This window comes from Ruditapes philippinarum, unplaced genomic scaffold (assembly GCF_026571515.1).
Source record: "Ruditapes philippinarum isolate M1 unplaced genomic scaffold, ASM2657151v2 ctg587_1_1_1_1, whole genome shotgun sequence".
In the NCBI taxonomy this organism is placed as follows: domain Eukaryota; kingdom Metazoa; phylum Mollusca; class Bivalvia; order Venerida; family Veneridae; genus Ruditapes; species Ruditapes philippinarum.
The window spans coordinates 565,252-627,958 of NW_026860903.1; the positions used below are offsets into that span (position 1 = coordinate 565,252).

The 62,707-nt window shown below is 32.6% G+C and overlaps 3 protein-coding genes and 1 long non-coding RNA gene across 5 annotated transcripts; 2 read left to right on the plus strand and 2 right to left on the minus strand.

Annotated features, from left to right (window-relative positions):
- Nucleotides 1–5,375: 5,375 nt before the first annotated feature.
- On the minus strand, nt 5,376–35,007 carry LOC132713821 (AP2-associated protein kinase 1-like). Its single transcript, XM_060696495.1, has 16 exons — nt 34,868–35,007; nt 33,198–33,316; nt 31,545–31,650; nt 30,455–30,594; nt 29,741–29,862; nt 28,568–28,649; nt 26,909–27,041; nt 26,275–26,378; nt 25,669–25,748; nt 24,827–24,978; nt 24,429–24,598; nt 20,129–20,148; nt 18,565–18,578; nt 16,467–16,559; nt 7,806–7,915; nt 5,376–7,167 (listed from the first exon to the last, which is right to left on the minus strand). Exons 1-16 carry the CDS (start codon nt 34,986–34,988, stop codon nt 5,794–5,796), a joined length of 2,940 nt encoding a protein of 979 aa, XP_060552478.1. The 5' UTR covers nt 34,989–35,007; the 3' UTR covers nt 5,376–5,793.
- On the plus strand, nt 10,326–11,379 carry LOC132713846 (uncharacterized). Its single transcript, XR_009623496.1, has 2 exons — nt 10,326–10,581; nt 10,728–11,379. It is a non-coding gene; the product is annotated as an uncharacterized LOC132713846 (long non-coding RNA).
- A 195-nt stretch (nt 35,008–35,202) lies between the features above and the next one.
- On the plus strand, nt 35,203–50,371 carry LOC132713844 (myoglobin-like). The gene is made up of 13 exons (XM_060696524.1): nt 35,203–35,341; nt 41,049–41,144; nt 41,943–42,062; nt 42,798–42,916; nt 43,599–43,698; nt 44,065–44,182; nt 44,844–44,895; nt 45,368–45,437; nt 46,024–46,099; nt 46,300–46,398; nt 47,634–47,730; nt 48,225–48,304; nt 49,638–50,371. The coding sequence occupies exons 1-13, from the start codon at nt 35,264–35,266 to the stop codon at nt 49,703–49,705; spliced, it is 1,173 nt and encodes a 390-aa protein (XP_060552507.1). The 5' UTR covers nt 35,203–35,263; the 3' UTR covers nt 49,706–50,371.
- A 2,483-nt stretch (nt 50,372–52,854) lies between these two features.
- LOC132713847 (mucin-5AC-like) lies at nt 52,855–60,304 on the minus strand. 2 transcript variants are annotated; one of them, XM_060696526.1, is made up of 5 exons: nt 60,020–60,304; nt 55,209–57,050; nt 54,790–54,957; nt 54,141–54,248; nt 52,855–53,493 (listed from the first exon to the last, which is right to left on the minus strand). In XM_060696526.1, the coding sequence occupies exons 1-4, from the start codon at nt 60,219–60,221 to the stop codon at nt 54,142–54,144; spliced, it is 2,319 nt and encodes a 772-aa protein (XP_060552509.1). In that variant the 5' UTR covers nt 60,222–60,304; the 3' UTR covers nt 52,855–53,493; nt 54,141. The 2 variants fall into 2 exon arrangements, with proteins under 2 accessions (XP_060552509.1, XP_060552508.1); XM_060696525.1 differs by having other exon boundaries at nt 55,209–57,080.
- Between the last annotated feature and the right edge of the window lie 2,403 nt (nt 60,305–62,707).

Consider the following 62,707-nt stretch of genomic DNA (forward strand, 5'->3'; position numbering starts at 1 on the left):
TTTCAGGCGTATAAAAGATAAATTATGTTTCAATTATATCTAGGTTGGCCACATATTTTTGTCTGGTTGATAAGCCAATGAGTACTTATCTGTATAACATTTTAAAGTTTAAATCAGCTCCTGGTGTAGTATATAAACACATGAAAGATGAACAATTGAAAGTGACAGCAACACCCCCTCTTCTTTCAGTGTGAGTAAATGACAAGACATCAATTTATACATTCTAAATATTTGCAACAGTACAGACTCAGAACTCACTAATTATTTCAGCATAACTCGATGCTGTTTATGAAAATAATAAAAACACCCGGAGACTCAGTATGGTTTATTTCAACAGAAGAAAAAAAAAACAGTATCTTTATAATTAACAAGTTAGGATTACCGTAACAAAAATGGTTGTTAATAACTGACTTCACAACACACAATTATACTAATTCAATGTTAGATATTCATTTTTTAAGGTTACCTTGACAACAAACAGTTTTTGAGACACAAGTCTCTCATGATGAATTATCTCCCTTCTTTCTATACTATAAATCAATCATGCAATTATTCTTTTAATTTGAACATTGTAATGAAAATAACCCCTAAAAAAGGAAGGGCATACACATTATAAAAGCTAAGAAAATTAGGTTATAAAACTAAGATGAGTATTTTGAGTAACAATTTTAATAATTTTGTTTGTAGCAAATATCTAGCTTTTATTTTGTAGAATTTCATACTTGGACATTTAACTTTATGCTCTAAAACATATTATGCACAGAAATAATTTGTGTAATTGGAAGTTATTTAAAGGAACTCCACTAAGGTTCAAAACAAAACAAAATAGTTTCTTACAAAGATCAACTTGGGCTCTTAAAAAAGAAAGATATGCAAAAGATAATAAAGAAATATACTCAGAAATAAAATGAAAATCACATTTTTGTGCTATTTCAGCCCAATTTGAGTGAAAAGCATTGTGGTGATTTTCAATTTTTGGTCATTTTTTCACAATTGGAATAATTATTCTGGAAAAATTGAGTGACCAAATGATTTAAAATTTTGCACACATGTATGTTGATTATCCAGTCCTACATCAAACAGAACATTATTCTCAGAAATATATTTCTTGTCCTGCCATGTCAAAATAACGTCAGTGGAGTTCCTTTCATACAAAAAATTATTTATCACACAAAATAATAAAAATGGAAACAAATACAAAAGGTAAAAATTTTTTAATTTTTTTATTATAATTTTCTAAATTAAAAGTTTTATTTACAACCTTCAAATAATCTGAAATCAAAAAAATAAAAATTTTTTTTTTTAAATTTTATGGGGGGTGCAATTAATAACAAAAATTTTAAATTAAAGGAAAAAATTTTTAGTTTTTTAAAAACAAACAAAAAAATGAAAAAAAGAAAAAGGTTATATTTTTTTCAAAAGGGGCCCCTCATGACCTTTGCCATTAAAAATTTTCACAGAATTTAGCAAAACCAAAAAAACCAAAAATCAAGACAATTTTTATAAACAAAATGACTAAAAGAAGGAAATTTTGCAGATTTTATTTTTAAACTTGAAAAGACTAAAATACAACAAAAAAACAGAATTTTTTCCGATTTTTAAGAATTTTCAAAACATTTATGTTTCTGTGACCTCTAATGAGGACAAAATGCAATAATTTTGAACACCGGATATGATACATAAACCTTGGCTTAAATAATTTGTTTCCCTTAAGTTACACATATCAACACAAGACTGCAAAAAGACCAGGTAAACAAAGTAGGCCAACAATTGAGTGGAATACAACAGTCACATGTATATTTGAGTAACCATTTCTCTCACTAAATTTCCTAATTAAACATCATATCTATCCAACATAGTTAGTATATGTAAATAAGGTAGCTATTTTTATATTCAACATTTAACCCTACCATGTTAAAAATCTTAAATGGGATTTGTCCATCTTTCATTCTGGGAAATCAATTCATCATTTTACGGAAAACTTCAAAACATGTACTGACTGAATAGCAAACAGTGCAGACCATGATCATGATCAGACAGCATGAATGTGTATATTGATCTTGGGTTTGCACTGGTGGCATAGGATAAAGTTTGCTGTCGTCAGCAGGCTTAAGGTTAAACTGAAGACATTAAAACTAGTGGAAGATTTGACTTGTTCAACATTGTGAATCATTATATACTAACAATGAACAAAAAAATAAAATAAAATCAGGAATGTAATTCACAACTGAATGTAATAACACTGTTAAATAAAAACACACAAAGTTTGACTAGCAAACATTTAAATTTCCTACACACAAATTAACATAAAGTAAATTAATATTTATAACACACAAACACACAATTTACTCACACAGTATAAATGCATTGAAAAAAGACAAATCTGGTGTAAAAAAAAATATGTCCATCAAAATATAATGGTGGAAGAGGTTATCTCTTTCATCACATTTAAATCTTACAATTATATGGTTTAACAGGTGTATCTCAATTCAGTTTTACTCCTTTATATCAGTCATCTTACTAACTTATAATGTATACATTGTAACCATGCCTCATGTTCAGAGTAAACAAATTTCAAGTTTTTGCTAATGTCTTTGATATAAAAACTGATATCTAGATCTACATGAAAAAAGCATATTTACAAATATTGTATGCAATGTTACTGAAGCAACTATTTTTTACCATACCATAATCCGAGTTAAATTTTTTACCATAATCCAAGTTAACCTAAGGACAACATTATAAAGCTCCTAAATTTCTGAATTCATCAATTCCTTCTCTATTGCTATTTAACAAATTATGCATGATTTCCTTTAAAAGTGTAACATTATTATAAGATTAATTTGTACTGATGCCTTTTCTACCATTATTTCCTTTTTATAAATACATGTATGTGTACTCAATGTCTAATGGAAGACAGGTAAACGGTATAAAAATAGGTTCTAAAATTTATTTCTTTTAACCTTTGAAATAGTTATAATAATATCAAAACTGCAACCATATTTTCAACATTTACATGAACTTGTATCATTTTGGACAAATTCATTCCATACAAAATATAATCATATATTTATCATAAAATCTCAGTATAGCTAATATATGTATGTGAATATACATGTATGTATGTGTTTTTTTAGTTTTTTTTGGTGAAGTTGGCATAGCCCTGTATCACAGTAAATACAGAAATAAAGAGGATTTAGACTGTGAAATATATCATAATCTGTTTTACTACCAAAATGTATACAATAATAGTAATGTTTACAAATTATCACAAATATCCAAACATGATTGCATTTCAAGGGAGACAACTTTTCCATAATATAATATAAATAAGATACCATAATCATATTGCGTTTTTCTTTCTACGCATAATTTAGAGTTTAATATTTTCATTTATGATTAATCACTGTATATATGTATATATTAATATATAGAACTGTGTTTTGCCTTTGTCACTTTAATAAAGCCGGTCATCTTGCATATACTGCATTGTGACAAGATTTTACACTAATAACTTCTCTACATCCGTATTTTGTTAACAAGTTTTTGGTATTAAACCCCCTAAAACTTGTTTCTGGTATTAAACCCCCTAAAACTTAACTTATAATGGACAGTTCTAAATTCAAAGCAGGACAAGAACGCAGCATGATAAAAGGTAATAACTTATAGGTTGCTAAAACTCCCGTATTTATCGCATCATGCTCAGGTATAGTATTCAATACCTTTATCACAACTCATTGCTTTTAAGACAATACTGTTTGGGTATCCATTCACATAGTACAAGCTGCATATTTAATATACACACCCTCAAACCAAGACAGCTATAATAGGAAGTAATGAATGACAGATTACACACTTTAGTTATAATGTCCTATAAGAGAGAAACAACTTCAAACAATGAATGGGTAATTAAAAAGAAATTAGTGTATTTATAAAACAATTATATTATTGATCCGAGCATCTTTAAAGCCATTTCTTGAAAATTGTACTTCATCAATATACGTTCAGCGATAAAATCTTTATGATATCTTAACAGAATGACAGTGTAAAGGTAGGCCAGCAAGCAATGTAAAGACATTTTACTATAAGTTTCCTCTGAAAATAGTCTATTTTTTATCAGTTTTCCATGGCTAACCCTAACCAAAATGCAAAGCAAAGCAAAGCAAGTAAAAGCATACTTATGCATGTGATAGAAATATCCAAGCTAAAATTAGTACCATCAATGGACACTGATGCTTTGACACAGCTGGAAAAGTTGGCAAAACTTAGAGGAAATGTGGAATAACTATTTTCTAACCTTGACCTTATATATTTCATACCCCAATTGGTGACAGACATAAGGTATCTTTTTCTTAATACACAAACGCTTTATGAAGAAACACAAAAAATATATATTTAGCCATAATAATTTGACCTTAAACTAATGGAAGAAGTCCTTACATACCAAACATTGTAGAAACCAGTCAAACATGAAGGCATGAGAAACAGTATGCATGTCACTAAATATAAATGTATAATGATAGGCTATATAAAAGCTAAAGCTTAATTTGTGTTCATTAAAGATTGTGTTACATAGAGGATCTTACACAAGTGACATTTCATATTGAATTTATCAAACAAGAGATAATATACGAGGCTCTGACAAGTATGTTATCACCATGAAAAGACACACATTTCTTATTATGCCATAAACGGAATAAGCCTTTAAAACATGCCAATATTAAGAAGTAGTTGTACTTGATTCCTTTAATGATGATTAAATGTCAGCATGTGATGGAGGTTAATACAAATATTGCCCAATCATTTCAATACATTTATTTTACTTGTTTTTTTTTTTTATTGAACTGATTAACTTGACACTATAATCTTCAATATTGAAGGTTTGGTGCAAAACGGCTGTAACTATTGGATCAATACTTACTTATTGCAATGATAAGCCACAAAGTTTTGGTACGTGGATTTAGGCTTGATTTCAACAGTTGTCAATACTATCTCAGAAAGCTTATTTTATTGACAGTGTGTATAAATACTGAATAAAGATATCATTCATCTCATTCACATGGTTATTACATTAGTGTAATATGCTTTTATTAAACAACTTCAATTTCACTACCGTGTTGTGATTTCTTTTATATATTATGTTCATGACTGAATGATTGATTGAAGGACAAACCATCAACTATCTGTATATGATCCCCAACTGTTTACTCTAGGAGTATTACAGTCAACTATCCTCAATGCAACTTTGAAAAAAGTCTAAAATATTTATGTGAACAATTATCATCAAATGTTAAGCACCTTTGAACATGATGGCATAAATTTCCTTGTAAAGTGATAAAGACCTAAAAGATCATATCTCCTTGTTTTTTTATCAATTCCTTATCTTTCAAGTCTTATATATGTGTAAGTGGATTGTCTCCAAAGCTTGAAAATATCTAAAACAATATCTTATCTTGTATACTTTGACAAACTCACTCTAAAGACAATTGAAATTAAGACAACAGATTAAAAATTTGTAGAATAGTTGGACATTATCTTCTATGTCTACAGGTCTGTTAATAAGAAGCTACATTCCCCTTTATCCTAGGTATGACTGCTTTTATCATAAATCTGTACGGAAATACTTACATAAAACATATCATAAACATATTTTTCTTAAGATAGCAAAATAATAAATAAAACAAAAGTCTAGACAAAATTTCAGCAAATTACTGTCAATAAGCAACATCAACAAATAAATAATCTGTGATCAACACAACAACAATTGACAAAATTGGTGTAATCTAGAAATATTTATCTAAATATACTATCAACCCTCTTTTTAACTGTAAACGGTTCAGCCGTAGCATGTTGTTTGCTCGGCACTTTGTGTCGTTTTCGTGGCCAAGTCGACGTATCATAGCCACCATCAATGGGTGGTTTGATCGAGTCCTGATTCACTGGAGAAGGGTCTTTCACAAACACAGTTTGCTGGTTCCCTCCTACATTTAAGTTCTGGCTATGTGAGGACTTCATTGTTTGTAGACTAGCTTCGTTCATTGATGCCGACATTCCACTATTTACAGTTTCATTTTCTTCATCATCAAAATCATCATTAAAACTCATATTTGAAAATGCTGAACTTTCAATGTCTCTGTCCGGAGGGCGGGGACTTCTTGATTGCTTACTTTTAAAGTATTTAGGTTTTTCTACTTGTATGAACTTGTCATCATCGGAGTCCGATTCATCTTTGAATTTATGGTAATTTGGTGCAGGTTCAAGAGATTCTCGTGTTTTCACTGATTCTCGTTCACGTTTTATCACAGATCCACTTGATTCTGGGTAATGTGGTGGTTTCGGTGCTGGTACTGGGCGTGTTGGACTGGTTGTAGACCTTGATGTTACTGGAATGGTTGGGGGAGAACTAACAGGACTAGACACAGTCTGAATTCCGGGTACAGGTGACCTTTGTTCACTCATTGCTCTTCCATGGGAAATCACAGAACTAGCAGATCTAGCTTGCATAGTACTGAAGGGTATGGCACCAAAGGAGTCTGGTAAAGCTTCTGCTCTGAGATTCAAACTATCAACACTAAAACTGTTGGCAATACCATTTCGTGATTCAAAGGTCTTAGTTGAAAAGTTTGGGTCATTTGTAACAACATTACCTCTTAATTGATCAGACAATGGAGAAATATGCAAAACAGCATCAGTTGAACTTGAAGACCTTTTCATAAATGGAGCATTTCCAAATATATCATTTACATTTGCATCATCGTTATCACTACTATCATCACTTCTAGCTAACAGGCCTACTCTCATTTCTCCTCCAGACGCATGTCGTCTGTTCCGATGTCTATTTGTGTAACTTGCTTTAGAAGAATCATCTTTTATTTTGTGAAGATTTTGATGGAGGCTTAGGTTTTGGTGGTAAATTTGGTTTAGAATGAGCAGATGTTTTGTAAATGTCATCTTTTGAGCTTGCTTTTGCTGCTGAATATAAACCAGAACTTGGTCTCCTTTTACGAGACATTTTCTTTTTGAATGGTGCAGCTCCGAATATATCTGTATTTTTCTTGTTTCGGCACAGGAGACGTAGGTTCTTGAGCTTTGAGGTGAAGCATAAATTGTCTCTGCCTCACTTGTTGTTTCTGATGCTCGTGGTGTTGGATTACCCATACGCATTTTCTAGTTCATCATCATCAGCAGAGGACGGACACCATGTTCATGTCCTATAATGGGATCAGGTTTCTCAGGGGGCGTAGAAGCACAATCTTGTTCTGAGGTGCTGTTCTGTGGCAGAGGAATAGGTAAATGCTTTGGAGTAGGATCGTACTCCTGACTCGATGTAGAAATCATGGAAATAACATCATGATCTTTTTTTGTAACATGAGCACTAGGGACGACTTCCATACTCATCATCCAATTCCCTATAAAAAACTCAGTTCCTTTTTGTTCAGATATACTATCTTCATCAGCATGTGAGGAACTGGATTCCCGTCGCCGGTGACGTGGTTTAATGATATCACCAGATGGTGTTATATGTGTATTTTTTTAGGCAAGTTTCTTTTGTACTTTTGAAGATTTTCTTCATAATTTTTACAGCTCTTTGCAATGTCTTTTTTCATATCTAAATTAGCTTTCCCTCGTCCATTATTGTTATTCACATTCTTTGACTTATTATTTTTTAGAATCACCTTTGCTTTTATCCATCAGTTTTATTGTATTTATTTGAAGATTTATCAATTGTTAATTTCATCTTCTTTGATGATCACCATCATAATAATCTCCACTATCAACTAGTTTGTTATATTTGGAAGACATGCAAGTGCTGCCCTCATGGAGAAGGGTTCCTGAGATTTCTGATTATCTCGTTGGGATTTACTCGAGTTATCGTTACCATCCATATAGTCATCATCACTGTCAGACATATTCTCTGAAATATATCAAACAACAGTTTAATTTATTATATTCCTAATTCAAAACTTGGCTTGAATCAAACAAAGCCATGTTTTGGTAAGAACTTTTAAGAAGTTCATTAAATCAAATATTTTTCTTTTTTATCTTTAGCACTTGTGTCTGTGAATTAATTAAAGTTCCATTCTAAAAAATAAAGTCATTTAACATTAAGACAAAGGACAGTTTGTACTATGCACTGAGCTAAATAAACACCCTCAGTTATTTTAACTAAATACTGACTGAAATAAACTTCACTTAATCTAAAGTAAAAAATGAGCTTAATAAAACCCATCAGCCTTCTTAACTAGTACTGAGCTAAATAAATCCCTTCAGTATTTTCTTAACTATCAACATTGTAAAGATTATATTTGTACAATGTTATAAAATCTTCACTTTATAATGTTGCTACACATATTGTCTCATCACAAAATATATCTACATGTATATCAATGTTAAAGTAGTTGTTTTGCTTATGGCTTCATACTTTATACTTGAAGCAATTAAATTGGAAGTTTTAAAGCTACATGCCTCCAGATGAGTAAAAAAAAAAATGTCAATAAAATCAAACTTGAGAAAAATGTACTAACATGTAAGGATATGTAAAAAGTATCAAGATTCAAGTAACATTTTACATATTATGTGTGAATAGTGACTGATTTTTCAGTATCTACAACTATATTTCTATTGCGTTACTACTGCAGTAAAGGCAATTTATGCATATTTTGACCACTTTTTGGTAATTTACATGGTTTATAAGTGCCATTGATAATGTGTAAATTGCGACCTTTTGGTTACTTCACAATAGTACATATTCAAATATATTTCCAAAATTTATATGAAAATCAGCATAAGTCTGGAGGCGTGCTGTTTTAAGTCTAGATTCCAGAGTTAATATTTTATAAATGTATTTTGTATTTGTGTGGCAAAACTTTATACCAATAATATCAATTTTCTTGGACAATGATAGCCTTACTGATGGCACAAGAATGCAAACATCCTGCTTTATAGAACTTCACAGATAAGATGGCATGTGCTTAGAATAATCTACAAGAATTCTTGCCTCCTAAGTGGTGGGGGCAGTTTAATGATCTCAGGATATCCAGTGAATATCATAGATATATATAGTTATTATTGGGATATCAAGTTAATCCAAGATATCAAAATAATTCAGGATATCAAAGTAATCTAGGATATCTAGTTAATCAAGAAAATCAATTTATATCAAATTAATCTATGGATACCAAGTTAATCTATGGATATCAAGTTAATCTAGGATATGTTAATTTAAGGATATCCAGTTAATCTCAGGATATCAAGTTAATCTCAGGACATCAAGTTATTCTCGGAATAACAAGTGGTTAAGAATCAGTAAACATGACAATGAAGCCAAGCAGGCAACCAAGACTCGATTAATGTGGAGGGTGATAATAGTGCCACCATGTAACACTCATATCCCACATGTATTTCTATGTGTGTTTTATAAACTTGTTAAAGAAGTCAAACAAACAAGAAGACATATATTTCCAGTATATATTTCGTGTTTTATATACATATCACATATATTGCACTAGCTCTAGTCAATGGCAAATCAACATATCTAGAAAAGTCTAAATTCTGACATCAAATGTGTACATAAAATATAACATGCATAATAATTAAGGTGCTTTTCACTTAACAAAAATCAATAATGCTGTCCCTAAGGCTTTACTAAAATCACAATTTTATAACAATTTCACATTATCTAATAACTAACATATTCAGGCATAATCATATAATACATGCTATTCTAGAAATTACACATAGTCAATGAATCTTAAATAAGCAAATAGTTTGATGAACAATACTAGACACTACTTAAAATATCAAGAAAAATTCAACAAGAGCACCGCTAGGCGGAGCATTATATGCCCGAAAGTGCTTTTTTTTTTTTAGTAAAGATGAAGCATTTGTAAGACATGGGACTAAAATAAAGTATTACCTCCTTCAAATAACAATCCTCCTTTGAAGTTTCAATATTGTGGTCCAAATGGAACTTTAAGTTATGTCCCAGAAACTGTTTTCAATTCTAAGGTAAAAGTGACCTTGACCTTTGACCTTGTGACCCCAAAATCATTAGGGGTCTTTTACCCAATATGGACAATCATACTATGAAGTTTAAACACAGTAGGCCAAATGATACTTAAGTTATATTCCGAAAACTGTTTTCAGTTTTAAGGTAATAGTGACCTTGACCTTGTGACCCCAAAATCAATAGGGGTCTTCTACCCAACATGGACAATCATCCTATGAAGTTTGAATATTGTGGGCTAAATGGAACTAAAGTTATGCTCAAGAAACTGTTTTCAATTTCTAAGTAATAGTGACCTTGACCTTTGACCTTGTGACCCCAAAATCAATAGGGGTCTTCTACCCAATATGGACAATCATCCTATGAAGTTTGAATATTGTGGGCTAAATGGAACTAAAGTTATGCTCAAGAAACTGTTTTCAAATTCTAAGTAATAGTGACCTTGACCTTTGACCTTGTGACCCCAAAATCAATAGGGGTATTCTACCCAATATGGACAATCATCCTATGAAGTTTGAACACTGTGGGCCAAATAGAACTTAAGTTATGCTCCGGAAACTGTTTTCAGTTCTAAGGTAAATGTGACCTTGACCTTTGACCTTGTGACCCCAAAATCAATAGGGGTCATCTACCCAATATCGTCAATCATCCTATGAAGTTTGAACACTGTGTGCCAAATGGGAACTTAAGTTATGCTCCGGAAACTGTTTTCAGTTTTAAGGTCATAATGACCTTGACCTTTGACCTGTGACCCCAAAATCTAAAGGGGTCTTCTACCAAATATGGACAATCATCCTATGAAGTTTGAACACTGTAGGACAAATGGAACTTAAGTTATGCTCCAGAAACTGTTTTCAGTTTTAAGGTCATAGTGACCTTGACCTTTGACCTTGTGACCCCAAAATCAATAGGGGTCTTCTACCAAATATGGACAATCATCCTATGAAGTTTGAACACTGTGGGCCAAAATGAACTTAAGTTATGCTCCGGAAACTGTTTTCAGTTTTAAGGTCATAGTGACCTTGACCTTTGACCTTATGACCCAAAAGTCAATAGGGGTCTTCAACCCAATATGGACAATCATCCTATGAAGTTTGAATATTGTGGGCCAAATGGAACTTAAGTTATGCTCCAGAAACCAAATTGCTAACGTTTTCAGTTTTAAGGTCATAGTGACCTTGACCTTTGACCTTATGGCCCCAAAATCAATAGGGGTCTTCTACCCAATATGGACAATCATCCTATGAAGTTTGAATATTGTGGGCCAAATAGAACTTAAGTTATGCTCCGGAAACCAAATTGCTAACGGACGGACGGACGGACGCCAGGGGGTATAACATAATATGTCCGAAATTCTTTCGGGCATATAAAAAGATGCGTTCAAGCAAAGGCAACATCTACTGAAGGTTTCTTTTGATAACAATATCTAATGTATTTACTTTACATTTGCTATGATGAAAAGAAAACAATTTTTCTGAAAATCAGATAATTTAATATTTTTATTTTTTAAGCCAACAGAAAACTAGTGTATTAATCAAAACATATGCTGGCCAGTTATACAGAGCAATGACATCCTTTCCTTTGCGGACTTATTCATCCATCTCTCATCTATAGATTGACATTAACTTAAAAAACTAAACATTTCTGCATATCTTGGCTTCAAATCTGTTATATGCATCTGACTTTATTTGTCATAAAAACATTGTTTTAATTTTTTTCTTTTTTAAAAATCAGTAAAAAGCCAGATTTAGATGGTAAATGTAATTAAAATACTGCTGGTAATCAATACATCTTTACAGTGGTGGTACATTATCATAATCATCGTAAATATAACAGCATAAAGATTGCAAATTAGTATGACTGTGGTTGATACAATATTTTCATAATAATGTACATTGAAATTATTGAATTATGTTTTTTTATTGGGTTTTATGTCGCACCATTACAACATAGGTCATATGGCGACTTTTCAGTTTAAATGGTGGAGGAAGACCTCAATGCCCCTCTGTGAGTTATTTCAGGCAAAAACTAAATGACATTATAACTTATACATTATAACTTATACATTATACCTATAGCCACTTATGAACTTATGTGGTATACAATGTTTTGACATTGCTAACTCTGACATTCCTATTACAAATAATATGTATTTTGACAACTGATTTTGTAAATGCAATGTGATTGGAGAATAAAAATGAATTAACAAGAAAAAAATCACAATGTTATAACAAGGAACAAAACATTCACACAAACAAGTAAATTCCAATAAATTAAAGGAAACAACAAAAAATGGTTTTCTGATTAAAGAAAATTATTTAGCTTTAGGATCTCACTCATGTATATCATAAATAAACATCCTATCATAAAATTCTGATTATGTCAGAAAATTCTGAAAAAAATGTCAGCAAATTCTGCAAAAGTATGGATAATGCCTCAACAAATTAAAATTCAGTTTCATCACGAACAATGTCAAAAAATGTTAAATAACTACTCATGTATAAATTTCTATATATTTGGCTTTTAATTTGGCAGAAACATAATTTATATACACTTCATTATAATATCACAATACCTACATGTACTTACTATACCTACATGTAATTTAAAGCTTGTCTAACTTAGATTTATACATGTATATTATCTTTTTGTTATTGACATAAAACAATATTATTGGTTTACAAGAAGAGAAGTGTCCCTTTATAACATAATTATGTATGACAGTGTTTAGCTTAACACTCATAATGAATCTCAAAATATCTTTGACCTCAAAACAAGAAGAAAATATAAAACCTCACAATATTCTATATAATTACATCTTACCATATTACACAACTGCCATGACTTAGCAACACTTGATCAACAATTATTGACAAATACTTTTATGTATGTAGAGTCTAGTACAATTAAATTGTTACATATTTTAATTGAAACATTATAGTACAAAAATAAAATCATGTCACACTTCTAACCAATTGTTCTAGTGTCTACTGTTAGTTTTACAAACTAATCAAACAAAATAAATTTACACAACAACATTCTCTTATTGTTCATAGAATGGTCTACATATTAAACAAGATAAAATATCCGAGATGAAAACAGAAACATTAAGACAATACCATCACATATCTATAATAATAATCACATGACATAATGGCTACCCTGATAAAAACAACAACTACAAAACAACCTTAATATATATACACCCCAATGTATGTCTATAAATTATGTACAACACAATTTAACAACTATCAAAAAAATATATAGGGATATCTAAAACACAGAGGACCAGTCTTGAAGAATTATGCATAAGGAAATCTACATAATGTAAATTTAAAGACAAAAATATAAAGGTACATTATCCAAATATACATTATAGGGAGAAAAAATCATTAAAAACAAGAAAATAATCAGTGTAAAAAGGCCACTGTGAAATATTCTGTAGTTTTTTTTTTACATTGAAAACAAACAGAATAAAGAGACACACAATAGGAATACAAATTTAAGGTATGGAGCTCATAACTTTTGAATAAAATATTTGTAAAATAAACTATTTTTGTGCTTGATATTATATATCTTTTGAAACTTGTGAACAATTCGTTGGAAATTCATGCTAGAGTAATGGGCCTCGGGCAGTGACCTACAATCATTGTTGAACACATTAGTGAATTGTTTCAGGTCAATACCTTCAGTGTTTCATGATATGAAGTTGCACACAAACCTTAAACAAAAAGTGTTATGCCAACATCGTTGCCATGGTGAGAAGCATAGCCCTATTATTCCTTGTTAATAAGTAAAGGGTTAAGGAATACATATTACTTTTAACTTGTCCCAATCTCTCTCTCTCTATAATTAACTGTACACTTGTGGCAAGTATTACAAATGTCAGGCATACTGTGCATGTACAATATATAACCACCACTGTGGGGGATACATTTAAAGGGGGTGAGGAGAAGGAATAAACTTGGGTACTAGTAAATGGTATTTCAAGTTATCATGTTTAGGCCAAACAAATATGACAGAATTAGCATGTAATTAAGTCTCATAATCTATAATGTATTGGTAATGTGAATATTGAGAACCTTAACATGTGCATGTACAAATATATCAAATAAGTAATATACTTCAAGAGAGAATGACTATTGTAACAATGATTGACCAATAATTGAAACTGAAACAGTTTGAACTGTCTCACAAAGCAACACAACAGATATATGCTCCTTATCATAACCTTCAAATAAGCCACATTCAAGCGCTGGGCAGAGCAGAGCATGAACATAATCTCACACCTCTAGGCAAGATTTAACTCAGATAACTGATTCAGTGTAGATTTTAACATTAGAAAGAGGCAATTAATACATCTTTAAAGTAGAAAATTATCTTTGGCAAAGAAAATGCATGCGGATATAAATGGAAAATTTACACTTGAATTTCAAATTTAAAAATCAGATAATTAATACACAGCAAAATGAACTTTCATAAAACAAAAGTATCAATTTTGAGAGCACCATTTATACATTATTGAATGATTCCCTTTATTGTATCTAAATATATAATATATATATTATCTATATATGACAATATCTATAATCGCCACTGTTCCCATATAGTTCCTAGAGTTAAGTTCGGACCATCCATATGAAATTCTGAAAAAATACAGGCATAGATTCACTCAAATACAAGGGTTCTCAAACAGATACAAAAATGTAGCATATAAAATTAAATGTGTGCCTCTCAAAATACTAAAGTGCTTAAAAGTACCAAAATCAACAAAAACTTTAGTTCATATCATTTAACAAAGATTTCAGTTTAAAATTGAATATAACAAGAGCACCTCATGTGGTGTTAATACTCGTCTGTTAAAGACAACAACTATCACTAACCAATTTTGACAAAAATTCTAGGTTATGAAGGGGCATAACTCCAACTTTCAGAATCATTTCACTTGTCTTTTAACTGCATTTTGTCATGATAAGCAAGTATTCAAAGTTAAATGTTGATAATTTGTAAAATATTTGAATAATGGGCTACAGTAAAGATTTTGCATGAGGCAACAACGACTAAACAGTGATCATAAAAGCTCAACTTTTTCTTCGAAACAGACAAGCTAAAAAGCAATGTAAGCTTCAGAGACAATCTAACCCTTTAACTTTTACAAGTAAGTTTTACACATCAAAAAAAAATATTCAAATAAATATAAACTTGAAAATTTACTCTTTGAAATCTGCATACTAAAATTGCAAACAATTTTGTTTAGAATGCATAGATTTTCTTTGATATTTCTGTAAATGCTCATTCAGTGAAACAAATTATGTTATCTAACACCTGATGAATGATGAAATAAATAAAGTCAAATAACATGATACACAGATTAACAATAGATAACACTGCATACATCCAAATGCACTTCAGGTAGATAGAGAGATTGTCAGAGCACTAGAAAATCCTCGTCTGTTTCCTAAGATGTCATTTCCAAAAGCATGAAGGGGAACAACTCTGCAGACTTTCACCAAAGCACAGCAGGGAAAGATCAAGTAGAATCTGTAGTCAAGCTGACAAGAAACAATCAGGCAATCTTCAGAGCAGACTTGTGGTTTGGTGGTTGGTATTTCAGGCACATATACAAGGGAGGTAATTTCATGCAGTCCTATATATAGCTGGCAGAGCAGAGGTTATCTTACATGAGTACCTGCAATGCCAAAGGAAAAATTTCAGTCTGTTTGCCTTTTAAATGCAAGAGGTTTAAGGTGAAGATTACAGGATATATGTGCAAAATATTGCTAAAAGATTTCTTTTGACAATAATTAACATTTCACCAATATTAAATTTTCATATATAGGATTTGGACAAATTCCTATTTTAAAAAGCAAACAGGCATTAATACAACCATTATATAGCTATATTTATCAACAATTTAACTGAATATATTCCCAAGTTTTCCTTGTTTTAATAAACACAAAGGGCAAACAGGCAGCTGAAACTTTCCACGGCCAAACAGAACATAGTTCACAAAATATACAATACACTAAAAAGTATACAAATTATAATTTATACAGTCTTTTAATCAATCTCTCTCATCCTTTCAAAATATAGCATACATTTTATAATATATTTTTGTTTTTACCAGAAAAAAAAGTGCCATTGACAGGTGCTAGTGCAAATATACTATAATCATTATAATTAACACATTGTACATGCTATGGTTATGGGTACACATGTATATATACACACAGAAAATATATGTCCTTTTTAATAAACAAATAAATGCCTGGGATAGAAATTATATAATTTGGGAAACAGTCAGAAGTTATGAAGATAAGAAAATATCCACCGCAAGATAGCGAAATATTTATTTGATATCAAAGTTTACTTACCACTTTGAAAAAAGAATTCTGAAATTTGTTACAAATTTATACATATATGTAAGTTTAGTAAGTGGAACAAAATAATAAGAACTTACCATGCTTTTTAAATGGAGCATTTTGGAATGGATCAGTGGAAGAATCAGACCCGGACATTACCAAATCTTCTCTACTCTTAACATTTGATATACCTGTAAACAAATGTACTAAATGTTAAAAAAAAATACATACAGTCTATGTGCATGATAACATTATATGCTATTTGATATATTTCTATGTTTCTAGAAAAATAATAATCATCATATACATTTGTTGTTGAATTATAAGTCACAAATACTGTGAAAGTCAAAAGGCAAATTTCCCGCTTTCTTGTTTGAGGTAGACCTCAGGTGCCCTAGTATGCATTATTTCAGGCAAGTGTGGGCATCATAGTCGAACCACTGTATTTTAGCTGAATAGTTTCCTCATATGAAAGATTCAAAAGTCCTACAGAAGTGAAGGACAGCTACATTTAAAAGAAATTTACAGCTAGAAGATGACTGCATGATAAGGTAACCAAACAATATGCATCATTTTTATGTGCAGATACTGAAATACAATACATAAACTGGGCTATGTCATAATTTAATCTTTCTGTATCAATAACAAAGCTTGTTAAACTAGAACTGCCACTATCATGGCGTGAATACCCCCGCATACCACTTTGTCAGAATCAACAGTGGCCATTTAGAGCTCAAGGACAACCTCCCTGCCAAATCTGAGGTTACTAAGCCAGTGCATTGCTAAGTTATTTATTCTACATGCTTCAAATGTGAAAATGTCAAAATCAATACATTGCAGACAGGACATTCTTTAGCAATTGAGAAGAAAAGCTTTTTTTTTGTCAAGGTCCCTGTGACCTTGACCTTTGACCCAGTGACCTCAAAATCAATAGGGGTCACCTTATAGTCATGATCAACATCCATGCCAAATATAAAGACTGTGGGTCAAAGGAATCTTAAGTTAATGGGTGGACAAACTTTTTGAAGTCAAAGTCCCTATGACCTTGACCTTTGATCCAGTGACCTCAAAATCAAAAGGGGTCATCTACTAATCATGATCAACATCCATGCCAAATATGAAGACTGTGGGTCAAAGGAATCTAAAGTTATTAGGCAGACAAGCTTTTTTTGAAGTCAAGGCCCCTGTGACCTTGACCTTTGACCTGGTGACCTCAAAGTCAATAGGGGTCATCTACTAATCATGACTAACCTCCATGCCAAATATGAAGACTGTGGGTCAAAGGAATCTTAAGTTATTGGGCGGACAAGCTTTTTGAAGTCAAGGCCCCTGTGACCTTGACCTTTGACCTGGTGACTTCAAAGTCAATAGGGGTCATCTACTTATCATGACTAGCCTCCATGCCAAATATGAAGACTGTGGGTAAAAGGAATCTTAAGTTATTGGGCGGACAAGCTTTTTGAAGTCAAGGCCCCTGTGACCTTGACCTTTGACCTGGTGACCTAAAAATCAATAGGGTCATCTATTAATCATGACTAACCTCAATGCCAAATACGAAGACTATGGGTCAAAGGAATCTTAAGTTATTGGGCGTACAAGCTTTTTGAAGTCAAGGCCCCTGTGACCTTGACCTTTGACCTGGTGACCTCAAAATCAATAGGGGTCATCTACTAATCATGACTAACCTCCATGCTAAATATGACGACTGTAGGTCAAAGGAATCTTAAGTTATTGGGCGAACAAGCTTTTTGAAGTCCAGGCCCCTGTGACCTTGACCTTTGACCTAGTGACCTAAAAATCAATAGGGGTCATCTACTAATCATGACTAACCTCCATGCCAAATATGACGACTGTAGGTCAAAGGAATCTTAAGTTGGCGGACAAGCTTTTTGAAGTCAATGCCCCTGTGACCTTGACCTTTGACCTAGTGACCTAAAAATCAATAGGTGTCATCTTCTAATCATGACTAACCTCCATGCCAAATATGAAGACTAAGGGTCAAAGGAATCTTAAGTTATTGGGCGGACAAGAAAAAACCGACAGACAGCCGGACGGCCGGACAAGCTGATTCCAGTATACCCCCCTTACAACTTTGTTGTGCGGGGGTATAATTAAGAACACAAATTTCCAGCCTCAATTTAATACTCAAACATACAATATTCCTCTTTTTGAATGCTATATATAGAAAAACTTAACTACTGTTTGAACCTCTTTCGTAGTTTTATCAACAACTCCTTTTCCCAAATATTGAACCCTCCGTCTCAATTTCCCAAATTATCTTCTTTCCAAAGGGGATTCCATTTATCCATGGAAACTGTCCGATCATTTCCCAATTGGCCCCTAACAAAAAATAATTATTTTTAATAATGTCAATTAAAAAAATTAAAGAATGTCAAGTCAAAAATATAAATGTGTAAATTGGAAAAGCATTTTTTAACATCTTGTTAATTTAAAAAAAATTTTCAATTTAACAAGAATTAATCAATCTTTGATGATAAAGAATACAGTTTTTTACGTTTATTTCAATTTCTTTTCCCTTTAACTAAGCACTTTTTTCCCTCTTTGCAAAATGAAAAAGCTTTGATTTAGAAAGATTTAAACTTTGGGTCTACATTAAAAAATTATGAAAAAGTTTAAAAATGGAAATAGGGAGTTTTCAAAATAAATTAAAATTAAAAATTCTTCTAAAATCCTCTTATTTTGTTTTTTTCCCCAACCAAAAGTAAAAAAAAAGTGAACCAGTAAAAAAAAATTTTTTTTATAAGGGGAAAATTTTCCTAGATGGGGAGTTTTATAGGACTAGTGGTTGCAAAAATTTTTTGGGTTTTTGGGTTTAAAGAATGGCACTGGAGGGTATCTGGGCCCCCCCAAAACCCTATTTTTTCCCTAAAGGGACTGCCCCCTTTCCCAAACCCCTACGATAGCCAGAAATTCATTTAGTTTTTGACGATGAAACCTTTTTAAATGCCGTCTTTGGGGTTTAAAGGGGGGTGTTTTAGAATCAAGAGGTTGAGAAAAACACCCTGAAATAGTTTTTGGGAAAAAATCACATAAATTAATTTTTCACAATCTAATCTGATCTAATTTAATAAATATCAAAATAAAAATTTCAAGGTAATATGGCATATAAAGAATAAGTTCCTTTGAAAAACTTGTCATTCAGTAAAAGAAAAAATGGGTATCAACATTTCCTGGGAGGTTTAGGTGGTTTTTGAGGGCAAGAGGTCCCTGGAAAGGTTTTTTATTAACTAATGGTTTGTTGGAATGTTTTCTTATTTCTGATTTACATCATGTGTTGGGTAGAGGGTATCACTAATCACTGAACACAATTCAACTGGGGCTGGCCCTCTCCTTTTCCAACTCCACCCATCTGTTCCAAGGGGGGGGGGGGGGGGGGGGGGGGGGGGGGTATCTGTTAAAAAAAAAAAAACATTAATGGTCCAATAACAACTCAGGGTAGCCCTCATTTTTGCCAAATTTCGCACCCCTACATGGGCTATGGCAATCTTTTTTCACAATAAAAATAGTAATGCTCATCACTTAATACAGATACCCTAAATCTGACAATACTATTGTTAATTTTTTCATGCTAAACTTCATATTGGAGTTATTTTTTAAAAATGGGCTAACACCTAGGTGTTACCAGTTTAACATGGGCAAGCATTACATTAATTGGGCTATTTGGTAAAATTAAAGTTTCCCTTCCAAAATAAGGAATTGTCAACCAAAATTTTAAATTTCTATTTGTAATAATACAGACAGCAATTCTTTGTTCAGCAACTGTAAATGATTAGTAAAACAAAAAAACACGTAAGGATAATTCCCTGTTTGAATTTTTTTATCAAAATTTGCCAAGGCAGTTGGTGGGACAAGATATCCCATTTAAAGCTTAATATCTATTTTCAGATACTTTCCCCGCCAAACCAGAAATGTTTAATAAAATGAAGATAAAAAAAATTTGAGCCTTTTTTTTATTTTTAAAAGAGAAATATTCACAAATTTTAAAACATACCAAAAATTTGGGGTTTCCCTGTTTTTTTGTTCTAAAAATCTCCCGTGAACCCCGTAACCTCTCCTTTTAAAAATAACCCGATTTAAAACTGGTTTTTCATCTGACGACTCCCTCGTTGCTGTGCATTAAACCCTTTCCTTTTTTTTGTTTGCTGATCATGTACTGCAAGTAAAAAAATATATCTCTTCCTTTAAGGTGTTTTTTACCAAAAAAAATATAAATAAATAAAGGGTGGCCCCTTTTTTTTTTTTTAATCTTTTTTTTCATTGGGCTAGTTTTCCTTCAAAAATTTAAAAAACAAAAACTTTGGGGACAAATTAAAATGATGTGACTGGGAAACCATGATTTTTATTCTAACGTTTACAATAAAATTTTTCGTTTAAGGGTTTTGAAAATTTTCTTACAAATACCTTTAAATTTTGCCTGTTAATTTTATGAAAAATTTTTTTCAACCTAATTAATTCATTTTAAAGTTTAAAAAAATTTATTTTGCCAAAAATTTGTTTTTTTTTGGGAAAGTTTTATTTTTCCCTTTGATTTTTTAAAAGGAAACGGAAAAGGGGGGTTTCCAATGAGAAATGGGGGTAACGCCCCTTTTGTGATGAGGGCCCCGAAAAATTATTTTTTGTACATGTATTAAATGAAATTATCATTTGGCAACTTTGAAACATGGAAAATAAATATTTGGGACCCCTAGAAAGTACCAAACATTTTGGGAAGGGATCGTTTTTGGTTTTTTAAACAATCGTGTAAAGTTTAAAAAAAAATGTAAATTGGGGGCCCCTTTCAAACAAGTGGGAAAAAATTCAAAAATTCTTTGCAGCCCCTTTAAAAAGATATTTTTGTTTTGTACAGGCAGCTGGGGTAAAATTCCCTTTAAAAGGGCAACTGCCCCCAAACATGAAAACAAGAATGTCAGGTAAAAAAGTCCCAAAAACCAAGAGGGGCCCCCTGGGTGGGCCCGAGGTCGCTTTACCTGTATATAGCCCCCCCCGCCAACCCCGGGGCCCCTTTTTACCAAAGGGGTTTTTTTTTTTTTTTATTTGAACAGACTTGGTAAAAACCCCATTTAAAAAAAAAAATGTTTCAAAGCTAAACATCCCAAATTCCCAAACCTTTTATTGGGGTTTTTTTAAAAAAAAGGGGTTTTTTAAAGTTTTTTTCCTTTTACACCCTATAGTAAAAAAATGAAACCCCTTGGGGCAGGGGGCCAGTTTTTTCCCCCGGGCCCTTTTTTTTGAAAAAAACTTTGTAGATATTTTTCTTAAAGATGTTTTTTTGGGTTAATTTTCTAAACTTTAACTTTTTTGGTTTTTTCAAAAAAGAATTTTTAAGTTTTTTTCCTATCCCCCCTTATAAGGAAAAAATCAATGCCCCCCCCCCCCGGGTGGGGAAATTTTTTTACCCCCCGGGCCCTTTTTTTTGAACATACTTGGTAGACACCCCCTTAAAAAACATGTTTCATTTCTAAATTTTCCCTTTGCTCTAAACCTTTGAAATTCTTTAAAAAAAAAATTTTTTAAGGGTTTTCAAAATGCCCTATAGGGAAAAAAATGAAACCCCTGGGGCGGGGCCAATTTTTGGGAAACCCCCGGGGGTTTTTTTGAACAAACTTGGTAAAAAAAACTCATTAGAAAAATGTTTTAGCAAAAAATTTAGCTCTAGCTCTTTTGGGGTTTTTTAAAAGAAGATTGGTTTTTTTTACATATTTCATATAGGGAAAATTTTTATTTCCCTGGGGCGGGGGCAAATTTTTAAACCCCAAAGGGGTTTTTTTTTGAAAAAAACTTAAAAATTTCACTTCGAAGGTTTTCAAACCAAAAAATCTAAGCCTTTGCTCTTTTGGTTTTTTTAAAAAGGGGATTTTTTTAAAATTTTTTACTATAAAGCGTATAGGGAAAAAAATCAATTTTACCCCCCGGGGCCCGGGGGCCCAAAATTTTTTCCGCCCCCGGGGTTTTTTTTAAAAAAAACTTGGTTTGAAAAATTCACTTTGGGAAAATGTTTTTTATGCCAAATTCTAAACCTAGCTCTAAAAGGTTTTTTAAAAAAAAGAAAATTTTTTAAAATTTTTTTAACTTAAAAAAATTTGGCCACCAAGGGGTTATTAAGGGAAAGGATCCCCCAAATGGGGGGGAACCCTTTTTACCCGGGGGCGGGGGAGGGGGAATTTTTGGGAAACCCCCAAAAACCCAGGGGGTTTTTTAATTTTTAAAAAAACTTGGTAGACAAACCAAATAAAAAAGAATTTTTTTCAAAGGCCCAAAAAATTCTTAAAATTTTTAAACTCTTTTTGGGTTTTTTTAAAAAAAAGATTTTTTTTAAAGTTTTTACTTTTTATGCCGGGAAAAAGGGGGAAAAACCAATTTGGAACCCCCTTTGGGGGGGGGGGCCCAAATTTTGACCCCCCGGAGGGTTTATTTTTGAAAAAAAACTTGGGGAGAAACTCAACCCAAAAAGAAAAGGTTTTTCAAAGGGCCAAAAATCTTAAAACCTCTAACCCCTTTGGGTTGTTTTTTAAAAAAAGATATTTTAAAAAAAGGTTTTTTTCCTTTTTCGGTTGCCATGGGGAACAGAGTTTGCCCTGGGAAATTTAAATTTCTTTGAAAAAAATTTTTTTTAAAAAGGGGACCCCCAAAAGGGAAATTCCTGTGAAGTTTTTTGGGAAAGGAAAAATTGGGGTCATTTGGTTTTTTTTTTTTGAAAGGGGAAAGTCCAAAATTTTAAAACCAAAAATTTTTTCGGAGGACGAAAGGGAAAGGAGGACCGGGGGGGAACCGAAAAGCGATCACAAAAAACCCCATGTCAACTTTTGACAGGGGGGGGAGCTAAAAAAATTGCGGGTTTAATTTTAACCAAAAGGGGCAGGGCCAAAAAATTTTTTTGAAAAAAAAATTTGTTGAAAAATCAAAGCTAAAATTGAAATTTAACCAAATTATAAAAAGTATTTTAATTTACCTAGGGACTTTCAAAAAATTTTAAACTAAAAAAATAAAACTTTTTTAAAAAATGCCCAATTTTTAAAATTTTTAAGCTTTCTTTTTGGCTTTTCCCCTTAAGTTTTTAAATATGTTCCTTGGGGGGGGGGGCAATTTTCCCACAAGGGCTAAACCCTTGTGTGTTATGGAAGTGAGGGGGACCAACATGCTGGGTTGTTTGCTTTGAAACCTGGTTGGGTTTGGGAAGGCAGCCTTTGGGGGCTGGTTTTTAAATTTTTGGGGTTGAAGGCCTTTTTTTTTGTTGCTGTAGGGGTTTTGTTTGGCATGTAATTTCTGGTTTTTTCCCGGGTGGGGGAGGGATATTTTCACCCCCCGGGGCCCGTTGGTAAATAAACCTTGAGTGTGAAACCTTTTGGGGAAAAGGGCCCCCCTGACCCCGCCCCTAAAACAAAACGGCCTGCGGAAAAATATAATTTTTTTTTCGGTAAAACGGTTTAAAATTACACTTGAATTTCTTGGTTTTTCCCAAAAAAATTTTTCTTTTAAAAAACCCTACATTTAAATTAAAATTGTTTTAAAATAAAACTGAAATATTGTTCCCTTAAATGCCTCAAAATTTAAACATATTCTTAAAAAAGGAAATTGTAAAATAAACAGAAACCCCCAAAAATGTGGAATTCAAAGGGATTTGCATGGGTTTTTCCCCTGGAAACCCGGGCATTGTGGGCCCCGTTTTTTACCCAAAAGGTTTAAACAAAATTTTTTTCTTGTTTTTTCCCAAAAAAAACAAAAACTTAAATTAAAGTTTTGACCCCTTAATTTTCAGAAAAGTTTGATGAAAATAAAAAAAAACCGTAACCCCCGGCCCCCCTTCCCCTTTGGATTTTGAAACCTTTGTTCAAAAAATAAAAATTTTTATATCTTTTTAGACAAAAATTCTGATAAGGTTTTGGGAAAGGGGATTTTTAAATTATTTTACCCCAAAATAAAAATTTTATGGGTTTCCAATTTTTTTTTTCTTTTTATTTTTACTTTGTATATGCAAATAAACATATTTCTAATGTTTATCTCAAAAAAAAAATATGGATGTGTCAAATGCAAGTTATTACCTGTTGTTGTACACCAGGTGTACTTCCTTGTTGTTGTTGTGCTTGTTGTTGTTGAGCAAAGTCTTGTTGCTGCTGCTGTTGCAATTGTTGTTGCTGCTTCTGTTGTTGCTGGATCTGTTGTTGTTGTTGTTGCTGAATTAAAGCTTGAGCTTGTTGCTGAGCAGCTGAATCTGTACATGATATATCAACATGTCATTATATTCCCATATATAAAACAAGAAATGTTGTTTATATATACAAATCCAAATAATCAAAATCACTATCAAAATCAAATTAGAGAATGCACTGATAGTTCCTTTATTATCTATAAAATAACTTGTTCTAAATGCATTTTTTTCATTTATTTACTTATGAAACATTTTCAATCATCTTTATTAGGTAGGAAATAAGAGTATTACCTGAATTACCAGCATTAGCTTGGGGTCTCCGTCTTGGAGCTATAGAAGTCTGTACAGGAGGGGCTAGCCCACTTGTACCAGCAGAGTTCTGTCCCTTAGGTCTCTGACGAGGAGCTACAGTTGTACTTTCTACTGTAGTCACTGGAGTAGATCTGTTGAAAATACAATTATGTCATATATTAGAAAAATTAAAACAGTTCATCCAATTTAAATTTAAACATTTCAGTTGTTTTATAATTTGTTATCAAATCTTTAAATGAATAGGGAATATTTCGGGGATGTGCTACTCTGATGGGTTATATTGCTTGAGTTTATTGTGTAAAGTTGTACTCAACATGAGCCCATTTATTGTTTCATTCACATTTCATTGTCAGTTTAGGTGCATTTAGTACCATATACATCAATGTTGTGAAAAAAACTGACAATTCTAAAAATAAACTTGGGTTTTCCCTCACAAATGGTTCCAGACATGCAGATATGTACAAATGCTCTACACACAACTAGTCCATCGTTATGTTTGACATATAACACAGGCTAGTCAATAAATACAAGTATTGAATATGATTTTCATATTTACCCACAAAAAATAAATGTATTCTCATCAGAAAACTTAAAGGTATACACGTATAATAAAATGTGTTACAAAATATTTTCTCTTGACTTAATGGAAAGTTCACATTAAGTGCTCAAAGTTTTTTTTCTTTTGTTACCAATTTAATTTTTAAATTGTTCCATCCCTATGTGAGTTATTATAAATGTAAATTCTAGAATTCTTGGAATAAAGCAAAGTTGATATAATTTTGACTGATCTCAATAAGAATCATTAACATTAAAATACTAACTTGACAGTATTTTTGACTTGTCTTGAGTCACTCTCTGTGAGTGGAACTGGAAGTTGGTTGATGTCTGGTATTGGAGCTCCCTTAAATATAAACACATATCCAAAATTGACAAGGTAAAATATAACTGCTTCATATTTCACTAAATAGCATTAACATCACTTAGAATATGATATGCATAATTCAATATGATAAGAAAGTTTTCTTCTAAATTTCACATACTACATATTATCCTTCAAGCAGTAGTTTAAATGGTACAGCAAAATAACTTTTATTTTTAAACTGCTGAATTTCTTAAATGGACCTGTCCGACTTCCATCTTTGGAACAGACCATTATCAATTTTTGGGATGAAAATTTAAAGTTGGTCAGCCGACAGTAAACAGCCTGGTCAGGCTGTACGGATGTGCAGTCTGACCTAGCTCCATACTGGTAGCCAAGGCTGATCACTTTTGGTTCCAGCAGTTTAACAACATCTACAATTCTGAGTTCATATAATTGAACATGCTGATAGTCTGGCCATAAAATGGCATGAAAATAAATAGTAAAGAAAACTGATTGTTTCTACATGTGGCAATTACCTCCCCTGTATAAGGTATAATACACTTACATTCATATTTGGCACAGGACACTCTTTACGAGCCAATCTAAATGCTACACTGGAAACTTGAAATATATCTGGTCTTTTATCTGGATCTTCTTCTAACATGTAACCTGTCATAAATACACACATATATTACAATACATTGATACAATATAGTCTCATGTAATCATAGCATTTAAATCAGTACCCTGTCATCTTCTGTCTTTAAAAAATTTAACAAATATATCATTTACCTTAAAATACATCATCCTTGTTTACATTTTGAATTTTTCTACAGCAAGTTTTGGTTAATCTTGTAATGAAACAGGGGTATTTTTCCCTTCATTATGGGAAGGTAACCAGAACTAACTTACTGACAATAAACATAATTTTCAAGTACTGAAATATTGATATATATAGTAATTTCCTTACGGCATAAATCTAAAAATTGGCACTTATATATAACATGTTTATTTATTTATTGAAACAGTTAAAGAGTAAAGTAAAAGTAATATACTACGATTCTCGTATAATGATCAGCCTCATTAAAGTTAAAAAGATGAATAATTCATATCTGTAATATGAATAATTTACATATTATTGATTACGTTTTTTCCCATGATTATCATTAAATATTTTCAAATAGCATAGTAAAACATACCTATAAGAGAGTGCACATATTTGGAGTATCTAGAGTTATCAGGTATAGTAAACTTGCCACTCTGTATTGCCAAAGAACTTTCACCGAATGGAAGAGTGAAGAAACACAGCCGGTATAATAAACAACCTAATGCCTGCAATGAAAAAAAATTACTGTCTAAAATGTGTGTTAGTGGTCACCTTTATATAACATGATCCAAGCTGTAATATAAAGTTTCCACTAGACAACTTGAAATTTCAAAATGATTATAACTTGACCCTGTTCCATGCAGACAGCAGCTAGTATAATGCAGACCAATATTAATAATGTAATATAGTGATCATCTGTCTATTACAGTCATTTCCGGTCAGTCCCTTTGCTGACCATTATTGACAGGTTAGACTACTTCAATAGTAACTAACATCATAAGAGATACAAAACGTAATTTCATCAGTGATTCTATAACTTTTTTTCAAAACAGCCCATACTTATTAAATTTGAAGATTTAAGCATTAGATTTTACCAGTAGAAAATAGGGAAAACTTCAAAAACATATCAATTTTAAAACATTCACATTGTTTCCCATGATAAGACAAATTTATACATAATGATTTTAATAAAAAGCTAAACATGTTTAAAAGATGAGCTGGATTGGAGAAAGGGAAATTTTCACATGTTTCTGGGAATCGTTCACAATTAAATTATGAATTTTCAACAGTTTTGTTAACTGGAAAAAAATGGCCTCTATGCTTTACACAAAACAATCCACGTTCATGTGCTAAAAATACATAGATAAATAAACCTTAAAATATTACCTGTGTTGAAATATTTGTTTAACTATATTGGATAGTATAAAACTAACAATGTATTAATTTTTGCCAGCTAATACTAACAATACAGGAAACACTTAACCAGAATTAGATAGAAATTACTTTACAAAAAGTCTGTTAAAAGCTGTCCATATGAAATGGGTTTAAAAGAATGTTTGTCAGAACTAATATTGTTATAAATGTTAGAGACCCTGTAAGTCTGATGTAGAACAAATTTTCATATTTTAAACAGAAAACTTGCAATTTAAATTGGTGAGATATATCAACAGCTTCTACAATTTTCTCTACAGAGGAAATTATTTCCCAATAGACAAAATTCCTGTAATTTTCAGTGATTTTCTCCTAGATTATCCAGGATAAGACATTCTGTCAATGTTTCTGTCAATGTTTCTAGCCACTATAACTAATATAATCTTATTACATCTTAAATTCTTTCAGTGCTAAATTTGCATGTCTGTGTATTCACAATGATCCAGTGAATAGTACTTACATATATATGTATGTGATTTTCACTTAGATATCCTTATGACATTTTAACGGTTTACTTTTGATGACATTTAAACACTTTACTTTTGTGACATTACCACTTTCAAAGGTCATTTTTTTTATGTTGCACTGAACTGAACAAAATGTTACATTATGCTATTTTTTTAATTTTATATGTAATGTGGTGGTAATAAGTATTTTAGCTCTTTTCTTGATGCTATTTATAAGCAATTGTTCTAAAATATTAAGAAATTCTATTCAGAAACCTTATCAATGTCCCTTTCAAAAAATTTAGCAGGGGGGGTGGGGGTCATAAATAATGGGCCAGGAAAAAACTTGAAATATATTGTGTGTGAATACATACCCATATATCAGCCTTTGTTGTAATAGCTTTACCACCATATAAATCTATCATCTCAGGTGATCTGTATGATATAGTTGTATACCTAAAATAGAAACATTACCCATTTTCTCAATCATACAACATTACATCAACAGAGAAATGACAACTTGAAAAATGAGATTGTAAAATTTCAGACAAAATACTTAAGACAATGATTGCCTGAAACTATATCCTACAAGATTTAAAACCATATCAAAAATGTCCTTGCCTTTGGGATCATTTAGTTTACATAGACTTAAATACATTAAACTTGTCTGAAAGTCTTCTTCTCTGAAACTACAAAGCTCATTGCTTAGATATTTGGCATGAAGTGCATGCATCACCTTGTGGGAATGGTATTTTCGCACAAGATGATGCAAATGTGTTTTCCTAGGTAAGTCTATTTAAACTAAGTGACCTCAGAGCAAGCCAATTTTTTCTCAGCTGGCTTTATTTTAATGACTTTTGTAGAGTTTTACAAACAAAGCTACAGTACGTGTCAAGTACATGTCAAATATCTTTCACACAAGTAGACTTAAACAGATTTTCCTATATACAGCAATTTATTTAGATTAAATGATACTCCCTCCCCACTAGCAGCAGGGCCAATTTTGACCCTAAAAAGTTTTTTATAGAGGATTACAAGGTAATGAATTCATGCTAAAATATCTACATGTATGGCTCCGGATATAGCAGTTTACAGTAAGAATTTTTTTTAAAGATTTCAAGTCTACATTCAGCTCATGTCACCTACATGTGCATCAGATTAAAGCCATTAACATATCACATTAAAGGCCACCTAAAGATCATTCCAGTTAAATTTGGCAAAAATTCCCCGTGTAGTTAGAGAAGTGATGACTGAAGAAATTGTTAAAAATGAACCATAACAAACAATGAAAGACATACTTTATGCAATCAAAATATCTCATCTCTGAGCACTTTGTGCTTCAGTGAGCTGAAAATCACATTAATTTCTATATCCTACCTTTAATGGAAAAATCAATATAATTCTCTGCATTGTAATTAAGATTTAATCCCGTATTTGTCACTGCATATTTGCCACTGCTGAAGCAGTCCTTACTAAACAAGTTGTTTGACAGCTTGACCACGAATAAGTTAGTTAGAAATATAACAGGTGTACATTATAAAACTTACTTTTGTATCTCATCTTCTATCTGTTTAATATCATGCTGTTCTTTATCTAACACTCGTGCTGTAGCACTTCCAAAATCACATAACACATAATGCCCATCATCTGATATCAACACATTCTCTAACTGTAACATACAAAACATCTTTATAAATATTTTCAATAACTACATTGAAAACTCATCAATATTCACTTCAAAGACATCCAATTTAAGCATAAAACTTCTCACTCAAATAATGACATAAAAAAATTAATTACGTTCAGAATTCTTTCTGCAGCAATAATAACTTGGAAAAATAAAACCTTGAACTTTATCAAATATATACATATATCTTTAAATATCTCCTTACCAAGTAAAAACAATTATTTCAAACAAAACTAATTATATTTTAGACTGCATATAATTATTCCAGATTGATAATGATTTATAAAGCATGGAGGAAAATTCGATACAGAGGAAGATGAATTAAAGTTTGTTCCCACAAACTTAATACACATACATGTACTTTATTTCAAACTTGCAAGACACTACTTCCTTTGAAGCTTACTTATTCCTCAGACGTAATACATCACACTTAGGAAATTTAAAAGAATTTTTGAAAGAGGACAGATCCCTGTTCAACTCAACTCTTCTGAAACACATCTATTAAGACTGTTAAGTAACATTCTGCCAAACTTAATGATGAGAAAAGACAAACAGATACAAAAGTTTTACATACCTTAAGATCTCTATGTATTATAGGTGTTTGACAATGATGAAGTCTAGATACAGCTTCGCAGGTATCACAGAATATACGCATGATTTCTCTCTCACCTAGACCCTGACCTATACGGTCATTCATTAACTGTATCACAGTCCCTGAATAAAATTATTACCTCACTTGTATAATGATGGCCATCATACACACTACATAGAATCCCAATATGCCCAATAAAAATATTTTCTTAACTCTACAGTGACATCTGGTTATTTTGGAGTCTATTAAACTAAATCCTCATTCAATATACCTATATCAGAGAGGCTGCTATCTACCTAGATTTATACAAAAGATTGATTGTTCAACATGGAATTCCACTAATGTCTGATATAATGCAGGAAAAGGCTCCAGATGTCTTCCTTCGACATGAGAGCCAGAAATTTACCAAATGAACAGTGTTGCTGTTAGGGTTGTCATTAAAGGAAAATTTAACATCAATATATTTAGTCCTTAATTTCTTTTTTTTTTGTTGGGTTTTACATCATACCGACACAGTATAGGTCATATGGAGACTTTCCAGCTTAACAGGTGGAGGAAGACCTTAGGTGCCCATCCATGCATTATTTCAAGCACAAATGGGCACCAGTAGATCCATTGACATTTCTGTTAGATCGCTAGTTAGCTGCCTCACATGAAAGAATCAAAAGTCCCTGTTGGGATTCAAACCCACAGCGGTGAGACACAGGTGATTTGAAGTCAACGACATTAACCACTCGGCCACAGATATTCTTGGAGATCAGGTTTCAAGCTTCCTAAGAAACAGTAAGAGGAGAGACTTCTTTTTTCAGACAAAAAATATAGAGAGATAATTTGCAATGCGTTTTAAATTGTATCAATATTCTAAATTATATACTAAATTGACCAATGAATATTAACAATATATAGGTAGCATAATATTAAATGACAGCCCTTGTTGTTTTTTTTTTTTAACTATTTACCAATTGTATTTAAACAAGGCCACTTTCTTATTTTACAGCAAAATAGTCTTGATTTTCTTTAACTAAAAAACCATAAAATTATTTCTCTCCATATGTGTATAGTAACAGCTTACCTCTACAATACTGCATAAGAATGAGAACTTCATAAACTTTATTTGGGGTCACTGTAACACTAGACTCCACAAATCGTATAATATTCTTGTGACCACTTAATGTTCTCTGAAACAAAAGATATTAAATAAAAATACTTCCTTATTGTATTACATGCATTATATCATTACTAATTAGTCATTATGCAATTCGACTTTGACCTATCCTTGAATAATTCAACACAAACTCTAGTGAACTAAACAACTATTTTGTTTTATAAAGAACAAAAAGTAAAACACAAACAATATTTCAGAAAGAGAACAAGATGGAACTATGACTGTCTCAATAGTCTGGAATATGTTATATAGTTATTACCAATTAGGGCTTAATTAGGCACAGTCAAAGTGTTCCTAACCTTACATCATATGCTCATGGTGGCATTAATTTCTAATTTCATAAAGATCAGGTACATGTAACAGTCAATAAGATCAATCATTATCAAGTGTAGGGCTGTGTATGATTATCATAAACATATAGCTTTACAATACAATGGAAATAAAATACTGTTACAGAAGTGATAAATTTGACCATTTGATGGTTTTATTACATTCAAACACTTGACATTTTCAACTTAACATTTTTAAGATCCAACCTGAACTGCCTTCATTTAAGTGGGTGATAAAGTCTAAACTGACCAGTTTAGAATGCATCAGAAACCTCCAAGGCCAATTTATATACAGTCGACTCCACTTATAACGAACTCACTTTTAACGAATTATTGGTAATAGAGAACAAATCTGAAATCCCTGGCCAATTCCTTCTTTATTTTATATAAAATCCCATCACTTAATACGTACTCGCTTATAACGAATTTTTGGCTATAGCGAACCATTTTTCAAGTCCCAAACAGCGAAAAACATGATAATTTCGTCAATTTTAACAAACTGTTTTGATTGAAATATCGGGATGCGCTCGATTAAAGATCAATACATAAATACCGCTATTCGATAATTATTCAATCGAGTGAATGTACAGGTAAGTTATGGCTTCAGGGAATAAATATTTTGGTAAAATGTTCTCACAAAATATTGCAAATCAACTGCTTTGTTACGGTAAGTTTCGCACCCCAAGTAATTATAAAATTGCTTTATAAACAATGCATTAATACATATATATGTAGATGCATTCATGTAGTTCAAAATTTTGTTTGGATTAAATGTATAAATTATGCATATAAAATTTGAAACATTTGTCTACAATTAATCAAATACATGTACATAATATATTGTTAAATAAAATGTCCTGCATCAAATAACCGCTGCCGTAATATAGCGATATCATCGGTGACCAGTGACAGATATGGCTTCTTCCCTGCAAATTTGCCCGCCCACACAAATCAAAGAAAGTTGTTGTTTTTTCGCTTTAAGCGAACTTAGGATATAATGAACGATATTTTAATGTCCCATTGAGTTCGTTATAAGCGGAGTTGACTGTACATAAGAAGTGTCTTTTAAATAAAGTTGTCATGTTTTTTTTAAATAATAGTGTCTACATTGGTGAGAAAATGACTACAACAATTTTGCAAGATGTTATTTCTAACAGGCGATACAACATAACTAAAGAAAAGAAACAAAATCTTGAATATATTTTTGAAATTACATTGATAAATTACTTACAGCTATATGGATTTCTTTTTTACATACTGCAAGATCATGATCATTGTTGACAAACATTCGCTTGAGGGCATACCTGTTTCCATTTGCAGCTTTCACAAGAAACACAACTGCAAATCCCCCTGTAATACAAATATATCACAAACTCATAACAATGATTAGTCTACTTCCTTATAAACTTTGACTTCTAAAACTGTCTGATACTTTGTAAATGGGTAAATATATACGATTATTCATGTAAGGCATCATACTAAATATCCTTCCATCCCAGCATCTGTCACATTTAATGCATTTTAAACCATGTTCCTGTTTGCTTGTTTGTTTGTTTCATTTTACGCCTTTTCCCAACAGTATTTCAGTCATATAGGCGGGTAGTTTTCCTAACCATCGTTCCTGGAGAGTTACACCAGTACAAGACTACCTTCCTCCGCGCTCCATGTTTAAATCACAAGTGTAAGTACACTATACTCTACACTGCTACAAACAGACCTTCCATTTAGAATTTGTTCTGTGAGCTTTAATCTCTCAGGCGCATCATATGGTGTTCTCATTTCTACATCTTTTGTGTTTTGTACGCACTATGGAACAATGGAACACATACAGCTTCCATGAGGCACATATTAATGCATTTAATATACCTTTTTGTATTGATTAGGTATGCTTTTATATCTAGAGACAAATATCAACGATATATCAACTTTAACAGTAGGTGCAATGAAAAACATTTAAATATGTGTTTTTAATTAGGATCATGGTGTTATGCATGCTTGTATTAGACATTACAAATACTAACAAAAGTTTGTTTTTTCTGTTATTTTTGTCACTCACAATTGAAAACAGAGTTTCAAGTTCAAATTAGCCAAGAAAACTGGGAAAAATTGACTTCTCTTATTACGCAAAATAGAAAGGTATTTTCACTGAGAGAAATAAATAAATTTTAGCTTGTATCGATATTTGAAAGTGTGAATCAATATTTTGTCGGACGATGAATATCGATATCGCGATATTCAATGACAGCCCTACTTTTCGGTAGTTTATAGAAATATATCAATGAATTTAAAAAACTGTTATTTCACTGTTTGAAACAGTGAAAATATCAATTTGGTAATTTTCACTGTTCTGAATTTCAGCCCGTAACGTTGTTTCAGTGAAGAAATACCAGGGTGCACAGTGCTGGGAACCAACTTACTGACGTGACGTCGTAAATGACGTCATGTTTTATTATTATTCCCGCACTTTTCATTTACCATCAGATGAAACATCTTTTAAACGTTTCTTTGCATTCTTATTGATATATATTTGTTAAATCTACATGTATATTGCAAGCCTGATCATGCTTTCCACACAGGATCTTGGACAATGGTGTTACTGGCTATGATGTTTTTTGTTGGGCAGGGGTGTGCAAATTATTAAATAAATTTATGCCACTTTCCCATAGACAAGTTGGGCCAAAAATTTTAATTGTCCGCAGCTTAACTTTATTGTGAGCTTTTTCCATGAGTTTAACATCGATTGACAAGGAAGTCCCCTCCAAGTTTGACTGCTTCAATAAAACTGTTGTTTTTTTCAGTAAAAATGTTATGACATGTTACATGTATCCGCCCCCTTTACTGCAGAGCAATGTATAGAACCTTTTAAAAACATCTGCATCATTATAAAGTATTAAATTTTACCTTGGGCAATGACATCTTCCACTGTCACTGTAAACTTTCCTATGATAAACACTTTGCCAATCAGCGGATTTTGTTGGCCACTTGCATCGATTTTGGAAAGAAGCTTTTTTACGGTCGACATTGTCAAATTTTAATATCATTCTAACGTTAAATCATACTTGACTTTCTACAATTTTGGTAACATCTACAAAATGATATAGGATCTGATTAATAAACAATATTTAACCGCCAAATTGTATAGAATTAAGTCATATTTTAAGTATTTTTTGTACTTTCTACAACCGGATACCACTTCAAGTCACGTGATTTAGTGATTTCGCCAATTTCCGGAAATTCTGATCTACTAGAGTAACGTCCCTTTCGTTAAACTGAAAGTAGGAATGTTGCATTTCTGACATGATGAATTTGTCTGAAAATTTTCTAGAAAGTTATAATGTATCTACTGAATTCGGATTTTTGATGATAAAACCTTTGGTAAAGACATACTTTTAACTTAATGACATGGTACGGTATGTGAGGATGTCAGATTCCAAAGATTTTCACAGTTCCCCACTCTGCCCCCCCCCCCCCAATGAAAATCAAAGCACAGAAGGCGCTGAATTTGTTTGGGTCTCAGAATGTAAGAAAGGTGCAGGTTGTGAGATTATATGTATAGTGCCACCAATGCTTTCCAGCGTTTTAATTGTAGTAAATTGGCTATAAGACTAATTGCAACACTGATATTCAATCCAATATTTAATTGACTTAAACAATTTGAAAAAAAATGAGTTACCTTTACTTAGTCCTATAAATATGACGTCGCTTTGAGATATTTCTGCTTCTGGGCAAAGCAACGTCATATCGAAATTGCTCAAAAACCCATAGCATGTTCCGCCAGAAAATCGGGCGGAACGAAAAACAATGAAGACAGTGTGTATTTACATAAGTTTTGACAAATTTATGAACAAAACTAAAAAATAAATACCTTTTGTCAAAATAATTAAACTGTCACATCCGAAAAATCATGATTAAATCCTCTCATGTATTTCAATTCTTTTTACAGCCGATAAACTAATGGCGGCCATAAGGTGCGCGAAACCTGATTGGCTAATTCAAATGCAAGCGTTTAACTGAGTCAGAACAATCTAACGGAATATTTTTTTAACGAAATAATTGCCCATGCACCGTCAGTGTGTTCGAATATATTTTTCCGTTCAAAAATTTGGAATCAATCTGTAAAGCACCTTGCTTAACCAGTATGGCTGATAGACAAAAATAGATTGATGTTTATATTTTATTTTAAATTGATAAGTACATTGTTTGAGAGTTTTTGTGTATGATTGAGCATGAACTTGAAAGAAAAGAAGATAAGCTTTTGAATAAAGCTTGAAAGGCAAGACAAAAGACATTTTTTGATTTTTTTATGATGCTATGCGTTTTTGAGCAATACCTATTAGACGTCAGGCTTGACCGACATAAACTATAACAAGCCTGTAACGTCTAATATATTGGACTAACCTTTACTGGGATTTGAACTCCAGAACTCTCGCTTCCTAAGCGAGCCCGAAAACCCTTCAGCCACGGTGAATTTATATGTGAACGGCCTGAACAAAACCATATTATTCTAAATTAGGGCTTGTAACGACTTTATCTGTTGTTTAACACAGATGTAAATAATCCTGGAGCTTACTATAAGCATGTATATTTATAAAGAATCAAATTAAGGGCTGCAAGTTCTGTGGTATTTTCTGATCTTTGCAATCTAAATCGTACTGTATATCTGTATGCATTTTCCCGTATAAGTTTATTTTTATGTATTATAATTCATTTTGCAAGGCACCAGAGTTTGATACATACGGAATTCTCGGAATTACACAATCAATGCCTGAATAACATCAAGTCATTCTAAATTTAGAACTTCAATTGCATTTCGGGTTTGTAATCCTTATTAATTTCGAGGTATTTTGTTCAGGATAAACCTGTTGTTTAAAATTGAACTAAATATTTTAGCGAAAATCTTCTCGCCCAAACAGTCCAACATGTAGAATCTATATATGCCACTACTCGGTTTGTGTAGTATTCGGTAATAGACATCGCTAAAAATAGTATTTTCATTGATAAAATCATATTCATCCGCGTAATTTGTGATTGTGCATTTATTGACAATTCTATAAGCCAACGCTATTTTTAAACTTTGAATGCGTTGTAATTTGTTGGATACTTGTAACAAAATAAAAATATTTCTTTCTTTTAAATCGTAAGTTTTAAGCTGTTTTGAGAACTACTTGTTGTTAGGTTTGTCGTAAACTTCTGTGTCACTGTGTCAGAGATTGAATGTCCGCTTTGTATTTACTTATTTTCCATCCGAAAATACAATAAAAGAATATTAGAAATCTTCGACCATTCGGGAATTACTTTGCTTGAAAATTAATGCGCCTGTCTTTGACCATCTTTACGCAGTGATGTCCCCTGAATTTTTCGGTGTTAGTGTACATACAAAAGGGAAGTAACCGCTTCAAAAAAGTGGACTACTTTCGGCATTTGCAATTAACAACATTAGACTCTGAAATTTCGCTACCATTATTTGTTTGGTCTGACGACCCAAACAAATAAAAATAGAGGTATTGGTACAGGCTTGGTCATAATTTTTCAAGTTCTTGGTGTACGTATTGTTTTCATAGTTGGCCACAATAACTCCTGCCCTTTGATCAAGACCTTCAATTAGACAAGACTAAACTTGACCTTAGTTCATAAGTGACCTTGAAGGTCAAATGTCTAAATTTTGCCTGAATTTTGCTATTAGTGGCTATATCTTTGTTATTTTTGAATGGATTCACTCACTACTAACAGTCTTCAAACTTGAACATGACTTTCTTTTAGTTTAGACCTATTAGTTAACCAGACAGACATTGACCTTGACTCATAAATGACCTTGACCTTGAAGGTCAAATTGTTGAAATTTTCATTTTCTTGCTATAACTTGTTATTGACTAATGGCTTTACTTCATATTAAGACACAGAATTCTTCAGGATAAGACCATCATGTAGATATCAAACTTAAATTGACCTTGGCTCATTTATGACCTTGACAGTTAAATTATTCAATGGATTGTCTCCATATTTGGAAAGGTTGAACTGACCTTGACCTTTAAATGACCTTGACCATATAGGTCAAATCATTGAAAATTTTGGTTAATTTTTTTATGATTTTGATATTTATGTACAGATTTGATTTTATACTTTGACAAAACAAGACTTTCCTCAAAACAAACTTTATTCAAATGTGACATTGACCTTTAATTGACCTAGACTATCAAAGGCAAGTTAATGAAATTCTCTTTTTTATTCTATAGCAATGGGATTTGGACCATGTGCACAGTTTTAGATGTAAAATTGATATCAGCTGACCTAGATTTTGTTAAAAAGACCTACTTTTGAACTTTGATATCAGCTGACCTAGATAATTTGGTTCATAATCCTTTGATGTAGAGCTATGAAACATGAACCATGTGCACAGTTTCAGATGTTAAATTTAACTTTGATATCAGACAGCTGACCTAGATAATTTGAAGAAGTGACCTACTTTATTGTCCTTTGATGTACAGCCATATACACAGTTTTAGATGTAAAATTGTACTTTGATATCAGCTGAGCTAGATAATTTGACAAGGTGACCTACTTTCTTGTCCTATGATGTACAGCTTTAAAATTTGGACCATGTGCACAGTTTTTGATGCAAATTTTAACTGTGATATTAGCTGACCTAGTTTTTGATGCAGTGATCCATTTTCTGGTCCTTTGATGTACATTTTTGTAATTCAGACCATGTGCACAGTTTTAGTTGTCAAATTGAAATTTGATATCAGCTTACCGAGATAATTTGCCAAAGTGACTTGCTTTCTTGTCCTTCAACTTTGATGTACAGCTTTGAAATTTGGGATATGTGAACAGTTTCAGATGTAAAATTGAACATTGAACATTATGGAAATGATTCATACTTGGTAATGGACAAAACAACAAGTGTGACTGCAACTACCTATTAGATTTAAAAAAAAAGAAGGAAAAACCATTTTTTTTCTTTAATTTTTTATAGCCCCCTTCGAAGAGAAGAGGGGGTATATTTTTTTACTGATGTCGGTCGGTAGGTAGGTCGGTCGGTCTGTCTGTCGGTAGACCACATGGTTTCTGCTGAATATACTAAAAAACTATTTATCACAAAGTCTTCATATTTCACATACTGATTGGTTATAACTAGTAGATGACCCCTATTTTGGGGTCACTAGGTCAAAGGTCAAGGTCACAGGGGCCTTAAATGTAAGACTGGTTTCCTCTCATTATCTTTATTTATGGCAAAGTCTTCATATTTCACATACTGATTTCTCATAACTAGTAGATAACCGATATTGATATTGGGATCTTTCTGTCAAAGATCAAGGTCACAGGGGTCTTGAATGTCAGCATGGTTTCCACTCATTCAATAGCCATATGTAGAAGATGTTCCCTTTTGATATTGGGATCACTACTGATTGGTCATAACTAGTAGGTGACCCCTATTGATTTTGGGGTCACTAAGTCAAAGGTCAAGGGGCCTTGAATGTTATTATGGTTTATCCCCTGATTATCTTAAAAAACTATTTATCACAAAGTCTTAAAATTTCTCATATTGATTGGTTTTAACTGTAAGATGACCCCTATTGATTTTGGGGTAACTAGGTTAAAGGTCAAGGTCACAGGTGCCTTAAATGTCAGAATGGTTTCTGCTCATTAGCTTGAAATCTATTTATTACAAAGTCTCCATATTTCACATATTGATTGGTCATTACTAGAAGATGTCCTCTATTGATATTGGGATCACAATCTCAAAGATCAAGGTCACAGAGGCCTTGAATGTCAGCATGGTTTCCGCCCATTATCATGAAAAATATTTAACACAAAGTCTTCAAAATACACATATTGAAAAGCCATATGTAGAAGATGACCCCTATTGGTATTGGGATCACTACTAATTGGTCATAACTAGAAGGTGACCCCTATTGATTTTGGGGTCACTAAGTCAAAGGTCAAGGTCACAGGGGCCTTGAATGTCAGCATGGTTTCCACTCATTCAATAGCAATATGTAGAAGATGTCCCCTTTTGATAATGGGATCACTACTGATTTGTCATAACTAGTAGGTGACCCCTATTGATTTTGGGGTTACTAAGTCAAAGGTCAAGGTCACTGGGGTCTTAATATGTCAGAATTGTTTCCGCTGATTATCTTAAAGTCTTAAAATTTCTCATATTGATTGGTTATAACTATTAGATGACCCCTATTGATTTTGGGGTAACTAGGTTAAAGGTCAAGGTCACAGGTGCCTTAAATGTCAGAATGGTTTCTGCTCATTAGCTTGAAATCTATTTATTACAAAGTCTCCATATTTCACATATTGATTGGTCATTACTAGAAGATGTCCCCTATTGATATTCGGATCACTATCTCAAAGATCATGGGCATAGGGGCCTTAAATGTCAGCATGGTTTCTGCTCATTATAATGAAAACTATTTAACACAAAGTCTTCATAATACACATATTGAAAAGCCATATGAAGATGTCCCCTATTAAATTTGATATAGGGATCACAAGGTCAAGGTCACAGGGGCCTTTAATGTAAATGTGGTTTCTGCTTATTACCTTGAAAACTTTTTTTCTCAAAGTCTTCATATTTCACATATTGATTGGTTATAACTAGTAGGTCATTTTTTTTCCATAACTGAACACTTCCATGTACCCATTTATGGCAAGTTTCTATAACAAAATTACCAATTATGTGAGTCAAGGGCTAGAAAGGGGGGGGGGGGCATATGTGTCCCTCGAGATTTTTTGTTCTTAAAGATTTGTTAAACCTTTTATTTGTTTGCTTTTAGAAAAAGTAAAAAAAGTTGGGTGTTGCCCAATGTTATTGTACTTGCTTCGTACTTGGACAAAACAACACTTATGACAACACTGATATTTTTAATAATTTAAGTGTGACTGTGACTATCAAGGTCAAATACAAAAATTTAATCAAATTTTATACAAAAAAAATATGTTTTTTACGGACCCCTTTAAAACAGTGTTGTTATTCCAATGTTTTTCCCTTAAAAGAAAAGGGAAAACATTGAAAGTGGACCCTGCTTGGCTAAGCTTTGGTTAGATTAATATATAACTATTTTGTTTGTAGGAATACCTACCTGAATATTTCAAGTCATGGAATTCACTTGCCAAAGACATGCCCGACTTGGTAAAGAAGAAACAGTTGAGAGAGGCTGTGCATGAGGTAATGATTTGAGTTTTTACATTGTAAAAATATTATCTCAGGTTTAGCAGTGTTAAGTCTTATCATTTTTTCCTTTATAATTATTGTATTACATAATGTATTCTTCCTTTTTTGCCTGATAACAGTCTCATTTTTTATTTGATTGCACCAGATTTGCATAGAACTTGTGTCACCAATTATACATGTATCTGAGTCACCTGATCCCATCATGAATTACAGAATAGTGGCCCTTGTTAAATGGCCATAATAGTTACAACATTTGTATTTTGCATTCTCTGAATCAAAGTGGTTTTTTAGTTACCGGCACATAAAGTGCTCAGAGGTAGCAGTCTGTCTTTCCTTTCAGACATTTGTTGTCTGTCATTATCCACAATTTCTATAAACATCATCGCCTAAACCACTTGGTGATTTTGACCAAACTTCACAGGACTGATGCTCAGACTACAAAGTTCATATAAATGATTTCAGTCTGATGCAGTAGGTCACAGGAGCTATAAAAAGACTTTAAAAATTAAATCTTTAACAATACCCTAAACATTTGATAATAAGCCACAGCTTATTTTAAATTTTGGTAAGAGATTGGTAGCTTATTTTTGAGGACGGCTTAGTTTCAAGGTCAGTATTATTTCAATACTTATGAAGACTCACCCTATTATTATCAAACTTTGCCAAGAAATAATGTGTCCCCCTTTTCTAATTTTAGGGTTCTATACATTACTGAGAAAAGAGGAGCATGCTCTCAGAAAAGTTATTATTATTATTATTATTATTATTATACATGTATATTGTGATTTACAGATGGATTTGCTAGACTTTAAAAAGCTGGATGGTCATCGGCAATATAGACTTGCTCATTTACAATTGTCTATAATAGCATCAGGTTATATATGGCAGGAGGGAGATTCTGGGGCAGCTAAGGTAGGTAACAGGACCTGTTACTTCTTAATGTTTACATAATTATGTTAACAAATGATTTTGGTTTCTTAAGATGAAATTTATTGCTTGAAATTAATTCAAATAATCATTTAAAAAGGTCTTGTTTGTTTTAGGTTTTACGTCACATCGACACAGTATAGGTCATATCGCGGCGTTCCAACTTTACTGGTGGAGGAAGACCTCAGGTGCCCTCCTGTGCATTATTTCAGGCACAAATGGGCACCTGAGTAGAACCACCGATGTTCCGTAAGCTAGCTGGATAGCTTCCGCACATGAAAGAATCCAAAGTCCCTGTTGGGATTCGAACCCACAGCAGTGACGGGCAAGTGGTTTGAAGTCAATTAAAAAGGTCTGAGATAAAAGCAAATTGAAACTCAGTAAATTATAACAATAGTCAGTAGATTACAAAAAAATATGATGATGCTGATGCTAATGAAGCAAATGGTGTGATGCAAATGTTGAGTGGTTGACAACAATATTGTACCAGTTTGAAGTATTACAAGTTCCATAGGGTGAGAACAACAGTTATGCCTGACACTGACTTAAACCAAAACCCTTGAAACACCATGCAATGGTCCTACTGATTAAGCTTACGCATTAACTCCCCAATAGTGAACAGTTCTCCACTGCATGAGTTTTTAATGATATCAATACACCTGTCCCGTCATGTTCAATATTAGCATGTAAACACTATATTATTATGTTCATCTATGTCAGGTTTTACCTAAAAATGTGTCTATTCCATGGTGTGGGGTATCGGAATATCTGGATCTACAACCAGTACTTAGTCATGCTAGTTTGGTTCTTGCCAACTGGGGTTACACTGGTGAGGGCAGGTATGTAGCAATGTCAATTAACAATCTACATTTATATTACCGGTAGTACATGTAATTAAGATTTTTCACATGTTACATGCATATGGCCTAGTATAAATGGCTGTATTAAAGGTTATATAACTGCAAACTGTTATCCTTTAAAAGACTATATCCTGTGAAAATGTTTTTAGCAAATGACAATTGTGACCTTTGATAAAAATACAAATAAACTAATAATTTGCAGCAGCCTTGTATATAGATTATATTAACACCACAGTTTTACAATAAAAATAGATGTTACAAATATGCTGTATGACAAGAATTGGGTAACATTGTATACCTATAGTTTTTATGAGGAAAACATAAGATATATTTATGATGTATACAGTAAATTCCACTTAAAGCGATATTGTTTATAATGATATACCGCTGGTAACGATGTTGTTGATGAGGACACACCTCTTGTTTTCAAATTGGTTGCCTATAACAAATACTCAGATATAATGATATAAATTTAGCAGTCCCCTGAATATTGTTATAAGAGGAATTTACTGTACTTGTTTTTATTTCATAGACATTATTATCCCTTCAGTCAATAAGAATTTTATTGAAACCCACATAAAGATACTAAAATGTTTATTTACTGTAATCACCTGCTTTGAAAATTTGACTAAGATTTATACTGTTGACTGTATTTTATTAGTTCAGTACGAAGTTTATATAGAATACCAGGAGGTTCTGATGCTGAATGGTTTATAACAGTCACAACAAAAACTGAACTAGCTTTTGCAGCAGGTCTACAGGTATATTCATTATATTTTTCTGTTCCAAGTTTTAATGCAAGATAACATTTATCACTTTGTATTAATAATTTATTCATAATAAAAAGAGACCTTTCTTTATGTTTTGACAAAATATATTATCTAAGACCTAGAGTTACTTGTTCTGTGTATAATTTGAAAAAAGAAAAGTTTTAATATTTAGAAAGCTGAAAGAACACTGGACTGGTATTTCATCTGTATATAAATATGAATAGTGCAGCTAGATTGAAAATATCCTTACCAAGTATTGATTCAGTAAATACCTAGTCACATAGAATATGAAGTGTACCTGACTTCATGAAGTCTTTGCAATATCTACTTTACAAGTATATAAATGTTTGATTGTAGAACTTGATGCAGGTATTGTATCATGCGGAACATGGTAATATTCAGGAACTCACTAAATGCCTCACAGAAGCTACACAAACAGTACATAATATGAAGAAGGTTGTTTCTACTATGCATGGTATGTCTTTATCCCATTCTCCAATAGAAGAATTGTTTTTTTATTAGATTTTATTCCTTTTATTTTAGCATCTTCATGATGTAATAGGGCATAATCTCTGATCATATTGTAAAAATGTGGGAGAAAATGTAAAAAACTGTCTGTATACAATGCATGATTTGTCATGTTGTATTTAGTATATTTATTGTAATAAATAAGAGATTGTGGTATTGAAAAAGATATATAATCTTATTCAGATACATGTACATGTATATTGAAAATAATTACTACACAAATTCATTTCATTTACAGGATATCATTCATAACATTGTTTGATTATCTCTTGTTACTTTGTCTTAATATCATTCCTTTTGCAAAGTATCATTCTATACTTTGGGTTGATATTATTCATGATTATAACATTAGCTTGATGTTATTTATACATCTATGGCATACTGGATGTTACATATAGATTAGATGTTAATACATTTATATAATCATTACAGTGAATGGATGTTATTATTAAAAGGGATAATAAAAACTTGATGTTCTTCATAATTTTGAACAGACATTGACTAGAATACAGTCATTACAATGGCTTGATTTATTGTTTTCACATCACAATTTATTCACCTTCAAAAAAAGTTTAGATAAAAAATGTTTGACTTTATTTTTCTTTCAGAGAATTTATCAGCGGAGACATTTTATGATGTGATGAGACCATTCCTTACAGGGTATATATTTGAGCTGTGTAACGATAAAACCAACATAGTGCGTTTGCGACCAGCATGGATCTAGACCAGCCTGCGCATCCACACAGGCTGATCAGGATCCATGCTGTTCGCTATCACTTTCTCTACTTGTAATAGTGTTCGTAAGCGAACAGCATGGATCCTGATCAGACTGCGCAGATGCGTGGGCTGGTCTGGATCCATGCTGGTCGCAAACACACTATGTTGGTTTTGTCGTGACGCGACTCATTTATATTTATTTAACTCTTAGATTGCTAGTAAAATAATGACATGTCTATGATTTGAGTGTAGAGTCAGGCTTGTTGTTCCACTGCACAACTGTGTTAATATGTACTTTCCATTGCTAGCAAGCATATGTAGAAATTTCAAATGAATAAAAATGATGAGCATCAGTTACAGTTAACATTTACATTCAAATAACGTAAAAAATAAACATTTTATAAATATTTTGTAGGTGGGGTGGTGATGGATCCCCATTACCTGATGGTATTATATATGAAGGGGTTAGTGATAAACCTAGGAAGGTATGTAGCATTCAGAAAGTAATTATTTGAGCCGCATCACGACAAAACCAACATAGTAACAGGATCCATGCTGTTCACTATCAGTTTCTCTACTTGTAATAGGGTTTGTAAGCGAACAGCATGGATCCTGATTATGCTGGTCTGGATCCATGCTGGTCGCAAACACACTATGTTGGTTTTGTCGTGACGTGGCTCATTTCATGTCATATTATGTCCTCTATGCTAGAAAATGGTTCAGATATGAAACTTTTATTTTGAAAGCTTAAATGTTGGCATGTTTGTTTTGTTGGATTTAAAGTCACTCCAACACGGCAATGGTCATATAACAACTTTTAACTTTACTGGTGTAGGAAGACCAGGTGTCCCTTCTGTGTTATTTCAGACACAAGGGATTTGAACCCTCAGTGATTTTATGAAGTGACCTTTACAACTCAGCCATATAGGCCCCTAAATGTTTGTCCGTAAAGGTTGAAATTTTCTTTGACATTTTTATCCACAAATTTGATCAATTCGTTAAGATAACAATAAGCATGTGCTGAAATCATTGTTTACAATAAATAATCTGGTATTTTACTTGTTTATAAAGATGACAGGTGGTAGTGCTGCACAAAGTTCAACATTACAATGTATAGATGCTGTCCTAGGTGTTAAACATAGTCAAGGTAGGTTCATTCATTTTAATTGATTATTACTGTACTATGTTTATACAGGGAAAAGGTTTAGATAATATTTCCAAGTTTAAAATCACATTATTCTTTTCAAGTTAAGAAGTACTATTTTTCACAAATTCATAACTGATTTGTTATTTTTAAGTTCAGTTTTTCTTACTTCTGAAATATCAATATATTTTTATTGATTTTAGGTAATCGAGATTTTTTGATGAACATGAGAAATTACATGCCACCATCTCACAGAGAGTTTCTCTATACTATAGAGAGACAATCTAAAGTTAAATCTACTGGTATGTATATGTTTTACATTATATCTCTTGTTTTCATTTTAATATACTATATACTAGTACATAATATACTTTCTGTATCACTCATTTGTGATATGACAGTCGCAGAAACAATATTCATCCACACTTAATTGAAAAAAAAATAACTTGGTAAAGATATGCCTGTGCTTTTTGTCAATAAAATCATGAATATTGATGGGAGTATAAATGCAATGGTTTTTTTCTTTTAATTGGGAAGAGGCTTTACCCTCTTGATTTTATGGGGACAATTATCATTGAAAGTGCTAATTTTTGGGAAGAAAAAAAAAGTTGGTGTTAGTTCAATTTTTTGGGAAAACAGCACAATTTTGAAAGAGGCCTTTTATAAACCTTTTTATACAAGGTGAAAAATCATTGAAAAGAAGAATATAAGGTAAAAAAGTAAATTTAAAACCCAAACATAAAAATTTGATATAATTGTATATTTTTTTAATTTATCTTACAAAAAGCTGACCAAATGCCTGATAATTAATATTTATCTGGACTTTTATCATCATGGATAACAACTCTTGGTACATCATGTATTTATACACCGCCTGATACAAAGTGAATTTATAACATACGTTTGTGTGTATAATACAATTATTGACTAGTGAGCCATTGAATATGATATGATATTCACCAGCAGATGACATATTGACCGAGGCGATAGCCGAGGTCAATATGACTTTCTGTCGGTGAATATCACATCATATTCAATGGCTCACTAGTCAATAATTGTTTTATTATATGAATAGGCTAAGAATTTTTAAAAAAAATCACAGAAAGTACAATCTACAATGTACAATTTCTGCCTTGTTGAAGCGCCGGAAAAAAGACGCACTTGTACGACGTGCAACGACTACCCAAACACTGCACATACAAAAGTAATTCAAGTTTATACTGATCATTACGGTTTAGCCTTTAAGTATAATAGTAAAATAATGATATTTTAATCGAGAACTTTGCCATGAAGAACAAAACACAATTTTTAATTAATACGCATAATTAGCAGTCTACAGTGTATGGTCATTGAATATTAGTCTCAATATATTTTTAAGACTGGGAAAATCCAATTCAGCCAGTGAATATGATACTACACCCAGTAAATATGATTTTATAAAAAGTTCTGTTGACTACTGTTTGGACCAATGAGATTGCAGCTATATTTAGATTATATAATAACAAAATTTATATCATTTTATTTTTCTGCTTACCAGTTGAATCTAGTAACTGTGATAAACTGACGGAAGCCTACAATCAGTGTGTGAAAGCTGTTGTTAACTTTAGAAGTTACCATATACAGATTGTAACCAAGTAAGAATAGTTTTATGTGGTATAAAAAAGAACAATTTCAAAACTCTATTTGTTTAGCAATGTATTTTACTTATCCTTTTAACCAGGTTTTTTGAATTAATATGCTTGTTATTAGATTGGTGAATGTTGGCAGGCATGTTAACAGTTTCCACTGTATGCAACTTCTCCTACATTTCTCAAGAGATCTTCAATCAAACCTTCACAGAGCTATTGTGTCCAAGTGTCATGGCACTATTGTCAGAGTTTTGTAATTTAATCTTTTTAACATAATTATGACCCTTTGATGTTGTTTTTTTCATATGTAAGTTATTGTATTTGAGGAATATTCTTCTGCATGTCCATGTTAGCAATCTAATGGTTAACTCAGTTATACAGAAACTTTTGCATTGACTACAGATTAAAAATTGTTTAAGATGAACAAGATATTAAATTTTGTTAAAAATGGGGTCATAATAATTGAAAATGATATAACAATAATAATTTCTCATAACCAGGTACATAGTGTTAATGGCAAATAGGGAATCAAGGAACAAGGATTATGAGTCATTGGCCACCATGGGAACTGGAGGATCTAGTAAGTTAGAATTCCTAGTTGCTATACATACACAACTTTCATGGATCTATAAAGCATCTTTGTTTGATAGAGTGACAGTCTTTATTACATGTATTACATTTCAAAATTAAAAGAAAAAAAGTACTTGAAGACTTTTTATGTGTTAGAAGCTATATATTTGGCTTTTGTTATTATAAAATACACAAGGGTGTAAATTGAACATTAATGTAGCTTACGATGGCTCTATTTAGGTGCTGGCTTGTGCCTGAAATAATGTGCAGAGGGAAACCTGAGGTCTTCCTCCACCAGTAAGACTTAAAATCACCGCATGACCTATACTATTGTGTTGTTGCAATGTTAAACCCAATAAAAACAAAAATCAAAGCACAGAAGGCACTGAATTTGTTTGGGTCTCAGAATGTCAGAAAGGTGAAGGTTGTGAGATTATAAACCAATTTGTTTGTAAAGTGTCACCAAATTCTGTTTCCAGTGTTATAACTATAGTAAATTGGCTATAAGACTAATTGCAACACTGATATTCAATTCAATGTTTATTTGGCTTAATCAATTAAAAAAAAACAAAAAAAAAACATGAGTTGCCTGAACTGGGATTTGAACTCCGGACCTCTCGCTTCTAAAGCGAGCGTGTAAACCCCTCGACCACGGGGAGTTATAAGATAACAGCCTGAAGAATACCATATTATTCTTAATTAGAGTTTGTAACCCTTATTAATTTCGATATATTTTGTTCACGGTAAACCTGTTGTTTAACACTGAAGTAAATAATCATGGAGCTGAATATAAGCATGTATATCTATAAGATTAACACAATATTAGAAATCTTCGACCAATCGGGAACTAATTTTTCGTTATATTAATTAAATTTTTGCGCCTGTCATTTGAAAATATTTACGCAGTGATCTCCCCTAAATTTTCAGCGTTAATGTACATAAGAACGGAAGTAACCGCTTTGAGGAGTTTTGACTACTTTCGACATTTGCAAATAAGAACACCAGGCTACCATTGATTGTTTGGTCTGACGACCCAAACAAATAAAAACCATCAAGGTTACAATGTATATAATAGTATTAAAATGACACAATAGTAAATAACATTTTATTTTTTTAAAGTTAAATGGTAATAATGGTGAACACAGATAAGAGTATAGTATGTAAGATTTTTTCACAATACATAGTCTCCATTTGAACATGATTTTATTTTGCAATTGTCTGTTAGAATAAGACTGATATACCAATCAAACTTGCACTAATCCAGAGAGAGTGTTAGTAATAAAATATAATTAAATAAAATTATTAGTGAATATTCTTATATTATTGTTATTGTACATTTACAGGTATACTTCCTTTCCTTAAAAGTTTACGGACAACTACATCTGCTTGTTTAAAAGATACAGAAACCTGAGTTTGTTGAACAGTATGATGATGATAAGTTCCAAACTGATGTATAAGTCTTCAAGGGAATCTTTTTGAAAGTTTATAACTATTTTCATTCATAACTGGTTGTGTGATATATATTCAGAGGATAAATTCTGAACATGTAAATTTTGTAGTTGGATTTTTATATTACATAAAAAGTTGCTCAATATGCTTTATATAATACTTAATTTTTGTGTTTGTTGTTGTGTGTTTAGTATGCAGAGCATGAGTATGGTAACTTCCAAATTATTGATTATGTCTCTGTTGCGCATAACATGTTTTGATTTTTAGCTCACCTGTCACAAAGTGACATGGTGAGCTATTGTGATCGCTTTTCGTCCGGCGTCCATCCAGTCGTAAACTTTTACTTTAAACCACATCTCCTCATAAAATGCTAAGCCAATTTCATCCAATCTTCACAGGAATGTTCTTTTGGTAATCAACTTTAAAAATTATTCAAAGAATTTAATTCCAAGCAGAACTCTGTTTGCCATGGCAACGTAAGAAAAAAATTAAAATATCTCCTTTTAGAAAAACCAAAAGAGCTCAAGCTTAAATATTTGGCATGAAACATCATCTAGTCAGTGTCTACCAAATTTGTTCAAATAAATGCCCGGAGTCAAAATTGGGCCCGTCCTGGGGGTCATTGATTTTCCTTATTTGAATATAGTAAAAAAATCTTCTTTTAAAAAACCCAAATAGCTAGAGCTAAGATATTTAGCATAAAACATCTTCTAATGCATGTCTACCAAGTGTATTCAAATAAAAGCCCTGGGGAAAAAATTGGCCCCGGCCTGGGGGATCATTGATTTTCCTTATTTGTATATAGTAAAAGCTTAAAATCTTCTTATAAAAAACCCAAAGAGCTAGAGTTTAGATACTTAACATGAAATATCTTCTAGTGGGTGTATACCAAGTTTGTTCAAATAAAAGCCTTTGGGTAAAAATTGGCCCCACTCAAGGAAATCATCGTTTTTCCCTTTATGAATATAGTAAAAACTTAATAAAATCTTCTTTTAAAAACCCCAAAGATCTAGAGCTAAGATATTAAGCATGAAACACCTTCTCAGTGGTGTCTACCAAGTTTGTTCAAATAAGGCCCTTAGGTTAAAATTGACCCTGCCCGGGCGGGGGGGGGGAGGAAGGGGGGGGGTCATTGATTTTCCTTATATGTGTATAGAAAAATCTTAAAAATCTTTTTATAAAAAAAAAAGAGCTAAAGTTTAGATACTAAGCATGAAGTATTTTCTAGTGTCTACCAAGTTTGTTCAAATAAAAGCCCTGGGATCAAAATTGGCCCCTCTGAGGGGGGGGTTAGGGGTAATTGGTTTTCCCTATATGTACATAATTAAAACTTTAAAAATCTCTTATTAAAACCCTAAAGAGCTAGAGCATAGATATTTATTATGGTACATCTTCTAATGGGTGTCTAACAAGTTTTTTTTTAAATAAAAGGCCCTGGTTTAAAATTAGCCTTGGACCAAGGGTCTATATACAGGTGAGCGATTTCAGGGCCATCATGGCCCTCTTGGTTTTTGTTTTATATTATATACATGTTTTAATATTTTTTTATATAAATTTTATGGGCTTTAAATTTTGATAGATGTTTTATAAATAATTTTGTATGTCATTTTTACAGAACATGTGTTTTTATATTTATTAATTAATTATTTTTAGTAAATGATAATTTTAAGCATAGCTTGTTTTGGAATTCAGTTACAACGATTTTACACATGTATAATATGCAAAAGATCTGCTTTTAATTCTATTAATTCTATTGTTTTTTTGTTATATGTTGGATAATTAGCTAATTAAATAATTCAGCTAATGAATGATTGAGATAATTTCAGATAATGAATATATTATTGAAATAATTTCAGATAATACATTATTGAAATAATTTTAGATAATGAATGATTGAGAAAATTTCCGATAATGAATATACTATTTAGATAATTTCAGATAATGCATTACTGAGATAATTTCAGATAATGAATGATTGAGATAATTTCAGAGAATGAATGATTGAGATAATTTCAGAGAATGAATAATTGAGATAATTTTAGAGAATGAATGATTGAGATAATTTCAGATTATTAATTTGAATGATTGACATAATTTCAGGTAATAAATTATTGAGATACATTCAGCTAATTAGACTGTTTCAGCTAATAAATAATTGAAGTTATTTCAGCAATGAATGAGACTAGGTATGATTGACATAATTTAAGCCAATGAATAATTGAGAAAATTTAAGATTTGAGATGATTTCAGGTAGGAAAAAACCATTGTTTGATGATATGATTGAGATGATATCAGCTTATGATTGATTATGATAATTTGATACCATCAATTAAATGATTGAGATAATTTAAGTTTAAGAATAGTTGTGATATTTTCAACAAAACAATCATTGAGATAATTTCAGCAAAGGTATTATTAACACTATTGCAAGTAGCAAATTGTTGAGATAATTCGGCTTATGTATCAGTGCAACTTGATGAAGATTATTTTTTATTTTGAATGATTAAGATCATTTCAGCTGATGAATGTGCTAACAAATGATTGAGATAATTTTAGCTAATGAATAAATGAGATAACTCCAATTCATGTATGATGGAAACTAAGCTACTAAATGATTGAGACTTTGTATCCAGCTTCAGTGTGATTATGATAAAACTTTTACATATGTATGTCAATCTCAAGGCTTAATAGTCCTAAACTATTGCTAGTCATAAATTCTAATACAAGATGTTAATTGTAAATGTATTCTAAAAGGTAAGAATAATAGGATGGACTTATTAGGAGTATTTTTTACAATGATATTTACTTAACATTCCTGTTTTATTATCAGTGTTACCTTAAAGTCATATTTGTATGTTATAATTGCTTCTCACTGAGTAATTTAGACAAAGATAATAAATTAAAGTGATGATTTTTTAAGGTGCTGTAATGTTGTTATAATATTAGCCATTACCATGTGTTTCAGTATACAGTCAAAACCTGTGGATAAAGGCTATCCGAAGCAGAGACCATTCATGGCCTTTTTAGACAAGTGGTGTGTATTTGGAATGTACACTATATTTTATCAATAGAGGTTTCATAAAGAGTGGTCTTATTTATAGCATGGTCTTTATTAGGCGGTGGTCTTTTAAACAGTGGTGTCTTTACCACAGGTTTGAATGTAAAAGGTTCAATATGAAACCACTGAATGTGGTGCTGTCATGTTATAATATTTATGTTATTGTTTAGGCAGATAAAAATAAAAAATTGTGAAAAGAGAAAACATAATTAGACATCTTGTTGTTTATTGTACTGAATACTAGATCCTTTGATAATGTTTTACATATAAAGTTAATTATTTATTTCTATTTTCATCAAAGTAATAAGAACTTTTCAATATTTTGCTGATGGCAACCCTTGATGACAGACATGAAGAACGTGATGGTGTAATAAATATATGAACTTACAGGTTATTTTCTAAGATAATTTAATTTATTCAAATATTTTATATAAACATGCATACAAGCAAATATATATTACAGTAGAATAAACATAACAATTTAACATTTTTTTTTATGTTTATGTCAAAGTATAACCTATACCGGGGTACTTTGATGTACAACATTTTCAACTTAATTTAAAATATTTTTATGTCACAAGTATATTATGTGTCTAAAAAAACCCAAATTTTATCATTTTTATGATTTATACAATTTGAAGTTTATCAAGTGTTTCAGATGGTACGGCAGGAAGTTCAGGTTCTTTCTGTATCTACAAGAAAACATGTAACATATTAGATTTTTGATTATGTTATGGCGTTATGGAAATTACACAATCTAAGCAACATGTAGATATATTTTCAATTAAATATGTCTAAATTAAAAAGAGTCACATGACATCAGCTCTGTGACATTTACTTTTAACCTAAAGGTCCTTGGTGAGATAGCATGGAATCATAAAATTACCAAATTGATTTAATTTACTTAAAGGGACTCCACAGAGGTTTTTTTGACATAACAGGAATAATTTTTAGAGAACTGTTCCAAGTCTAGGCCAATAACTTGTTTGCAAAATTTTAGATAGTTCCCTCACTCTTTTTTTTGAATAGTTATTCTAATTGCGAAAAATGACCCAATATTGAAAAGCATTTCAGTGCTTTTCACACAAATTGGATAGCAGTAGCACGGAAATACAGTTTTCAATTATTTCTGAGTATATTTCGTAACTATCTTTCAATATCTTTCTGTTATAAATGCCCAAGCTAATTTGTGAAAGAAATTCAACTTCAGACCTTATTGGAGTTCCTTTAACAAAGTATTTGAAATTTGTGTTAAACAATATATAATTATGATATTTATTTGTTAAGTTAGTAAGTAATCAGTAAAAGCATTCAAATATTTCTGATATGATTTACTCACCTCAAGAGTGAGACCTGCGGCCTGTATGACTAGTTTGTGATGGTGCTAGATTTAATACCCTAGGATATTTCACTATGTCACTTGCTTTTAATTTTAGTCCAGGGAAGCCTAAAACACAAATATTTCATATTCAAAACTATCTTATAACATTAATCAAAGTAGCGTGCCTTTAAAGAATAAAATCATTATTTAAAATGTGATTTTTTTCGAATCAAACTCTAAGTAATATCGTGCATGACTTATCTTGGAGACAGATAAGAAAACGTGTTACTTTAAATATTTTAATTGATTAATCGCATTTTATTGTCTAATTAGTCATGATCCCAAAATTCAGTCTGTTTTTATTCATATGCATATGTGAATAGCAGAAAAGAAAACTGAATTCAAATTTTTGGATATTGATCATAAATATGGAATTATTTTTCAGCAATCATCCCTGCCTATGGTCTATATTACATAACAAAGGTCTTTCGAACCATAGGATGTTCTGTATACAGCTGCTTGTCAGAACAACAGGTATTCAACGACAAAACCGAAACGCTATTCGTCATTGCACAGATCCTGAAGAAACAGTTGCAACATAGAAAAATCATATTCTTTAATTTTGAAGATTTTTTTTTTTGAGTAATGAACATAATTTTATACTCACGATTGTGCTCTAGTTTCAGCACTTCTATGCTTTTTGTCTGTGGAACATACCGATAAGCCTGCATACGATTGATTGTCCCAAACCGTTCCAAAAGTGATTTTCCTAGTGGCGGAAATGTAACATCAAACATTTGCCTTCTTGACATCCAAGGCATCTGGGCTTTTGGACCTGATTTTACGTAATACAATACAATCGTCAATTACTCACTAGTGGTACATGTATTTATTAAACACATTCTGTTTTCCGTAGCATGACTGTGTCTTTAATCAAAATATCTTTACTTGTATATAAATTATCTATTTAAAGTAAGTTTAAAAAAGCAGTTTTTTCAATGAACTGATTATAAAAGTAATTTTCAACGAATACTGTAACATTTTTTCTTATAAATTATTACTATGAAGTTTTTATAATGAACTTACTGCTCGATTCTTTCTGTGTCCATTTGATCTGTGATTCATCTTTGATATCAGCTTTTGCTATAGCAGGAATAGCAAACAAGTGTTTGGCGTCAGGTTTTAAATGCAAGGACGTCATGGGTGATGCAGGATGACGTTTCGGTACAGCAAAATCACTAACTTTCATTTTCTTTAAAGCAGAAACCGTTGGTAAACTTTGCGATCTGGATGAACTTTGAGGCAGAGGTTTAGCAGCTGTAGATGAACATTCACTGTTTGTCTTCAACTGATTACTATCATCTTCCAATGACTCGGCACATTTCAAGGTAATTGCAAGTTTTCTGAAAGGTTCACGGACCTCATTTTTTGTTTTAGACGGATTAGAATGAATACTTTTACATTTATTTTCTGTATCAGATATTTGCTTCTTTTTCTGCGAACTATCTTTATATGTATCGTCTGGCCTTTCCTTTGTGCATTTTTCAGATTTTGAAACAGATGAAGTCGCGTCCGAGCTAGATTTGTTTTGAGATAAAACTTGATCATTATTTACGTTTGATAATTGTCTGTCTTTTGTGACGGATAATGGCCTATTTGGATCTGACGTGTTAGTCTTCAATTCTGCTTCCGTTTCAATGAAAGAGGTAGACACTGGTAACGTTTTAGTTTTCTCGGCAATGGCAGTGTTAGCTGTCAGTTTTGGTTCTCTTGTAGTACATGTACCAGGAACAGGCAAGCATGTTATTTTCGTAGTGTCATTCATTTGCTTCGTTTTACCATCAGTAGAAGATATTGGATATATTCTGTTCTTCTCTTTGATATCGATGTCTCCTGTTTGTCTTTCCTCTGGAGAAGAAATTGGTAATTCCTGTGTTTTATCTGTTATGAAAATCGCTGGCGTTGATCCAATTTCCTTTATCTGATTTGGTGCATGAAATACTTTCGTGTCTGGTGCTATGGTTGTCTTTGCAGTAGGTTTGACTTTGCTCCCGATAATATTAAGGGCTGGTGTCAAATTGTCATTTGCCGCTAATTCAATTGTTTGTATCATTTCTTTATGTTTATGCTCGACTGACACTGGTGTTTGCTTGGTTGACGAGCCTTCTGTTTTCTCAGTACAAGTAAGGGATTTATGAGGTGAACTTATGTCAGGTAATGTATTTTCATTACAAGATATGGTAGCAGATGATACTAATGTAGCTTTCTTGTTTAGTAAACAAACTGTTGTAGATTTTGATTCATCGGTTTTTAATGATATTTGTGATAATTTGTTTTCATCAGTTGACTTTATAACTGGTAGCATTTTGTCATTCTCGGCTGCAAAAGAGCTTGAGTCCGTCCTAGAGTCCTTCGAGCTTGATTTTACTGGTAATTTCCCGGTTTCCTTAAACACAGTTGTCTGTGTTAGAGGTTTTTCCCTTGATATAATGCTTATTGCTTCTCTCAGGCTTGAATAACCATGTTCTGATGTATTTTCTTCGAGGTTTATTGGAATTGATGACTGCCTGGTGTTGTCAATTTCATCAACACAAAGTAATTCTTTGTTGCAATCAGTTGGTGAAGGTCTTATTGAAGTTGCCGATACAGAAGTTGTCATTGCTGATACCACATTGGTCTTCTTTGAAAGATTCGTTACGGACATCACTTCGGTCTTAACTTCGGTCCCCACATGTGAAGTCGTCGCTGGTACTATCTCGGTCTTTTCAGAAGTCGGTGCTGACGCATTTATGGTTTTCTTAGAAGTGGTCACGGGAACAATCTTGGCATCTTGTGGGAGTACAACTTGGGGCTTGGCCTTGCTCTCGTCAAGAAGAATTTCCTGTGAAGCAGCTTTGTTGATCTGGACATCAATAGGCGTTGTAATATCTGCAGTAACAATGACCTCATGATTCTCATCTACAAAGGAAATAGGTTTAAAATACTTCTGACTTGACGATGATAAGAAATTAGCATCATAACCTTAGTCCATTACGGTGTATAGCCAAAACGGAACGCTCGTTAGTTCCACCAAAGGACAGCGTTGTTTGCGTCATAATAGAGAAGACAGTGTTTGATACAGTTGTAGCGATTTCAAAACGAAGAATGTAATTTTTTGAAAATTAGATTTTCTTTACATGGAAACATTTTCTATTAAAATACAGAGAATTACGCATGCCGGTTCAATAATAGTATATGTACAATGCAGCTGTGCATGTTTTCCCTATTGTTAAATTACACAAAACGACCATCCTGTGATGGGATTCGGATTTTGGTTAGACCTGCACATATCATTATAAAGATTATGTACTTAGTGACTGTGGACAATAATATTCTTCATTTGGCAAGCTATTTGAAGAATGACGAATACATGGAATCAGGGAATAGGAATAAGGTTTTGTCTTTTTCCGTTCGAGCGACAATACGCACGTTATATGGTTAAGTATTTATTTACTATAAAATACATGTGGACAATATGGCATATACATTAAAACTAGAGCTCTGTGTCATAATAAATTATGCTTTGTGTTAATTCGTCAAATACTTGAAAAATTTTGTTAATTTTGATAAGTACCTCGAGTACTTAAATTCTGATCAAGTTTGAAGTTTGTTGTACTAGTATTCAAAAATATTTTCAATTATTCAAGAATTTTTTACTCTGTTTATCAATTTTGATCAACATGGGACTACTTTTTTCAGTACATTCGTTACAGTACATTAAAGGAACTCCACTGAGGTTTATAAGGCTTAAACTATATAATTTTAATTTTTCACTTAGATCAACATGAGCACTTACAACAAAAACATCAATAAAATATAACTAAGAGATATACAAGAAATGCATTGAAAATCGTATGTTTGTGCCATTCTCAGTCAGATTTGAGTGAAAAGCATTTAAACGCTTTTCAATTTTGTGTCATTTTTCACTATTATAATAATTATTCTAGAAATACGAAGCCAGCTAATGAACTGAAGTTTTGCCAATAAGTTACCAGTATAGATTTACATCAAATGGAGTAATAATCTCAAAAAATTATTACCAGTCCCGTCATGTCAAAAAATCCTCAGTGGAGTCCCTTTAAATGTGATGTCACTAACATTCATGACGTTTATAATTTGTAACGTTTTGTCCATTGAATATCATAGAAGTAGGCATTTAATTGAATGAAAATTTTAAAATTTCGAAAATCTACTTAGTTCAGAAATAACCTCACACGTTAATAATGTGCAGACGTTCATATGACTAAAAATATGTAGGGCTAAGCATAACAGTATATATTGTAATACTGTTACGAAACACACATTATTGAGTAATAAGCGTAACTTCAAAATCACTTTTTTCTGGCGTTATGTTCAACAGTCTTTGAGAAATAAATTCAACGATAATTCAATGTAGCTTAGAACCTGTAAATTTATTTTTTAAATTCTTTTTACCAATCAACTTCTTAAAAATCTCATTAAAAACATAAAAAACTGAAACATTTTGAATTGTCAACTGGTTTATATTTATAAACACACTTTGGCTTTCCTCTTTTGATTACATCTGACGGACCAAGTGGGAGACTATATGATGGACAGTTCTTAAAGCCCTTTGGGACTGAATTGCCTTAATGTTTGTCTTCTGTCTTGCTTCGTCGGGCCCGTGTAGGTGATTTTCTTGTTGCTCTGTCTTCCTTTAAGACATCGAATACTTTTGTTATGGTCATTGGGTTTACTTTTATATGTTTCTACATGATCATTTTGGTGTTTTACTTATTCAACCTTTTGTAACCATAACAACTGTTAGAATTTCACTTGGCGGGGATTCATTTTATTTACACTGTCTCGTTTATAGGAACATGGTGGGGCTAAGAGCGAGGTTTGGTGCACCATTAACCGGTTTAAACTCCCCAGTAGTCATTATTATGCTGCTGACCGTTCCAAGGCGGCGCTCCTCTGTGTTCCTCAGATGTATGTCTATGTTGTTTTATACTGTTTTGGTGACACTTTTGCTCGTGTCTCTTGTTGTTTCTCGTCTACGGTAAGTATCTTCCCTTGTCCCTGGTTTATATTTATTTTATCCCCCCCCCCTTCCCCGTGTCTCATGTCCCCTTCCCCTGTGCCTTTTGACATTGTGGGCCTTATATTAAATCATTTATTTGTTTTGTTTTATTTCCTTATAAGTTACTTATTATGTATTCTGATGTAGTGGTTTGCCTGCCCGTACTCTGCCGTGTGCCCTGTCCTGTTTTTCTTTGGGGTCCTCCTGGGCTCCTTGCCGCTGGCGCTTGTTGCTGGGTCGGGTGGGGGCTGCGTTCATTGAATGCCGCCTTTCCTTGTCGATCTTGTTTATCATATTTTAGGTAAATTCAAATAAAGGGAAGGGAAGTATGAGCATGCTTATAATTAGATGTAACCAACATACAGTTAGCATCAGTGGTGTATGATATTCGTTACGGAAATAAACCTTTCTAAAACATGTATTACCTTGACTAACAATGATATATATCAGAAAAACACTATATTATATTTATTTGGATGGTTTTCTAAGCCGACATACCAGTTTTACAGGTGGATGAAGACAACAAGTGACCCGCGGGAAAGAAAGACTATTGCGGACACTCTGACCAGAGTCTATTTTATAAGCCAGTTTATTTGAAAAGTATATTTAGACAATTCTTAGAAGGACAAGTTCATTACAAATGTATTTGAACCCGGGGGAAAAACTGAAATGTAAAACCAAAAAGAGAATGACTAAGTTCATGGTCCATCTGTGCACATTCACGTCGCTAAATTGTAACGGAGTATACAATTAATGACTGTAGTATACTGATGATTTTAAAAGTTCCCGTTATTATTTTGACATCGATCCAACTCACCTTCTACTTGTGTTTCTGATGTTACATTTACTTCAACGACGGCCACTCCGGAAGTTGGGTGGGCGTCAACAGTGGCGTCTTTCTTCCTACCAAAAAGTTGCCACTTAAATCTGTTTGAGATTGTGGTGCGCTTCTTTGGCCGGTCATTTTCCAACCTATCTTCTTCGTTAGGCTTAGTGCATGTGCACAATTTACAGCCCATATTTTAAATCGTCAAATTCATTTTATTTGAGAAATCTACCTTCAAATAATTAATCATTGAGCGACGTCAAGTGTAACTAAGCGACGTCGCCATGTGTACAAAAAATGACGTCATAGAAAGCTAAAACAATTGCTGATTGGTCAGTTATATGGCAAGGGCGACCAACTGCGCCGAATCAATGCGCACAATTGGCGTCATCACGAATATACCAAATGCATGAACGTAACAACCAAACAATTGTATTCCATTTTCACGAAGATTGAATGTGTAATAAGATTTTATCGGACTGTACCAGAATTTCATATGCCTGGGAATGTTATTATGATTAAAAAGATAATTCCCGCTTAATCCATATTATTACTGAGAAAAGACTATGCACAATATAATTTGTAAATTTGTGTTACATGCACTGGTATTATATACGTCCCTGATATGATGTGCAATTAATATTAAAATATATGGTAGATCTATTTAGCCTACACAAAAATAGAGCCTAAATTACAACATATACTACTCAAAATTTGCTAAGGATCACCTTTTCGACATTGCATATTTCAGTCCAATTATCATCATATCAAAATCATATTTCCGCTAACGATAACCTGTACTTGGACCTTATAATCGTGTACTTAAGTTATCTATTTGTCATGTACACCTTGCACGATAAGCACGTGGAAAAGCATGCCCATGGAAATTTAGTGTTTTATGGCCATGTTAAACGTGTACAAGCAGCAAGACTTCTCTCGTCGTATTGTTAAACTGTGTTCGAAATTAACAAACTATGGCAAATCGACAGGTTAGACTTCGTCTTAGTGAAGATGAGATGAACAGGGGTATTGGAATGTTGGAGGCTGGCCGTTCACAAAGGCACGTTGCCCGTGTCCTTGGGGTATCCCAAAGTGTTGCCTCGAGGATGTGGAGCCGATTCCAAATGACTGGAAATGTCTTGCAGAGCCATGCCGGAGATCGGGAACGTTCAACGACTCAAGCCCAGGCACCAACGGTTCTCGAACGCTACGACCTTACGTTTCATTTTGTTTGTTTCATTTTACGCCTTTTCCCAACAGTATTTCAGTCATGTAGGCAGGTAGTTTCCTAACCATCGTTCCTGGAGAGTTACACCAGTACTAGACTACCTTCCTCCGCGCTAAACTACCAAAGCATCTCCCGGGGATCGAACCCACGCCACAGAGGTAACTGGATTACAAGTCATCGACTCTAATCCCTCGACCACGGAGGCGGTACGACCTTACGTAACGAGTTCCAGAATGCAACTGGTGTGTGTAAGCACACAAACTGTTATAAACAGGTTGCATGATGCTGGGTTGAGATAACGGAGGCCAGCAATACACAACACCATATTCAAGAGCGTTTGCAATGGGCGCAGACTCATGTCACATGGACAGTTAATGATTGGACCCCGGTCCTCTTCACTGATGAGTCAAGGTTTTGTGTGGACTTCACGGACAGACGGGCTAGTGTTTTCAGAAGTCCAAATGAACGCTTAGCTCCAGCATGCGTTGCAAAACACGACCGTTTTGGCGGGTGTTCAGTCATGGAGTGGACGAGAATAAGCGCTCAGGGCAAAACGGACCTACACATAATTGAACACGGTACACAGACGGCAGTAAGGTATGTCAATGAAATCTTAGACGCCCATGTACGCACGTACGCTGGCGCAGTCGGCCCAGATTTCATTTTTATGTATGACAACGCCCGTGCACACATAGCCCACATCACAAACCGATATCTTGAGAAGGCAACTATAGTCCGCATGGTTTGGCCGGCGAGGTCCCTGGATTTAAATCCAATTGTGCATGCTTGGGATATGCTGCAGAAGCCATTTCTTCACGCCATGTCCAACCAATAACAGTTCAGGAGCTAAGACATACAATCATAGAGGAATGGGCCCAGATGATTTCTTATCACAAGGTCCGCAGGCTCATCAGCAGCATGTGGCGGCGATGCAAGGCCGTAATTAATGCCCGAGGACACCATACTCGATATCAAACACCCTACCCCAACCATTTCCTGATTTGCAAGATTTTTTTATTCCACTATATGATCTCCAAAATGTTGATTTTCGTCCAGCACACTCTTTCCTAAACAGGCACACGCCAAGGAACCCTTCCATTGTCATTATTTTCATAAAAATCAATTCTTAACTAATTATATTTAATTCCTTTTAATCGATTTTCACATTTATTACAAATACACAAAAGTAACGCACTGTAGAAAAAGTGGTCCTTAGCAAATTTTGAGTAGTATATTTTTTAAACTTTCACCTGTAATCCTGGAGAAACTTTATTGAAATCTTTGATCGCCATCAGTGTTAATGAGATAATGATATTTGAGGTAAATTCTCTCGTTGTGTGATTGAGATAAAATGTATGTCCATCAATCAAATTTCATAAAGGTAAATATTGATATCTTTATAGCTAGTTAGTCTCCAAACTAAAACTTATTAAGTATTCATCAAAACTATG

Bases quoted from the DNA above. Each gene is read 5' to 3' on its own strand.
- LOC132713821 (XM_060696495.1), bottom strand. From the start codon at position 34,988: ATGTCGACCGTAAAAAAGCTTCTTTCCAAAATCGATGCAAGTGGCCAA. The intron at 27,042-28,567 runs GTATGTATTCAC...TTTTCATTGCAG, and splicing joins CAACAAAGGCTGATATATGG to GCATTAGGTTGTTTATTATA. The intron at 24,599-24,826 runs GTAATACTCTTA...TATCATGTACAG, and splicing joins AGCTAATGCTGGTAATTCAG to ATTCAGCTGCTCAGCAACAA.
- LOC132713844 (XM_060696524.1), top strand. From the start codon at position 35,264: ATGATGAATTTGTCTGAAAATTTTCTAGAAAGTTATAATGTATCTACT. The intron at 42,063-42,797 runs GTAGGTAACAGG...CATCTATGTCAG, and splicing joins GAGATTCTGGGGCAGCTAAG to GTTTTACCTAAAAATGTGTC. The intron at 44,896-45,367 runs GTATATATTTGA...AATATTTTGTAG, and splicing joins ATGAGACCATTCCTTACAGG to GTGGGGTGGTGATGGATCCC.
- LOC132713847 (XM_060696525.1), bottom strand. From the start codon at position 60,221: ATGGGCTGTAAATTGTGCACATGCACTAAGCCTAACGAAGAAGATAGG. The intron at 57,081-60,019 runs GTGAGTTGGATC...TTTCCTTTGTAG, and splicing joins ATCAGAAACACAAGTAGAAG to ATGAGAATCATGAGGTCATT. The intron at 54,249-54,789 runs GTGAGTATAAAA...TTTGTGTTTTAG, and splicing joins GCTGAAACTAGAGCACAATC to GCTTCCCTGGACTAAAATTA.